This window comes from Panthera tigris, chromosome B1 (assembly GCF_018350195.1).
Source record: "Panthera tigris isolate Pti1 chromosome B1, P.tigris_Pti1_mat1.1, whole genome shotgun sequence".
Classification (NCBI taxonomy): domain Eukaryota; kingdom Metazoa; phylum Chordata; class Mammalia; order Carnivora; family Felidae; genus Panthera; species Panthera tigris.
In genome coordinates, this window is record NC_056663.1 from 147,561,747 (window position 1) to 147,633,835 (window position 72,089).

The 72,089-nt window shown below is 38.1% G+C and overlaps 1 protein-coding gene across 1 annotated transcript; it reads right to left on the reverse strand.

Moving 5' to 3' along the window:
* Positions 1-2,343: 2,343 nt before the first annotated feature.
* On the reverse strand, positions 2,344-17,046 carry AMTN (amelotin). Its single transcript, XM_007086918.3, has 8 exons — positions 16,993-17,046; positions 13,809-13,892; positions 12,621-12,686; positions 11,608-11,697; positions 7,195-7,230; positions 6,050-6,076; positions 3,084-3,348; positions 2,344-2,381 (listed from the first exon to the last, which is right to left on the reverse strand). Exons 1-8 carry the CDS (start codon positions 17,044-17,046, stop codon positions 2,371-2,373), a joined length of 633 nt encoding a protein of 210 aa, XP_007086980.2. The 3' UTR covers positions 2,344-2,370.
* Positions 17,047-72,089: the final 55,043 nt, after the last annotated feature.

The following is a 72,089-nucleotide window of genomic DNA, read 5'->3' on the forward strand; positions in this document are numbered from 1 at the left end:
TGTGAGATCATGACTTGAACCAAAGTCAGATGCTTTGGGCACCCCAAAACCAGTATTTTTCATGTAAAAATATGTTATTTGTACCAACATGTAATTTATTTATTATTGATGTCTTTAAGTGAATGGATAACTAAACATTTTTAATTTCATATATTCTTAATCTCTACTGTCAGGAGCACACTGTATACACTGTATGTTAGCCAACTTGACAATAAATTATATTTAAAAAAATAAAAAAGAAAAAAAAGAAAAGATGTAGAGAAATATTGGTAGAAGTACATCCACATGGCCATTTTAGAGAATAATTTGCCAATATCTATCAAAATTTTAAACATTAAAAAGCATATCCTTTTATCCAGTAATTCACTTTCAGGAATCCATCCTCTAGAAATTCTGGCTCTGGGATGCCTGGGTGGCTCAGTTGGTTAAGCATCTGATTCTTAATTTCGGCTCAGGTCACAAACTCAGTTTGTGAGTTTGAGCCCCACGTTGGGCTCTGTGGGGACAGGGTGGAGCCTGCTTGGGATTCTTTCTCTCTCCCTCTCTCTCTGCCTCTCCCCTGCTTGTGCACTCTCTGTCTCTGTCTCTCTCTCTCAAAATAAATAAACTTAAAAAAAAAAGTTTTCAAGGATCAATTACATGATAATTCCATTAGGTCCTCATTTAATTTTGTTGAAAGCTAAGAACAAGAAACTACTGAGTTGCAAAAGGTTATTTTCATTCTCAACATCAGCACCAATATTTGAAATTCTTTGTTATGTATCTTGGAGGTGTTCTATGACAGAGCAATTTCCCACAATGAGATTGGTGGTAGGTGAGACAGTCCTTTTTTGGGTAATGTTGGGAAAGAGACTATGTAAGCAGAGAAGGAGAGAAGGAAGAGGAGACATGTTCTCGATCAAGGTCAGTCTTTGCAAAACACACATGTGGGGGTTAAGAATGAAGATGTCACCCTCAAAACCATCTGTTTGTAGCCCTTGGAAAGTCTTCATGTTCCTGCAGGAGTAGCATGCTCCAGGAAGACACCCGGTCTAGATTGTCTAACTGGTAATCATACAACTAAACTGATAATTAAAGCACAGAGAGGAAGGATAGGGGCAAAGGGTGGATCTCAAAGGACAGATAATTTCAATTGGTTACAAGGCTACTAAAAGTTTATAGTGGTGTGGAGTTCGCAGAGCACTTTTATGCACTATCTACTTGTGTAAACCTTGTGGGACATTTATAGCAGGGTTTTTTGCTCCCATTTTACAGATGAGAAAAATGAGGCTAAGAGAGAATGTGTTCTTTTTTTTTTTTTTTTTGATAATGGGTCATCCAGGAAACCATTTGATAGTTCTTTTAATTAGTATCACATGGCACTAATGGAAAAATAGTTTTGGAAAATTCAGTCTTGATTTACTCAATTTGGCCATGAAAACTTTGACAGTTTGTAAGTATATTATTCGTACTCTGCAAATCTGAAACATTGTGGCTAATAAATGGTCAGCCATTAGTAAATCTTTAACCACCTGAAAAGCTTATCATGGCATATATATTTGGATTTGTTCCATACTGATGGGGCTGAGTCAAACATAGTGAGAGATGCTATGAAACCTATCCATGTTTTCCCTTTGTGGGGCTCTATTGTGGTTTCTGTGAATCCTTTCCATTCCTTCCCACTCTGAATGAACTGTGGTGGTCTGAGTTATAAACTCATTCAGACTAAATTCTACCTTTTAGATGTGTGGAGCAAGAGAATCACTTTTAGTGATTACTTCATGTCATTTCTCACTTTTAGATATACCAAAATAAAGCACTAAATGCCAAAATCCCCAACTCTGTATTTAAGCAACTTGAGGACAGGCAGTGTGATTTACAATTCTTTGTTTCCACTTCATATTTTGGGAGTGCTTGTAGAAAATTAAAGCTGTGGCTCTTATGGGAGAGAGTGGGTAATAAGTTGGTTGTGAGGAAATCAGAAATTATCTTTACATTGCTCAATATCCACTTCGTGACTGCAGTGCCTCCTACTCCAAAGAAAGCCCTCCATCTGGAACATCATCTAAGTCCTGATGTAATGCAGTTTCTGAAAGGGTCCCACTTTCTTCTCTCCCCAAAGAAGAAAAAAATTCAGTTTCAAAATACATTTAATACGTATACTTTCCAAGTCCAAGGTGGCATAACGTTACATTTCAAAGACAAATTTATCCATTTGTTTTCAGAAGTCATTATTCTCCAGGAAGAATATATTTTCTGAAACTTCAAGAAAGTTAGGTAAACTAAGAGTTTCTTCTGATACTCTCTAGTGTGTCTCCATCTATTCCATGATATGATCAGTGAAAAAGATTTGCATTTGAGGAGGCTTAGTTGAAAAAAAATTGAAACAGCTTACTGATTTCCTGGAAGAAAACAAAACACTTTTTAAATGTAGGTAAAAGCATATTGGATTGAAACATTTTTACTTGAGGTCAAAATTTCTTTTCTAGGAGTATCCATCTCAAATCATTCTTTTGCTCTTTCCAAGGACATTTGGTTCCAGAGATCTGTACATGTTAAATGATTATTTCTGCTTGTTGGTACTTAAAGAGCTTAGTTTTGCAACATTTCTTAAGTCCCATCTCAAGATAATGGCACATATGTTCACCTACTGTGCTAAATCCTATCTATTACTATGACTATTACTATAGACAGGAAGTATTACTGCTTCCAACACTAGGTTAAGAAGGTTCTGTGTCTCATCCATGATGGGTGAGTGGACAAAAGTATCATGATTGATTAACTGTGACTGCTGCGGGCCTGCGTGTGTTTGGGAGTCAGAGGGAGGTGAGAAAGGGAAAGGACAGTCTGTTTCCAAATACTCCCAGATCAGACCTAAGATAGAAAGTATGTTATGCCAGCAACTAAATGTCTCCTTTCTGGGTTGATACAATAGAATTGGTGGCCCAATAAAAATACTCCCTCACAGTACTGGAACCAACTGTGAGTGTTAGGTATAGGGGATCCCTGGTTTTATTAGGATCTGTATTTGTCGAGGCAAGACAACTCTGCTCCCACCCTGCAGATGACTTTCACAAGGCATTTTCCTGGCTCAGAGTATTTACCATTTGGCAGCCCTGTGGTGGTTTCCTGGGTAGTGTGCATGCCCCTTCGGATGCCTGCAGGGGCCGTCACTTCAAAGTCATCATCTGTGTCACTAGGAGTTGGAGAGAAGCCTTCTGAGGTTCCCTGGATGGCAGGATTCATTCCTGCTTGCCCTGCAGGAAGGATTCCATTCTGGGCATCTGGATTAGCTTGACTGTTGGGCAGGATGGATCCTGGGAACAGGGGCTGGAAAATGAGGCCTGTGAAGATTTGTGGGGCCATTGGCTGGAATGAGGAAGGGAAAATGCAAACAAAGTCAAAAGACACATTTTAATGCTGGTCAACCAGTCTTTTCTCCTTTGAGGGTAGCAAGTTGAGGTAGGAAACGCAGGACCAGAAGGGTAGAGTCAGACAAGATAATCAAGATTGGGCATTCCTTAGAGGAAATGCCTCCTTCTTTTGAGCAAGGCTGATGCTGGTTTTGTGACTACAATTCCATGTTGTATCAGAAAGGACACGTTAGAATCAAGCCAGTCATGGGAAAAGGAATAATGAAAAATTTGTTCATCTCAGGTGTACGTGGAGATAGAACTAAGGCAGAAAATCCATACTATTATGCTGGGCTTTCTCTCTGCTATTAACCTAAATTATAGTCTCTCTTTTGCCCAAAAGTTTTTAAAGTAATTTAAGATACTAAACATTAATGGAAAAATTAATCCAAGTAGTCAATCAATCCTCATCTCACGGTTGGCATCTCTTCAGGTTTCTTTTGATTTATTTTTCAAAGGCATTGGAATATTCAGTTAGAAATATTTCTCTTGTCATTTCAACCACTTCTTTATTCCTTGAGGCTACTCAACAGAATTCCTATGGATAGGTCTGTCAATGATTTGCACACTGGAAATAAATGTTGCTGCCTGCATTTATTTTTTTTCCCCTGGAAAAAATTACTGTAAGAATTTCCTCCTAAGAAAAAATAATTTAGTATAAACTGGATTTGGAGAGAATTCAGGCGGGACTTGTTCTCTGAAACCCCTTAGCTCTGATAATGTTGACATTGAGTAAGAAGGGTTGAGGGCTCATAATTAAGATACAGGTCATTTTCTTTGAGCATAGTTCTTAATTGTAAGTTTGTATAAGAATGGCCTGAGGGGGTGCCTGGGTGGCTCAGTCAGTTAAGCATTTGACTTCGGCTCAGGTCATGATCTCACAATTCATGAGTTTGAGCCCTGCGTCAGGCTATGGGCTGACAGCTCAGAGCCTGGAGCCTGCTTTGGATTCTCTGTCTCCCTCTATCTCTGCCCCTCCCCCACTCACACTATGTCTCTCTCCTTCTCAAAAATAAACAAACATTAAAAAAAAAAAAAAAGAATGGCCTGAGAAGTTTATTTAAAAGGTAATTCCTAGGCTTTATTGTTAGAGAGATTCTGATTGAGCTATTTTAGGGAAGAATCCAGAAATCTGCATTTTTTTTTTTTTTATCAACACCCTGAGTTGTTTGATTTGCGAGCCAACACTGAAGTTTTTGAAAACACTGTCTTAGATTTACCAGGTACTGAAACCAGAATTAGACTTATGGCAGATGAGAGACAGGAATAGAACACAGATGTTTTCAAGCTGGGGGTCATGGCCTCCATAGATTTGAAATAAAGAAGGCAGTAATGCCCATCATTAAAAAATAAGATAAAAAGAATAGACTATAAATTACCAAGTGCATTCTCTACAGTAAGGGTAAATACTATTTCATGAAGTGTGTCTGTGTGTGTGCATGTGTGTATGTGTGTTGTGTTAGCTGCATGAAAAATATAGCTGTTACCATGAGTTTTACTGAAAAAAAGTTTGAAAACCACTGGTATAATGGATCGAAAAATGGCTTTTGATCTGAATATACTGTTTCTTGACCTTGGGACCTAAGGTGCTTGGGTTCTTTGAGCCTCAGTCTTGTTACCTATAAAGTTGGGTTACAACTCTGTTCTTTGTGTTCTTGTGGACTGGCTGGCTCAGTCCGTAGAGCATGCAACTCTTGATCTTGGGGTTGTGAGTTCAAGTCCCACTTTGGGCATAGTTTACTTAAAAATCTGTACTTTGTCACTTGGTGTGAATTAAAGGCAATGTATGTAAAAGATCTACCAAGGTACCTGTTACACAGAATTGGCTTAATGACTGGTAGATGTGGATGTTCCATTGTTGCAGAAAAGCCCCATTACTTGATTTTATTTGTGAACAATCTAGCAAATCTCTACCTTTTTCATAATAGAAAGATTTCAAAGAAACCTGTCTTCCAAGATACTGCCTCAACTCTTAACTTCAGTGTCATGTTTAGATACCGCATTAATTCAAGTCATTTTTTTTCTGACATGACTTAAGGGGAAATGTATAGAAGTGTCTAATAATGGCAAGGTGAGTTTCATTTAGGTTCAGCCCTCTGGTTATTTCTGTGGATAGGGAAGAGTTCATCCATCACTATAAGATGCTAGAAAAAAACCATATTTTCATAAAATTAAAAATTTAAGCCAAGAAAATGAATCTTTCTTTCAATAAATATCAATATGTACATTATTATACATTGTATGACTTTTGATAATTTAGAATCCTAGATTTTAATCTATGCATTTTAAAAATATGCATTGGATTTCTGGATAGAATTGAATTTGATATCAATATAGAGAAAACAAAAGCTAAGTCAAATGAATGGAAAAGTATCTGGAGAAGGATAGTGAAATCTTCAGCTAGACAAAGGATAACTTAATGCAAGGACCTATAAAAATGTTCGGTTTATAGAAGCATGCACGAGGGTTAGCAGGTGTGGTCAAAAGAGATTGTGTGGGGACAGAAAGAAGGATTGTGATAGCAGGGAAAAGAATTTGAAATGCTAGTAATTTTATATATATATATATTTTTTTTTTATATACATTTTATATAATTATATATGTGTGTGTGTGTGTGTGTATATATATATATATATGTATATATGTATATATTTTACCAATTCTTCTGAGCTTAGGATGGTACCCTAAAAGGACAATAATAACACAAGTTATTAGACATATTTTAATATATTTGAAGCAAGATATGTATAACATAACTTAAAAACTTAAGATACTTATAAAATTTGTAAAGAGATATTTAAAAAATTTCAACAATATTTTAACTGCCTCTGTGACTTGTGTCATATAATTCAAGCTGGCACATGATATTGGACTGCTAACACTTATTATCTGAATGATGTGAAGTCTTCTGCATTTAAAAAATTATAAATGTTTCTATTATTAAGTAATACATGAACATTGGAGGAAACTTGGAAAATGTAGAAAGCAACAGAGAAAAAAAGTATAATGCCATTGTACAGAGTTGGATGGATTTTCTTCCAGATGTTTTTCACACATGTCTTTTTTCCATAATAGAAGTTATGTCATTTATATAATTTGGGTCTTACTTTTTCTTTTAATACTACATCAATAATCATTTAACCTTACTAGTGACAAAATCAAATAAATAAATATCCTTTTTGGATGGTCACAAAGTATTTGCTCTATGTTGTACCATTTACTCAAACATTTCCTTTTTGTTTAAATTTAAATTGCATCCAATGTTTTTCTCCACTACAAATATTATTATTTTGATGGATATGTTTGTAAATAAACTTTTGCCGTATTTCAGATTATTTCATTTGAATGTGTTCCTAGATGTGGAATTAAGAATTGATATGAACCAGGGGCTTGGTTAAGCATCTATCATCTCATGTCATGATCTCATGGTTCACAGGTTCAAGCCCTGCATTGGGTTCTGTGCTGACAGCTCAGAGCCTGGAGCCTGCTTTGGGTTGTGTCTCCCTCTCTCTCCCTGCCCCTCCCCTGCTCCTGCTCTGCCTATCTCTCTCTCTCTCAAAAAAAAAATATTGTTGTTAAAAGGTTGTTTTGAATACTGAGATAGTATATAACAAATAACCAGATGCCTAGAACAGTGCCTGGTGTGTAGTAAATGCTCAATAAGTGTTAGCTCATTACTATCAGTGTTCATACAGTGCAAAGTAAACAGGAAACTTGGCAACTATCTGGTGAATTGAGGCAGGATGACATATTTCACACTAAACTGATTTAAAGTAAAAATCACATTGCAAAACAATCTTACCTGGGCTCCAAGGTGTGCTACAATAACTGGCAACATCTGAAAAAGAGTGAAAAATTCAATAAAAAAAATGTTCAAAGTGGATGATATAAATATAGGGACTTTCTTAAGAGTATACAATATGCCTTGAACAAATATTTGTTACCAATGTATCAGCTACAATCATAGAGGCCCATCGAGTTGGATGGGAACTGGAACTCATCTGATGTGTAAAAAGCAGATTCAACCCAGAGGGATTTGGAAACTAGTCCAAGGCAGCACATTAAGGAGGTAGAAGTTACTAAATTGGACGAGAAAAACTAATTTTGGTCTCAAGCTATCTCCAAACTGAAAGTTATTACAAGTAATCATGAGGATAAAATGCATGTATTTCTTTTATATGGCACCTCAGAAGAGACACTAAAAAACAGATTTCTAAAATACAAAGATTTATTGAAGCAAATATATTTAGTCTCATAATGGTTACCTGGATATTTTGCTGTTAAAATAGAGCACTGGTAGAAAATGATGGATGATGTTGTTCTATAATCTTGATACCGGCAGTTCTTAGAACTGAGTGAGAAATACTTTACTGGTCACTGATAATCACACGAATGTTATTGATATGGAGAACAAAGGCAAAAGAAATGTAGATAAAATTAAATTTCCACGTAACCTGCAGCCCACTGACAAATACTTGAGGCTGGCAGAGTATGACATTCCTATAGGAACTCCCAATCTTAATGTTAATGCTTTGCTAGAGGAAAAAGCGACCTTAGCTTGACAATAGCTAGGCCTCCAGGATCCTATAAGTCTTCTTTAACATATGAAAACCTCTTGCGAACTTTTCTTTTTCTCTGCCCCTCCCAACTTAAAAGTATATAAACCAACAGCTTCTTACAATCCCCAGGACAGCCCTTTCTGCCCTCAGTCCTGTGTCCCGGTGTGGTGCTTTAAATATAACCACTTTTTTGCACCAAAAATGTCTCAAGAATTCTTTTTTGGCCATTCACTCTCAGACACCCACTTCAAATCACATCATTATGAAGTTTTAGTTGAAAAGATTTTGGTGAGGGGGTTGGCATTCTCTAGTACTCTAAGAGTTAACCTAGAGTTTGTCCAAGAGAACTAGGCTTTTAAAGTTTATTTTAATCTCTATAGAAATTCACATAGTGTCATGAAAGTTATCAAAATGGGGATTTTAATACTAACCACACCAAAGATGCAAAAGTCTTATGAAATGGACTCTTAACTTTGTTATTTCCCAAGACAGTTTGCACAGTAATACCCATAATGCCAAAAGGTACATGCATTTAAGTATATACATTTAAGAAAAAGTTGTACTGTCAATCAGATTCTTGATTACTGACAAAACAACCGAGTAATCTTCAGAATGGCAATGGGAAAGTGGGTTGAGGGGAAGGGGTGCTCAGGATTTGGAAAAAAAGCATAATTACAATTTCTTCTTTAAAGGCCAATTTGAAGGAACGAAAAGATACAAACAGGAAACCACAGATGTGTAAATAAAAAGTTTAATAAAAAATAACTTAGTTATTAACCAGTGTAACAATAAGGAGAAAACATTTTTATAAGTTTTTTGGTAGAGAAATTGTTTGAAATAAAAATAGCTAACACTTCTGAGTGTTTACTGTGTGGTAGGCACTGTTCTAAGTGTTTTATGTTTATTTGCTCATTTAATTCTTATAATAGCCCTAGGGGTAGGTTCAACTTTAATTCCTATTTTAAATCATGAGGAAAGTGAGCCACAGAGTGGTGAAGTAACTTGACCATACATGTAGTGACTAGGGAGCTGGGATTTGACCAAAGTTTTATGGTTCAGGAGTTCACTCTTTTTTTTTTTTTTTTTTAACGTTTACTTATTTATTTTGAAAGAAAGAGTGTGCATGCAAGCAGGGGAGGGAAAGAGAGAATCGCAAGTAAGTTCTGTGCTGCCAGCATGAAGCCTGATATCAGGTTAGAACCCATGAACCCTGAGATTATGACCTGAGCCGAAATCAAGAGTCAGATGTTTAACTGACTAAGCCACCCAGGCACCCCTGGCATTCTTAACCATGTTGGCTTTGGGTTGATAAATGAGAGCTGTGGACATGTGCCCAGGTTTCTGGCAGAGGATATAAGCTACTCTGCATAGGGAGAGGCAGGCTCCAAGGAGCTGGAGCAGCACAGGAAGTCAGGTATGGGGACCCTTGGTGGTGGCATATCCTGGAGACACTGAAGAATCCCTACTGAGAATGGGGATTGATTTATATTATTGCATGTTGGGAGCATGCAGTGTCAAACCCAGTCTACTGAATCTTTAGTAACTTCTGTGGTGCCTACTAATGCTTTTGACTCCAGTGGATGTTTGTTGGTGAATTTGAAGATGTACTAAATTTGACTTCAAGGTTGAAGCAGGGTGACAATTGAAACTGAAGCTGGGGAGTTAGCATATTGATTATATCAGGGGCATGTGTTAAGGAGATTCTCATTTTATTTGCCTGTCTCTAGTCTTTTTAGTCTTTCTCTAATATGTATGTAAGAAATAAGCACTGACTGATAGACAAGATACATCTCAATATTAAAAAAGAAATGTAAAAATTAGTTATGTCACAGAATTTCACAAATATGAATAAATGAAGCAGTATAGAGTTTCCTGTGTTATTTTGGGTAAATGAAAGTACAGAGAAAGTACTTAGTTGCATATGACATAAAACTTAAGTTGAGCAGCTTAAAATTATTTTGTCAGTTAAACTCAGCTTTGATTATAATTACTCATTAATTTAAGCTCGCTCTTATTAAGACCTGGAGGTGTGTGATAGGAAGATTTTAGAATATATTGGTCCATTGTTGTATTCATGTTTCATAATTTGGGAATGTGTATTAAAAGTCTTACATATTTGTATGTCTTTCGATCCCAAAATTCTGTTCCTAAGAACTGGTCATAAGAAAATAATCATTGACATGATCAAAGACTTAGTTAAAGGATATTCACTGTAATATTGTTTATAGAAGCACACATTTGGGTGAAAAAAACTCCACAATTTTTACAATATGATGGAATGCTATGCAATCATTAAAAACCATTTTATTAGTGAATATTTCAAAATACAAAGACTATTAAAAATATATTAAGTGAAGGGGGCCTAGGTGGCTAATTGGTTAAGTGTCTGACTTGATTTTGGCTCCATGATCTCATGGGTTTGTGGGATCGAGCCCCCTGTTGGGCTCTGCACTGGGCATGGAGCCTGCTTAAGATTCTCTCTGTCCCTCTCCGCCACCCCCTCTCAGAATGGATGAATAAACTTAAAAAAAAGAATTCTATCATATATGCATATATATACGTATATATATATGTATATATGCATATATATACGTATATATATATGTATATATGCATATATATACGTATATATATATGTATATATGCGTATATATGTATATATATGTATATATATGTGTGTATATATATATATATGCATTTTCTTTGAAAAATGTACAATACTCATATTTTCTTAAAAAAATCTACTTACATGTGTAGAAAAAGGACTGGAAGGTCATACCATAGAATGCTGACAGTGTTTAGTTCTGGCTGATAGGATTATGAGTGAATGTTCTTTTTCTTTTTGCTTTCTATATTTTCATAATTCTATATAACTTACATCAACTATATATGTAATACGTAAAAATCTTCTACAAAAATGAGACCATTATGTGGGAATGATAAGGGCTGAGTTCATGTGTTTATCTATGAACAACTTAGTCTAGCTGTAGAGGGATCATTGTGTTTTTCTCCAGAGTCACCAAGCTTATTTAGAGAAGTTTTAAGAAGGTAAAACTTGGACTTTGTCTGTAGGTAAAATGCAACACTTTTGACAGGAGTGATGCCCCATGTATGTCATTTATATCTTAGTGGGGGAGGGTTTTTCAGGGTTTTTCCTGAAAGCAAGTAATGATGGGAGGGGAAAAGGAACTAGAGAGTCATTGAGCACTTGAGAGGAGGCATGAAAAAAAGGGCATAAACAGGAGACTGGATTTGCTGGGAATAAACTTTATCCATCTCTTGATTTCTCTTTGGGATGATTGTGGTCACCCAGGAAGTCCTCTATGGAAAACAGCAAGCAAGAAAAGAATCCTGCTACCTCTCAGTTTCTCCCCTTATATTCTTGACTTTTCAGTCTTCTACAGCTCTTCACATTTCCCTGTTACCCGCTACAAATGTATTCTAGAGAGGGTATGGGGTTGCGTGCTTGGCTTTCCTTGTGTGTTTTCATCAAGAACCAAATTGCCAAAGATGTTCTATGTTCAATTGGACATTCCTCTGTAAATTTCTGGGTGAAATTTTCGAGAACCTTAAAAAAAATTCTTTCCTCCCCTTTAGGGTTCCACCTGATAGAAAATGCTCCCCCTTGTTGAACTGAACTCCTGTTTTGAACTTACTTGGGCTTGCAGTGGCTGTTGTGTATTCAATCCCCCCAGGGTCAGTGGGAGGGTCTGGGTACCAGGCGCCAGCCCTGCAGGAGGATTTAGCTGTAGGGCAATGAAAAAGATTGTTATTGTGTTGTTTCAGGTTGGCCATTCAAGAAACCAAAATGTATTTACCAAAGTTAAAATATGTTTAAAGGACAGGTTTGCTATGCAAATATATGTGTTTAGTATGCAGACCTGAAAACTAGTATGCAATATACTATTGCCTTAGGAATTAGGTATAGAGATGAAGTTCAAAGACTTACTTAGTGTACTAGTACAGCCATAAGGTCCAGGACTAACTTTTCCCATATTAAGTTTTCCTTTGGCATTTAACCCATTTTCTTGAGGATTACTTACGTGATTTTATCCTCACTTTCCCTTTTGGCCATAACAATGGTTCCTGGGATTTTTTGATAGCTTTCTTATAAAGACATTAATTCCTTTATAGGTATCCCCATAAAAATTGTGAAGGTCACAGTGAAATATGTAGTCTGAATGTGGTTTAATACTATGTTTCTGATCTTAACAATCAAAAAAGGAATTTATTATGTTTCCTCTCCCAGAGTAAACCATACAGGTAATCCATGAGAAGAGTGAGGATCTTTCTACCCCTTCTAGTTTTCTCTTGTCTCTAGTTTTCTCTTGTCTAGTGGTCATAGCGTTTGTGTGGGTGTGTGAACACTGTAGGGTGCAGTGAGGAAAATATGTTGGAGGAATGTGTAGAGGAGCTTGAAGGAGAGCTAAAAAGAACAAAAGCAGCAAAGACACGAAAATTTGATTAATTCTTTTAGAAACCCTCTTGCTAAGTAAAACTTTGAATGATGTACTGAAGAGTATCCAATGCTCCTACTTTTTTTTGTTCTCTTTCAACTTATCTACGATGAATGTGTGTGTGCGTGTATTTGTGGGAACACACACATGGACATTAAACATTATGTATTGCATTTAACAACGGATATTAAAGTGATATAAAAGAGTCTTACCAGCTGCAGATCTGCGCCCAGTGTGATCATCTGTGTCAGTGGTATTAGACTTAAAGAGGGGAAGACCTGCAGGGCATGGAAACTGATGTGAGACCAGAGCTTGTCTGTTGCCACCATGCTGTCCGTGCTGGATATTCTCAAGTACCTATACTCCCATTACAGGTGGATTTAGGTAGATTTAGGATGAAGGTAAATGGAGGTGAAGCTTGACTCCTTCCATGGCCCTCAGAGGTGCCCTAGCAATGTGTTGAGTTTAAAAGTGTGTCAGTGCACCTGGGTGGCACAGATGGTTAAGCACCCAACTCTTGATTCTCTGGATAAAGCCCTATCTCAGGCTTTGTGCTGTCAGTGTAGAGCCTGCTTGGCATTCTCTCTCTCTCTGCCTCTTTTTGCTCTCGTACTCTCTTTCTCAAAATAAATAAATACTAAAAAATATGTAACTTACTCTCATTTCTTATCTCATACTAAATTAAACACTTTAGTACTTAATTTCACATAGCTAATTTTGTCTTCTTTTGCTTAAACAGCATCCCCAAATTGTATAAGCTTCAGGTTCCTTAGGGAGTGAGATGGGCTCCTGACTTGAGTGTTCTCTAATGTCCACAGACTAAAAAGAGAACTTTGCACTTTGTTGTTATAGTACTATTTCACAACATTTAGAGGTAGGTAAGGAGGGATCCTTTAGAGCAGAACCAGGGTTGGATTGAGAAGGTGGAAGCCAAGAGACGATGCAGTTTTCAAAAATATTTAAATATGTTTTAAAGAAACAGATTTTACAGTGATATAAGCTTATCAGTAGCAATGGAACTTAAGAAAACTATAAGGAAATATGCAGTTATTTTTATAGATTACCTCTTAATCCCTGCTAGCTCTGGCAGATATCACATACAACTATGTCACAGTATTTCAAGGACATTGATGACCACGCTTTGTCAATAGGTGTAGCTATTGCTTTTACAGAGTTTACTATTGGTTGCTAAACAATAAGACAAAAGAAAAAGAATGAAGATATTTTGCTTTTCTTGCTCAAAAATTTCAAAAAGTTTAGTCCTTTTTGTTTTTTCTTCCCAAAAGGAAGCCTTTCTCTCTTGTTCGGGCATAAGACTATGTAAATCTTGATTTTAAATTCCCCAGTCTTAACATGTTTCCTTTGTTGGCTGCAAATGTTCTGCATTGTAGGACTCTTACCTGATTTAGCTGATGTTGGTTTAGAAGAGTTGCCTGATCTAGAGCCAGTTTTGTTGGAAGTCCCAAAGCAGGGTTGAGCTGTGTCTGCAATTAACAAATATTAGATGAGGCAGGAATGTGTCTGAGATTTTGTATCCATTTATTTCCAGGATGTTACAAGTTGTCCCAAATGCACAGATGTCTCTGGAGAAGTTTTAGTTCCCTGGAAAGTTTGGTGTGTGACAGGGGATGGAATTGTAGAGTCGAAAAATGTGAGACCTGAGAGGTGTGGTGGGGAAGGGTCTACTGTGGGGTCGGGCACATAAGTTCTTATGGTAGTTCCTAGGCTTCCTTTTCTGTAACTGCCTTCCTCCTTTTTTCAGGACATGAAAAACATAGTCTGCACCTTAACTCTGTAACATTTGCTTTTTCCCAATGTCTGAAGGTAAGCTGCCATAACTTCTACTCCGTTTTCATGAAGCTTCCTGCTTCTGTCTTGTGCCTGACAAATCATTTCATGTAATGGAGATTCAATCTCCTTCTTGGCCTCCTAGTGTATTAAGAATAACCATTTTGCAGCACCTGGATGGCTCAGTAGGTTGGGCTTCCGGCTCTTGGTTTTGGCTCAGGTCATGATCTCACGGTTCAGGGGTTTGAGCTCCTCATCAGGCTTCATGCTGATAGTGGCGAACCTGCTTGGAATTCTCTCTGTCTCCCTCTCTCTGCCACTGTTCTGTTCTCTCTTTCTCTCAAAAATAAATAAACCATAAAAAATAGCCAACGTGTAGGGGTGAAATGTCCTTGACACCCACATCATCTGGTTGTATGGTTTTGTTCTATAGACGAGGAAACTGAGGTCCACAGAAGCAAAGTTACCTGCCCAAGGTGATACGGTGAACGGCAGAGCCATCCACCAGGATCCCTGCAAGTTCTCTTAGTCCTTGAAGAAATAAATCCTTTTTCATTAGCTTCTCTGCATTCAGGTAGAAGCTCCCTGGCCAGGTTGACTCCAGTTTGCCTGTGCTCCCCGCTGCATCCCAGAGGGCAGCGTGGTATGGCCCTCCAGCGCTGCATCAGCCATTGGGTAACTTGGATATATCCTGAAGCTTCTACTGACTGGTTTCACTCTGGACTTACCCCTTCAGTTGTAAGAAGTAAGATTGTCCTTAGAGGTCCCCTTAAGCTGTAAGATTATGTAAGTGTGTTTTTCATCCCCTACAATCTATTGTCAGCATGGCAGCCAGAGTGGTTCTTTGCAAACGATAGTCTGGTTCTTTCACTTCTCTGCTCAAACTCTGCATTGACTTCTATTTTCACTCAGAGTAAAAATCAGAGACCCTACAATGATCTGAAAGTCCTCATGCCCTGGGCCTCCAGTGTCTCTCTGAACTTTCCATCCCACCCCATTTCCTTTTGCTCACTCTGCTGCTGTCTTTGGGACAGATGTTTGCTGTCTTTGGGACAGATAAGGCTCATTCTTGTCCTAAAACCTCACCTCTACCTGTTCCTTCTCTCTGCAATGTTCTTACCCTAGACATTGGCTCACTCCCTCACCTACTTCAAGTCAGTGCTTGAGTGCACTGTTTTATTGGTCAGGGTCACTTACCCTGGCCTTTCTCCTAAATATGCAACTTGTCCCATCACCAATGTGTACCCTATTCCCAAGCTTTGGATCTACTAAAAACAATCCCTAGGCTGTTTGAAATGTCCACATTTAAAAATTGATTCATTTTTATGGCTTTATGATAATTTAATAAATTCATCTACAAATAATAAAAAATACTTTGTCTATGTGTCATGATTTTTCATTTGGTAAATATCACTACTATACCTTATAGACATGTCAGTGTCACACCCCACATCCCCTGTACCACTCACACTGCTCCTGCTCTCATGTCATTGGCTGTTAGCAATCTGCATTAACCTGCATGCCACTCCTGAGTCAACCTTGCATGATAGCTGTGCTCCTGGAAAGTTTTATTTATCTTGAGTTTTTACAAGTAGTATGGTAATTTAAATACTCCATAGACACCCTATCTAGAAAAACTTTTTGGTAAATTTGTTTAAAGTGAAAAATCCATGTTTTGTAAAAGAATTACTAATTTACCTTGATTCAAATTATTTTTTTTGTGGACAGCTTCTTTAAAGAGGGATGTAGGTATATATGGAGTGAAATAAGGAGATTGGTTCTATCCTCTATCCATAAATTCACCCTGTTCATCTTCTTCATAGAAGTAATCATAGTTATAATTTATAATTTAACATTTCTTTAAAAAATATTTAATATCTACAATCCTTGTGAACACCATGAAGGGTCATGTCTTCCCCTCTGCCCTCCATTATTGTGTCTTCAACAGCTAGCACAGGATTGGGTACATAGAGAGTTTTCACTAAGTATTTGTTGATAGCATAGATGATTATAGACATGTCCAGTGAGTTCACCTATAAATGGGTTTTTTCGATTCTTCTATTTCACAGAAAATTCCTTCTAATTTTTTCTCAGTGTACATGCTCAAGCAGCTCAAATGGTCAAAGGGAAGTCCATCGAGAGATCCAAACCACCTACATGTACGTCTATAAAATATTGGAGGACAATTGAAGTATGTGTTAGAACACTGGTGCTCCTTCCTTTCAAAAAGTTGTTAAATGTGAACGTATTTTTCGGTGAAATGTTCTAAGTAAAAAATGTTAGCCACTTTGTAATATTCCCTTGCTGTTGTGCAATTTGATAACCTTTTTAGAGTTTATATACTTGCATAATTTGGTAGCCTTTTCAGAGTTTATATAGTCTACATGCTTCATGCTTCCAATCAAGAAAGTCAGAAAGTACAGTCTACCTCTTTAGTCATGAGAAAATAATCGATCGCCAAGAAAGTCTTAAATTATTTTTGGAAAGTAAAATAATTATCTACTTTGAGTAGGTATAATTTAAGCATTCCTCCCCTCTCCCCCTGGTTTCTACCCTATTGTTCTGCCAAGATAATTAAAGTTCTATGTTAGAGTGGATGCATTTTTAAAATCTAAGAATTTGAAATATGCACTAAACCGTATTAGTTTATCATTTTTCACTTTGGAAAATAAAAACAGAAAACGAAGGGAATGGGTTACAGGACAGAGCAGTTTTGATGGAATGCAGGAAGAAAGGTCTACAAGCAGAGGGTGCTGCTGAGGCTGGTTGGTAATAAAATAAACATATTGCACTTACTGGTAATGACTGAGTTGATCCTAGAAGATAAAGCAGTAGAATCATAGTCTTCATGTTTCAAAATGCTGCATATAATAACAAAATGATGTCACTCTTTCACTCTATTTTTTCCCCCTTTTCAGAGAAGATTTAAAAAAAAAAGTTCTATTTGAAATATCATCAGTTGATGTTACCTTTCTCTCCACTCAGGAAAATGTACAGGTGAAACAATATCCAAAGTCCAGTTGATTTCTCCAGTTTCTGTGTTGAATAATTTTACCCTTGGATGAGTTGTAAGTTGTAGAAGGAATTTAAACTCATTCCAGGAGGCTGGCAACTGAGACACCAATCAGGACTTAGCTGTCCGTGAAATCATTTGGTTTCTCTCATTTCCCAACACTTCATTAAGTGAGTTATTAGCTGCAGACATCATATTACCCAATGTCTACCATTTGAATAGAGGGTATTTCAGGAAGACATACCTTGTGCAATTAAAAAAAAGTGCAGACAATAAAAAAAATTACAATCCTCTTTCACTTTCATCTCCCTCCCAAATGACTTTCCAGATGTATGTTTTGTCATGTTTGTAATGTTATATGAACATATAAATCAAACATCAGAATGTACAGCTTTGTATACAGTTAGAAAGTGAGGCCTATTATACATTGCTTTGTAACTTTATTATTTAAATAATGGATGACTTCAGGTGTCAGTACGTTTAGATTTATTTCATTTATTTAATGGTTATGTTATATTATGTAACATTTCTTTTTGATGGACATTTAATCTACTTCCATTGCATTTTGTAATTATAAAAGTGGTACAATGAATATCTTTATAAAACTTGTCTTGGGGCGCCTGGGTGGCTCGGTCGGTTAAGCGTCCGACTTCGGCTCAGGTCATGATCTCACAGTCCGTGAGTTCAAGCCCCACATCGGGCTCTGTGCTGATAGCTCAGAGCCTGGAGCCTGTTTCAGATTCTGTGTCTCCCTCTCTCTCTGCCCCTCCCCTGTTCATGCTCTGCCTCTCTCTGTCTCAAAAATAAATAAACGTTAAAAAAAAAATTAAAAAAAAAAACTTGTTTCACACATGTGGGAGTATTTCTGTAGGTTTTAATCTCAGAAGTGCTGAATTAAAAGATATCTATGTTTTAAATGTTAATAGATATGGCCAAATTGTCATCCAGAAATGTTCAATTGCCTGATTTATTTTAAATGAGGAGAAAGACACTGAAACTTAAGCAAAAACACAGGTGTCCACTGAGGTTTGTTTAACAAAAAAAGAAATAAATAAGTGCTCATCATAGGTTTTCAGGGTCTCAGGCTACACTGGGAGTTTTTTGAGATGTGCCACCTCTTTAACAATATTTTTATGGAAATTGGTTGGGTCTATTCAACAACTGCCTTTTCTTTAAAGTTTTTTTAAGCTTATTCATTTTTGAGAGACAGAGAGACTGAGTGTGAACGGGGGAGGGACAGAGAGTGGGAGACACAGATTCCAAAGCAGGGTCCAGTCTCTGAGCTGTCAGCACAGAGCCTGATGTGGGGCTCAAACTCTCGAGCAGTGAGATCATGTCCTGAGTCAAAGTTGGATGCTTAACTGACTGAGCCACTCAGGCGCCAGGTGCAAATCAGTGATGAATCTGTGTTTGCCAAGATTTCACATGGGAGGCCATCTTAGATTTGGTTTGTTTTAGGGTCCAAGTGTCTGTTAATGGAAAATTGTCTGAGGCATTCCAAAGAGATTTTCTGTAGCTATTCAATTCATTACACAACTAATTTTTATTATTGTCAGATAGGGATAGGAATACTGTCTGGGAGGGAAGCACAAAAGTTAGCAGTTGTATGTATGGTAAGTGCAATAATAAGAACAATCACATGTATGAAGGACAGAAATGTTAATTTTGTTGGGGACAGAAAAGAAGAACAAGCTTAATAAGGAGGTGACTCTCAGCTGGGTTTTGAAGGATAAAAAAAAAAATTCATTAAGAACGCAAGCAGAACAGCTAAGGCAGACCAAGTGTCCAGATATGGAGGAATGATGTTATTGTTTCCTAGCACTGGAACAAAATGGAGTGAGGGTAGCAGTGGAAGACAAGGTTGGATAGACGCCTAATTGTAATCTTCCTAGCATTTTGTTTGCTTCTATTACTCATTTTGGCCCTTGGTTAGACATTATCTTATTGGGCTCCTTCATTATTTCCCAATTATATGTTTCTCTTGAATTGGATGGAGAGTCTTAGGATCTTATCTTACATTTGTTTAGTGTCTTCTATGTTAATGACATTGCAAAGCACCAGATGGTCACCACATGTCAATGAATAAATGGTAGATGTATATGCTATAGGGCTTTGAAGCAAAGTTGAGGTGAAAGAAAACTTCAGGGAAGAGATGGGGTTTTAAATGGATTTGAAGAATAAATATAATTGGTGAGACAGAGAATAGTCTGGAAAGGGGGTGAGATTGAGAGGAGCAATGGAATATAAGTGCTGACAGATGTGAAAGGGAGGCAACTTTATGTTCTCACAGGCTTTCATAGATACAGTCAACTCATTCCGTTGTCCAGTCAACTCATTCTCCCAACTCATAATTCAGCCTGTATTTTCTCTGTGTTTTGCTAGCATCATTTCAGAAATAAAAGTGAATGCAAGGGACAAAAATCCCTGCCCTCATGTAGCTTACATTTTGGTGGGGGGAAACATTAAATATTCAAGCACCCTTATTCTATGGGAGGGAGCCCACAACATTAGGGAAGCTACTTTCCCTGGGCACTATTTTCTTTTCTTTTTTCATTTTTTAAAATGTTTATTTATTTTTGAGAGAGAGAGAGAGAGAGAGAGAGAGAGAGAGAGAGAGAGAGAGAGAGAGAGAGAGAATGTGAGCAGGGGAGGGGCAGAGAGAAGGAGACACAGAATCTGAATGAAGCAGGCTCCAGGCTTCCAGCTGTCAGCATAGAGCCTGACATGGGGCTCAAACCCACCAACTGTGAGATCATGACCTTAGTTGAAGCCAGACACTTAACTGACTGAGCCACCCAGGCACCCCTTCCTGGGCACTATTTTCAATGAATGTGTAGGAAGTGAGACTTCCTTATTATTATTATTATTATTATTATTCTTTTTGGTGAAGGCAGAGTTGAATTCTATGGCCCTGTTGTTTTCTGGGCTTAAGTGAGGAGGCTAGTGCTTTATCCCTGGCCTAGAGTATAGTGCTAGCAAACAGCTTGTTGGAACTGAATCACTGTGACTGTCTGGACATTGGGTGATTCAGGGGACTGACAGTGCATCCAATGTCTCCTGCAGACATGCCTCCAACCCCAAGTGGGAATGAGACACGCCTTAGCTCGAAAACTGAGCAGTCAGTGAGATTTGACCAAAATAAACAAGGGAAACTCAGAAGGCTGAGTAATTTTCTTAGACAAGAAATTTTAAGTCTGAAAGCAGGTAACTTACAATAATATAATTATGGATTTAAGTGGCAAGAAATATGTACTATAAAAGGAAATAAATTCCTAAATCATTATAAAACTGAGAGACATCAGCAAAAACAGTGAGGTAATTTATTTTTCTGAAATGACTTAGGTTATCAGAATCATTAAACTAAAGATGACACCTTTTAGACGTGTAGGTCTAGACATTTCTTGATCTTTCTAATTGGTTTTACTTTTGTGTCTTTGAGTTATGCACCTCTTTGAGAATCTGATAGAATCTATACACCATCTTCTAAGAAAAAGGGCACATTTGCTCATGAATACTATGTGTATCAGAAAGCTTTAGAGGTTTTGTGGGTCTCCTGATAGCCCAGGTTAAGAGGGTCTTGTGTAGAGGAATCTTTGTGGACACCTCTAATAATTATGTGATCCTTGAGCTTTCTGGGCTTTCTCAAGTCAAGTAATCCAGTGGATGTGGGGAGATCTGGAATTACCCATACCCAAGGTTCTCTTTGTGAATCCTGGTCTAAGAAGACCCTGTTTGTCAATGAAAGGATAAGGCAAATTGGAAACCTTCTCTCTCTCCTCTCACCACTTGATAATTCAACCACAGTGTTGAAAGAATTTGAGACACATGATGGCTATTGACTATATCAATAGCTTGGCTGAATAAATCAAAAAAATGAATAACTGGAAACTGCAGTTACTATTCCATGATGCAAGGTAATTCCAATGACACCTATTAAACATAAACCTAAATTAAAAAAAAAACAACAACAAAAAAACCCTAAATTGAGCTGGACCAGGCATTGTACTTGATGTTAGGACACAAGAGTAAGTAAGACAGAATCTCTGCTTGAATTCTTGTGGGAAATACTGCAAGTATTTGCTCATGGTCTAACATGCAGGTAAAATGGAAGTGTGTAGTAGAGGTCAGAAGACAGCCTTAGAACATTTTCGTCTTATTTCTCTACCTTTGTTCTTGGTATTCCCTCTGCCTGGGGTCTCACTTTTCATCTCTGCTCTCAATGTTCTCTTCATCCTTAAAGATCCTTCTTTATGCTACAATCTCCATTAAGTTTTTCTTTTTTCCCCCTAATTTGGAGTCAGCCTTTTCCTTTCCTAACAACTTTTGGGAATTTGTAGCTTTCTTATTTATTTTATTCTACGTTGGCTGATGCTATTGCTGTTTATGCTTATGTTTTGATTTCAAGGAAGATCCTGTGTCTTGCTTACTGTAGCATGCACCAAAGTATCTTACATGTGGTAGAATAATTAATATGACTTGAATTGAATTAACACTTGCTTGACTTTGTAAATTTACAAAACTCTTCGAAACTCTTGACCAGTTTGTACTATCCCAGTGGAACGTAGGACATATACTTGGAAATTTGCAGCAGAACCACTTTTTTTATGGAGTATTTTGTTGAATGTCAGAACAGCACTAGATTAAATATACCTAAAATTCTACTAAATAGAATATAATGATATAAGTTTTTACAAATCTTTTGAAGTTCTGTTTGGATTAGGCATCAGAAAATATGTCCAGACTTCTTGGCAGAGTGGATTGTCCCTTGTCAGAGGTAATATAGTATATAATGTCATTAGAAATGTTGGATATGTTATATAAATGTCTATATACTATAAGGTTGAACTCAATAGATTGTGTTAACATTGTACTCTGTTTATGTAGAAAAATTTCTTTCTTTTTTTTTAATGTTTATTTTTGAGAGAGAGACACACACAGAGTGCACGTGGGGGAGGGGCAGAGAGGGAGAGAGGGAGACACTGAATCCAAAACAGGCTCCAGGCTCTGAGCTGTCAGCACAGAGCCCAATGTGGGGCTCGAACTTGTGATCTGCAAGATCATGACCTGAGCCAAAGTTGGACGTTTAACCAACTGAGCCACCCAGGCACCCTGAAAAATTTAACTCAACATTAAAAGTACACACTTGCGAATTAAAAAAAAAGTTAGGATGATTGTAGATGATTTTCTAAAATGGAAAAGAATGTTCTGCAAATGGCAACAAATGAGAATGCTGAGGGGAGGGATAAGAGATGCAGTACTAGTGTAATGGATGAATTAATAATTTCAGCGTTTGGATTATGGCAAAATGGCTTAGATAAGGTTCTGGGATGGTGTTGAGAATTTATATAGTTTCAGAGTCTGTACAATACTGCCAGTGGGGTAGTTACTTTCAGTTTTGTGGAAGTAATCAGGAAAATACATAGTTTCAAAGTCAGATGGAAAGTTAGTATATGATTCTATGGTGCCAAATGGAGACTCCAAAGTTAGATTCAGAGTCCGTATAAGATGGGGTGCCATCATAGGGAGATGCTTTTGTTTCCAAGTAATTGTTGTAGGTTTCAACTTCTGGGCTATTGTAGGTTGGGGTGGTTTGCTTTATGGTTATAGCAGATGTTAGTGTGGAAATTATAGTTTGAGCTGAGTTGCACATGTGGTGGTGATAGTGGAAGTTGCTCCAGAAGTAGTGATAGCAGGGGCAATGAAAGTTATAATAGTGGTTTTTGTTTGAGGGTGAGAGCTTGAAAATGAAAATATTAGATCTGGATGTGGGGTTGGATAGAGGATCACAGAAGGGAAAATTTCGTTTTGATAAGGTTGAGTTTGTCCAAGTCTCTTGTTGATTTGTGGATTTGGACAGAGTTTGGTGAGATCAGATATTTCTTAAGATGGCCTTCGATAAGATTAAGATTTATGAGGGGTTTTTTTGGTGCAAATAATAAATTTTCGAAAACATTTTGATAGATGAGATTTTGATTGACCACAAGGCTTTGTAAGAGTTTTTGCAGAACAAGCAACTGACTAAATAGCTGGTATAAGAAAAACTTTGGACAACACAATTCTCTGCTTAATAGCTGTTTTTGGATGACAATATGGAAAGGCTACACCTGATGAAGCAACTGCTTTTGGATGCATTTTAGATGGGTTGGCTCTTTGCTTATTAATTATTTTTCAGTGGATTTGTGTACATCCAGGTCTTAACTCAACAGCTGTTTTTGGATCAGCTATGAATAAGGAAATGGTCTTCTGATAAGTTAGTTTTAGATGAATTTTGTTAGAATCTGTTTTTTTCAATTAAAAAAAATGTTTAATGTTTATTTATTTTTGAGAGAGAGGAGTGGGCAGGGGCAGAGAGAGAGAGAGGGAGACACACAGAATCTGAAGCAGGTTCCAGGCTCTGAGCTGTCAGCACAGAACCTGATGCAGGGCTCAAATTTACAAGCTGTGAGATCATGACCTGAGCTGAAGTTGGACACTTAACTGACTGAGCCACACAGGTGCCCCTAAGAGGCAGCTGTTTCTGGATGAGTTTTTGATGGTATAACTCTTTGTATATTAACTTGTTTCAAATAAGTTTGTTTGAAGTGGCTCCTTGCTGAATAACTTCCTTGGACAAGAGAATTCTTTGTAGGTCAGCCTTTCTTTTATGAATTTTTGTTGAGTCGGGTCTGGGGTAAGGAGCTGCCTTTGGATGAGCTTTGGACAGGAAACTCTTTTCTGGGAAGTTGATTTCAGATAAGTTTGTGTAGAACTAGGTCTTGAATGAATAGCCATTTGGGGATGACTTTTGGCTGGGGTGGTTCTCTGTATCCAAATTTGTGTAGAGCCAAGTCTTGGCTGACCAACTATTTCTGAATGAGTTTAGGATGGAGCTATTTTCTTCTCATCAGCTATTTGGGAAAAATGAATTTGATCAGACTTGCATTGAGATGAAGTTGGACTGACTGCAGGTGAATCAGATTATGCTCTTTGGTTCTACCTTTCCTTTGCTATTGTCATGGGATTGATCAGAGAGAAGGGTAAGCCTAAAAAACTATCACTAAATTTTAGGGAAAAAAAAAGTATTCAAATGATGGCAATGTTTTTTTTATTTGACTTTTATTTTACTGGGAGGCCTAAGCTAGCTCTCATGTGTGTATATAATTTAGTTCTATGACTTTTTCTCTTTAAAAATATTTTTTTGGTTTTTTCTTTATTTTTCCCCCTTTTATTTATTTGTTTGTTTGTTTATTTATTTATTTATTTATTTATTTTAATTTATATCCAAGTTAGTTAGCATATACTGCAACAATGATTTCAGGAGTAGATTCCTTAATGCCCTTTACCAATTTAGCCCATCTCTCCTCCTACCACCCCTCCAGTAACCCTCAGTTTGTTCTCCATATTTATGAGTCTCTTCTGTTTTGTTCCTTGCCCTGTTTTTATATTATTTTTGCTTCCCTTCCCTTATGTTCATCTGTTTTGTCTCTTAAAGACCTCATATGAGTGAAGTCATATGATTTTTGTCTTTCTCTGACTAATTTTGCTTAGCATAATACCCTCTAGTTCCATCTACATAGTTGCAAATGGCAAGATTTCATTCTTTTTGATTGCCATGTAATACTCCATTGTATATATATATACCATCTCTTCTTTATCCATTCATCCATTGATGGACATTTGGGCTCTTTCCATACTTTGGCTATTGTTGATAGTGCTACTATAAACATGGGGGTGCATGTGTCCCTTTGAAACAGCACACCTGTATCCCTTGGATAAATGCCTACTAGTGCACTTGCTGGGTTGTAGGGTAGTTCTATTTTTAGTTTTTTGAGGAACTTCCATACTCCTTTCCAGAGTGGCTGAACCAGCTTGCATTCCCGCCAGCAGTGCAAAAGAGATCCTCTCTCTCCGCAACGTTGCCAACATCTGTTGCTGCCTGAGTTGTTTGTGTTAGCCATTCTGACAGGTGTGAGGTGGTATCTCATTGTGGTTTTGATTTGTATTTCCCTGATGATGAGTGATGTTGAGCATTTTTTGATATATCTGTTGGCCATCTGGATGTCTTCTTTGGAGAAGTGTCTATTCATGTCTTTTGCCCGTTTCTTCACTGGATTATTTGTTTTTGGGTGTTAAGTTTAATAAGTTCTTTACAGATTTTGGATACTAACCTTTATCTGATATGTCATTTGCAAATATCTTCTCTCATTCCATTGGTTGCCTTTTAGTTTGCTGATTGTTTCCTTCACTGTGCAGAAGCTTTTTATTTTGATGAGGTCCAAATAGTTCATTTTTGCTTTTGTTTCCCTTGCCTCTGGAGACGTGTTGAGTAAGAAGTTGCTGCAGCCAAGGTCAAAGAGGTTTTTGCCTGCTTTCCCCTCAGGATTTTGATGGCTTCCTGTCTTACATTTAGGTCTTTAATCCACTTTGAGTTTATTTTTGTGTATGGTGTAAGAAAGTGGTCCAGGTTCATTCTTCTGCATGTCGCTGTCCAGTTTTCCCAGCACTACTTGCTAAAGAGTCTGTCTTTATGGCCACACGTTTGTGGGTCCATTTCTGGGTTCTCTATTCTGTTCCATTGATCTGAGTGTCTGCGTTTGCGCTCATACCATACTGTCTTGATGATTACAGCTCTGTAGTATAGCTTGAAGTCCAGGATTGTGATGCCTCCTGCTTTGGTTTTCTTTTTCAAGATTGCTTTGGCTATTTGGGATCTTTTCTGGTTCCATACAAATTTTAGGATTATGTGTTCTGGCTCTGTGAAGAATGCTGGTGTTATTTTGATAGGGATTGCATTGAATATGTAGATTGTTTTGGGTAGTATTGACATTTTAACAATATTTGTTCTTCCTATCCAGGAGCGTGGAATCTTTTTCCATTTCTTTGTGTCTTGTTCAATTTCCTTCATCAGCTTTCTATAGTTTTCAGTGTATAGATTTTTCACCTCTTTGGTTAGATTTATTCCTAGGTATTTTATGGTTTTTTGTGCAACTGTAAATGGGATTGCTTCCTTGATTTCTCTTTCTGTTGCTTCATTGTTGGTGTATAGGAATGCAACCGATTTCTGTGCATTGATTTTATATCCTGCGACTTTGCTGAATTCATGGATCAGTTCTAGCAGTTTTTTTGTTGAATCTTTTGGGTTTTCCATAGAGTATCATGTCATCTGCAAAGAGTGAGAGTTTGGCCTCCTCCTGGCCAATTTGGATGCCTTTTATTTCTTTGTGTTGTCTGATTGCAGAGGATAAGACTTCCAATATTATGTTGAATAACAGTGGTGAGAGTGGACATCCCTGTCTTGTTCCTGACCTTAGGGGGAAAGCTTTCAGTTTTTCCCCATTGAGGACGATATTAGCATTGGGTCGTTCATATATGGCTTTTAAGATCTCGAGGTATGATCCTTCTATCACTACTTTCTTGAGGGTTTTTATCAAGAAAGGATGCTGTATTTCGTCAAATGCTTTCTCTGCATCTATTGAGAGGATCATATGGCTCTTGTCCTTTCTTTTAGTGATGTGATGAATCGTGTTAATTGTTTTTCAGATATTGAACCAGTCCTGCATCCCAGGTATAAATCCCACTCTTGTGGCAAATAATTGTTTTTAATGTATTGTTGGATCTGGTTGGCTAATATCTTGTTGAGGATTTTTGCATCCATGTTCATCAGGGAAATTGGTCTATAGTTCTCCTTTTTGGTGGGGTCTCTGTCTGGTTTTGGAATCAAGGTAATACTGGCTTCACAGAAAGAGTTTGGAAGTTTTCCTTCCATTTCTATTTTTTGGAACAGCTTCAAGAGAATTGGTGTTAACTCTTCCTTAAATGTTTGGTAGAATTCCCCTGGAAAGCCAACTGGCCCTGGAGTCTTGTTTTTTGGGAGATTTTTGATTACTAATTTGATTTCTTACTGGTTATGTGTCTGTTCAAATTTTCTATTTCCTCCTCTTTCAGTTTTGGTAGTTTATATGTTTCTAGGAATTTGTCCATTTCTACCAGAATGCCCATTTTATTGGCATATAATTGCTCGTAATATTCTTTTATTATTGTTTGTATTTCTGCTGTTTTGGTTGTGATCTCTCCTCTTTAATTCTTGATTTTATTATTTGGGACCTTTCCTTTTTCTTTTTGATCAAACTAGTTAGGGATTTATCAATTTTGTTAATTCTTTCAAGGAACCAGCTTCTGTTTTCATTGATCTGTTCCACTGTTTGTTTGTTTGTTTGTTTTGGTTTTGATAGCATTGATTTCTGCTGTAATCTTTATTGTTTCCTGTCTTTTGCTGTTTTTGGGTTTTATTTACTGTTCTTTTTCCAGCAAATTACGTTAGGTTGTGTAGCTGAGACCTTTCTTCTTTCTTTATGAAGGCCTGGATTGCTATATACTTCCTTCTTTCGACCGCCTTTGCTGCATCCCAGAGTTTTGGGGCTGTGGTGTTATCATTTTCATTGGCTTCCATCTTCTTTTTAATTTCCTCTTTAACTTCTTGGTCAGCTCATTCATTCTTTAGTAGGATGTTCTTTAGTCTCTAAGTATTATCTTTCCAAATTTTTTCTGTGGTTGATTTCAAGTTTCATAGCATTGTGGTCTGAAAATATGCACAGTAATATCTCAATCTTTTTATACTTGTGGAGGGCTGATTTGTATCCCAGTATGTCATCTATTCTGGAGAATATTCCATGTGCACTGGAGAAGAATGTGTATTTTGCTTTAGGATGAAATGTCTCAATATATCTGTTAAGTCCTTCTGGTCCAGTGTGTCATTCAAAGCCGTTGTTTTCTTGTTGATTTTCTGTTTAGATGATCTGTCCTTTGCTGTAAGTGGGGTTTTGAAGTCCCCTACTATTATGGTATTACTATCAATGAGTTTCTTTATGTTTGTGATTAATCGATTTATATATTTGGGTGCTCCACATTTGGCACATAAATGTTTACAATGTTATGTCTTCTTGGGGGCTAGACCCCTTAATTATGATAGAATGCCCTTCTTCATCTCTTGTTAGTCTTATTTTAAAGTCTAGATTGTCTGATATAAGTATGGCTACTCTGGCTTTCTTTTGGCAACTATTAGCATGATAGATGGTTTTACATCCCCTTACTTTCAATCTGAAGGTGTCTTTAGGTCTAAAGTGTGTCTCTTGTAAACAGCATATAGATGGATCTTGTTTTCTTATTCATTTTATTACCCTATGTCTTTTGATTGAGCATTTAGTCCATTGGTGTTTAGAGTGAGTGCTGAAAGATATGAATTTATTGCTATTTTGTTGCCTGTAGAGTTGGAGTTTCTGGTGGTGTTCTCTGGTCCTTTCTAGTCTTTGTCGCTTTTGGTCCTTTTTCTCCCCCATTTTTTCGCCCCTCAGAGAGTCCCCCTAAAATTTTTTTTGCAGGTTGATTTAGTAGTTATGATCTCCTTAATTTTTGTTTGTCTGGGAAACTTTAAAAAAATAACTTTTTTAAATGTTTATTTATTTTTGAGACCAAGAGAAACAGAGCATGAACGGGGGAGGGTCAGAGAGAGAGGGAGACACATTATCTGAAACAGGCTCCAGGCTCTGAGCTATCAGCACAGAGCCTGTGCAGGGCTCGAACTCACTGACCACAAGATCATGACCTGAGCCACAGTCAGACACTTAACTGACTGAGCCACCCAGGCGCCCCTCTGGGAAACTTTTGATTTCTCCTTCTATTTTGAATGACAGCTTTGCTGTATAAAGAATTATTGGCTGCATATTTTTCTGATTCAGCACCTTGAATATATCCTTTCTGGATATAAGCCACTCCTTTCTGGCTTGCCAAGTTTCTGTGGATAGATCTGCTGCAAATCTGAGATGTCTTCCCTTGTAGGTTAAGGACTTTTTTCCCTTGCTGCTTTCATGATTCTTTCTTTGCCTGTATATTTTTTGAATCTGACTATGATATGCCTTGTCGATGGTCTGTTTTTGTTGAATCTAATGGGAGTCCTCTGTGCTTCCTGGATTTTGATGTCCTGTGTCTTTCCCCAGGTTAAGAAAGTTTTCTGCTATGATTTGCTCACAGAACCCTTCTACCCCTTTTTCTCTCTCTTCATCTTCTGGGACCCCTATGGTTCTGATGTCGTTCCTTTTTAATGAGTCACTGATTCCTCTAATTCTTAAATTAGGCTCTTTTGCCTTAGTCTCCCTATTTTTTTTCCTGCTTCATTATTCTCCATAAATTTGTCCTCTATATCACTGTTTCACTGCTCTGCCTCATCCATCCTTGATGCCGTGGCAGTGATTTGAGATTGCAGCTCAGTTATAGCATTTTTTATTTCATCCTGACTAGTGTTTACTTCTTTTATCTCTGCAGAAAGCGATTCTAATCTATTTTCAACCGCAGCTAGTATTCTTATTATGGTGATTCTAAATTCTGGTTAAGACATCTTGCTTATATATGTGTTGATTAAGTCCCTGGCTGTCATTTCTTCCTGCTCTCTCTTTTGAGATGAATTCCTTCGTTTTGTCATTTTGAAGGAAGAAAAGGAAATAATAAGGTAAAAAAATTAAAATTTAAAAATTTAAAAAAAGAAAAAAAAACCAAATAAATGATGCTACATCCAAGTTGTATTTTGGTCTGGTTATTGAAAAGAGTTTTTGGACTGGAGAAAAAAGAGAAAGATAAGGAAAGAAATGAAAAAAAAGAAAAAGGAAAAAAGAAAAAAAAAGTTTGAAATTTGAAAAAAATAATACAATGAAAAAGAACAAAATGAATGATGGAAGTAAAATAGAATTTGAAAAATATACAAAAAAGTAAAACATACAGTAGAAAAAATTAAAGAAAAATATTTTTAATAAAAATTGAAAATAAAAATAATTTTTTTTCTCTTTCTGTATTCAAGAAAAAGAAAATAAAACTGAATAGATGGACCAGCAAACAGACTGAAATATGATTCAAATTATATTGTTTTCCCATAGAAGTCAAACTATGAAGCACTGTATAGTCTGTAAAGTAAACAGGCTGAGAGACTTGGGTTTTTGAAGAGTGAGGTTGGCCCAGTTGGGCTGGTCTTAGTGTAATGGCTCTGTTCTCCACTAGATGGCACTGCTTAGTTTACTGGGGTGGATTGTTGTATGTGCATGCGCAGGAGGGGTGAAAATGGCGTCACCCAACTACTCAGTCTCTAGTATTGGAACTCTGTTCTTCCTGATCAGCAATTGTACACCCGTCCTTTGTCTCTGGCTTGCATCCACTCCCGACTTTTACATTGTCCGTGTCCAAGCTGTGAGGTTGCCAGGCGGCATCTCCCTCCTGAGTTTTATCTCAGGTGCTGCTGTATTTCCCAACCCCTCACTTTTGAGGAACTACGGCTTTGACCCATTCAGATCTTTTGGGGAAGAGTCTCACCGAGAAATGGCCAGGTGCCGGCTGCACCCAGGAATGTTTGCGGGACAGTGCTGTTGCTGATGCCCAGAGACTGCGGCTGGGTGCCAGCCTACCCCAGAAAAAGTTCACGTGATTGTGTAGCAGCAGCATTTCAGGGATATGGAAAATCACAACATACATCTGGCACTAGGCTTCACCCTTAACATCCTTGTTCCAACACCAGGGAGAATGGTTGTCCTCCAGGGTCTCCTGGGATCTTTGCCTGTTGGGGGGTCGCACAGCCTCTACCAAATGTCCTCCCAGCAGGGGAACTGCCTCTCCCCATGTTGCCTTCGGACCCCTTGGACCTCACTCTCTGCTCCTGGGTATTCGCCCTTCGCACCAGAGCACTGCCAGGTATCGGGATGCAGAGTTTCAGACTCTGCACTCCCCCTCTTTATAGAGTCTTAATGGAATTTAAACCCTTTCCTTTCTCCTTTCTCCCTTCTCCCTTTTTTGTTTAGTCCCTGTGGGGGGCCGGGCCCTGGTGCCAGGCTGAGACCGGGTCGAGCAATGTTCCCCGTTGACTCAAGCCAACCCGGTGGTCCCCCCCCCCATTCATGTGGGAGGCCGGGCCCCGGCGCCAGGCTGAGACCGGGTCGAGCAATGTTCCCTGTTGACTCAAGCCAACCCGGTGGTTCCCCCTCCCATTCCCCCACTCTCAAGGGCATACGAAAGCCTTGTCAAGGCTGAGAAAGTTAATTCCTGAAGCCTGTGGTCTGCAGGTGTTGGCAGTAATGCTACCTCCCTTTTCCTACCCTGAGTCAGATAGAAACAAACATGGGAATTGTGTTTTGCTAGCAATCTTATCAACAAGGTCTTGTGACCCGTCTAGAAAATGCACAAGAAACACAGAACTAAATGTTTTGGTGGGCAGCAATTATGTGAAACCTGTTTATTCTTAGAATGACCTAACCCATAAGAGTCTGGTTATAAAAGATTGTGTACAGCAACAATAAAGTCGTCACTTGGGCCATCAGCCCAGGGGACCCTCCTGTTCCCAAACTTTCTCTTCTCTCTTTTTTTCTTGCATTCCCCTACCCTCAGGACCCTGACCTCAGTGTTTGTCACGCCGGCCGCGACAGTCCCCATGGCTGTTTCCAATTTTCCACTTTCTCTCCAGCTGCTTTTGGTGGGGGTGCTTTTCCTGCACTCTTCCCTTGTCTCTGTTCTCTCTCCACAAGCAAAAACAGTTCTCAGCCCTCCACAGCTTCTCTCTCCCCCAGTTCACCTCTCCATGCCACATACCTGCTCAGTTCTGTGGTTCCAGGTTGTGCATATTGTTGTTAATCCTCAAATCAGTTTTCTAGGTGTGCAAGATGGTTTAGTGTTGATCTGGCTGTCTTTCATGGATGGGAGACACAAAAAAGATTTCCATGCTATTCTGCCATATTGGCCCCTGGTTTTTTCTTTAAAGATATAAAAGTTGAAATGAAAACCCCCCAAAATATATTTTTTAATGTTTACTCATTTTTGAGAGAGAGACAGAGTCAGAGAGCAAGCAGGGGAGGAGCAGCAAGAGCACACATGGAGGGACTGGTCTTTGACTAGGTCATTATAACAGAAATAAAGGAGAAGAAGATGGGAACAGACATAGGTTGATTTGTAGATATGATGGCAGTAAATTAAGGGAATCAAGTTGATGGGGTTTTTTGCACTGTGAAATAGTAGGCTAGTTCATTTACTAAGAGTTTAGGGAGAAGGAAAGAGACTGAGATTTTAGGCCAGAGGATACATAACATAATCTTCTGGATTGTGAGTGAGCATGATGACAAGAGACTAGTGGTCTGGGACAGGCATTTCCAAGAATTCCTATTGTTCTGCTGTATGATCATTTCCAGTAACTCTCAGCGTCTTGGTTACAGTGGAGACATTCAGAGGGTTGTTTCCAGGGGGGTGCCTGTATTACTGTGGGCACTTAACCTTGGTGCTGAGGACAGTCATAGCTTCAGGGCACATATGGAACTAGCTAGGGATCCTCACTTGGTATTCTCTCAGTTGGGATCTTCTCCTTTTCCCCACTCTTTCCGAATGACAACCTTACCTTCCTTAACTGAAACAACATGAAGAAAATAAAAGCCATTTTCAGAGAACTCTCTTATCTTCTCAACACAGTTGCACCTGGACTCATTTTCTTCTTGTTATGATGGAAGAAGTATTCATATTCCTACTAATAGACAACTTGTCTACTTTTGTTCTGGATTCCATTCTGTTTTTACTTTCTTAAAGACTTCCTTTTCCAGTTATCTTGCCATCTCTTTTTCTTGGATGATTTCTATCAGCATACCAACATGGTCCACATTAGGAAACAACAAACTTCTCTTGACTCTATGTCTTCATCCAGTACCTGCCTTATTTCTCGACTGTCTTTCATGGGAGTTGTTTGCATTATCTCTGTTTCTTCACCTCCCATTTACGCATATCACAATGGCTTCTGCCCCACACTCCACTGAAACTGCTCTCTCTTCAGGCCTCTAGTGACCTCTATGATGCCAGTGCTAAGGTACAATATTTGGTCTTCATCTTATTCAGCCTTTGGGTAGTGTTTGTATCCTTAACCACTGCCTCTTTCTCGAAGCATTTTCCTCTACTCTCTTGGCTTTCATGATACCACTCTCCTGGTGTTGCTGTTACCTCCCTGATGGTTCCTTCTGGTTTTCTTTATTATCTTTAGAAAAGTCTGAGCCTCTTAAGGTTTAGTGATAAATGTTCTTCCCTTGCCTTCTCTTTCACTATCTTCCCTTCTCTTTCTTTTCATCTCTTCTTCCACCTTTCTCTTCATGTGATCTCACTCAATTCCATGTCTTTGAATACAGTTAAAATGCTGACAACTATCAATTTTATATTTGTGCCTAGATTTTAACTATGAGTTCAAATCCCTGTACCTAGTGGCCTACTTGAGATCTGTATCTGGATATCTAATAGTTATCTTGAATACAATGTGTTTCAAACTGACTACTTGAGTGTGCTCTTTATTCCTTTATTACTTTTTTCCCCTGAAACTGTCATTATCTTGGTAAATGGCACCATAACCTACCCAGTTTTCCAAGTCAAACACCTAGGATTCATACTTTATTTAACCCACTTTTTCATTTACTGTCAGTACTACTTCTAAAATACATCCCAAACCTCTCGATTTTTCTCCAATTCTGTTCTCCCCACCAAATCTCATCTAGTTCTAGGTTTTTCAACCTTGGCATTGGCATCATGGATTAGATAATTCTTTTTTTTCAGGGAGATAATCCTGTACATTATAGGATGTTTAGCAGCATTCTTGGCCTCTACCCACTAGATGTCAGTAGCATCTTTCCAGTTGTGAAACAAAAAATGTCTCTAGATGTTACTAAGTGCTTCTTTGTGTGGGGCATGATTTTACCCAGTTATGAACTACCAATCTAGTCTAAGATACCATTATTACTAACATGAATTGCTGTAGTAGACTGAAAACTAATCTTTTGACTCTTACTCCTGCCTCCTGGTCTCAGATACAATTATCTATGCACAGACTACTACTGGCTGCTTCCAGTCTTATCCCCCTACAGTTGTCTCTCCATGCAGCTACTATAGAATATGTTTGATTTTTTTTATTGTTTACTATAGATTTAACTTTATTTTTCATTTTTAAAAATTTACATCCAAATTAGTTAGTATATAGTGAAGCAATGATTTCAGTAGATCCTTTAATGCCCCTTACCCATTTAGCCCATCCCCCCTCCCACAACCTCTCCAGCAACTCTCAGTTGGTTCTCCATATTTATGAGTCTCTTTTGTTTTGTCCCCCTCCCTGTTTTCATATGATTTTTGTCTCCCTTCCCTTATGTTCATCTGTTTTGTCTCTTAAAGTCCTCATATGAGTGAACTCATATGATTTTTGTCTTTCTCTGACTAATTTCACTTAGCATAATGCCCTCCAGTTCCATCCACGTAGTTGCAAATGGCAAGATTTCATTCTTTTTGATTGCTGAGTAATACTCCATTGCATATATATACCACCTCTTCTTTATCCATTCATCCATCGATGGACATTTGGGCTCTTTCCATACTTTGGCTATTGTTGATGGTGCTGCTATAAACATGGGGGTGCATGTGTCCCTTCAAAACAGCACACCTGTATTCCTTGGATAAATGCCTACTAGTACACTTGCTGGGTCGTAGGGTAGTTCTATTTTTAGTTTTTGAGGAACTTCCATACTCCTTTCCAGAGTGGTGCACCAGCTTGCATTCCCACCAACAATACAAAAGAGATCCTCTTTCTCCACATCCTCGCCAACATTGTTGTTGCCTGAGTTGTTAATGTTAGCCATTCTGACAGGTGTGAGGTGGTATCTCATTGTGGTTTTGATTTGTATTTCCCTGATGATGAGTGATGTTGAGCATTTTTTGATGTATCTGTTGGCCATCTGGATGTCTTCTTTGGAGAAGTGTCTATTCATGTCTTTTGCCCATTTCTTCACTGGATTATTTGTTTTCTGGGTGTTGAGTTTGATAAGTTTGATAGATTTTGGATACTAACCCTTTATCTGATATGTCATTTGCAAATATCTTCTCCCATTCTGTCGGTAGCCTTTTAGTTTTGTGGATTATTTCCTTCACTGTGCAGAAGCTTTTTATTTTGATGAAGTCCCAGTAGTTCATTTTTGCATTTGTTTCCCTTGCCTCCAGAGATGTGTTGAGAAAGAAATTGCCGCTGGCAAGATCAGAGGTTTTTGCCTGCTTTCCCCTCAGGATTTTGATGGCTTCCTGTCTTACACTGAGGTCTTCAATCCACTTTGAGTTTGTTTTTGTGTATGGTGTAAGAAAGTGGTCCAGGTTCATTCTTCTGCATGTCGCTGTCCAGTTTTCCCAGCACCACTTGCTGAAGAGACTGTCTTTATTCCGTTGGATATACTTTCCTGCTTTGTCAAATTTTAGTTGCCCATACGTTTGTGGGTCCAGTTCTGGGTTCCCTATTCTATTCCATTGATCTGAGTGTCTGTTCTTCTGCCAGTACCATACTGTCTTGATGATTACAGCTCTGTAGTATAGCTTGAAGTCCAGGATTGTGATGCCTCCTGCTTTGGTTTTCTTTTTCAAGATTGCTTTGGCTATTTGGGATCTTTTCTGGTTCCATACAAATTTTAGGATTATGTGTTCTGGCTCTGTGAAGAATGCTGGTGTTATTTTGATAGGGATTGCATTGAATATGTAGATTGTTTTGGGTAGTATTGACATTTTAACAATATTTGTTCTTCCTATCCAGGAGCGTGGAATCTTTTTCCATTTCTTTGTGTCTTGTTCAATTTCCTTCATCAGCTTTCTATAGTTTTCAGTGTATAGATTTTTCACCTCTTTGGTTAGATTTATTCCTAGGTATTTTATGGTTTTTTGTGCAACTGTAAATGGGATTGCTTCCTTGATTTCTCTTTCTGTTGCTTCATTGTTGGTGTATAGGAATGCAACCGATTTCTGTGCATTGATTTTATATCCTGCGACTTTGCTGAATTCATGGATCAGTTCTAGCAGTTTTTTTGTTGAATCTTTTGGGTTTTCCATAGAGTATCATGTCATCTGCAAAGAGTGAGAGTTTGGCCTCCTCCTGGCCAATTTGGATGCCTTTTATTTCTTTGTGTTGTCTGATTGCAGAGGCTAAGACTTCTAATACTATGTTGAATAACAGTGGTGAGAGTGGACATCCCTGTCTTGTTCTTGACCTTAGGGGGAAAGCTTTCAGTTTTTCCCCATTGAAGACGATATTAGCGTTGGGTCGTTCATATATGGCTTTTAAGATCTCGAGGTATGATCCTTCTATCACTACTTTCTTGAGAGTTTTTATCAAGAAAGGATGCTGTATTTCGTCAAATGCTTTCTCTGCATCTATTGAGAGGATCATATGGCTCTTGTCCTTTCTTTAATTGATGTGATGAATCGTGTTAATTGTTTTTCAGATATTGAACCAGCCCTGCATCCCAGGTATAAATCCCACTTGGTTGTGGTGAATAATTGTTTTTAATGTATTGTTGGATCCGGTTGGCTAATATCTTGTTGAGGATTTTTGCATCCATGTTCATCAGGGAAATTGGTCTATAGTTCTCCTTTTTGGTGGAGTCTCTGTCTGGTTTTGGAACCAAGGTAATGCTGGCTTCATAGAATGAGTTTGGAAGTTTTCCTACCATTTCTATTTTTTGGAACAGTTTCAAGAGAATTGGTGTTAACTCTTCCTTAAATGTTTGGTAGAATTCCCCTGGAAAGCCATCTGGTCCTGGGATCTTGTTTTTTGGCAGAGTTTTGATTACTAATTTGATTTCCTTACTGGTTATGTGTCTGTACAAATTTTCTATTTCTTCCTGTTTCAGTTTTGGTAGTGTATATGTTTCTAGGAATTTGTCCATTTCTTCCAGATTGCCCATTTTATTGGCATATAATTGCTCATAATATTCTCTTACTATTGTTTTTATTTCTGTTGTGTTGGTTGTGATTTCTCCTCTTTCATTCTTATTTTACTTATTTGGGTCCTTTCCTTTTCCTTTTTGATTCAACTGGCTAGTGGTTTATCAATTTTGTTAATTCTTTCAAGGAACCAGCTTCTGGTTTCATTGATCTGTTCTGTTTGTTTGTTTTCCATTTCAATAGCATTAATTTCTGCTCTAATCTTTATTGTTTCCTGTCTTCTGCTGATTTTGGGTTTTATTTGCTGTTCTTTTTCCAGCTCCTTAAGGCATAAGTTTAGGTTGTGTATCTGAGATCTTCCTTTTTTAGGAAGGCCTGGATTGCTATATACTTTCCTCTTGTGACTGCCTTTGCTGCGTCCCAGTGGTTTTGGGTTGTGGTGGTGCTATCACTTTCATTGACTTCCATATACTTTTTAATTTCTTCTTTAACTGCTTGGTTAGCCCATTCATTCTTTTTTTTTTTTTTTTTGTCTTTGTCTTCATTATCCTCAGTTTCCTCATCTTTATTTATTTATTTTTTCAATATATGAAGTTTATTGTCAAATTGGTTTCCATACAACACCCAGTGCTCATCCCAAAACGTGCCCTACTCAATACCCATCACCCACCCTTCCCTCCATCCCACCCCCATCAACCCTCAGTTTGTTCTCAGTTTTTAACAGTCTCTTATGCTTTGGCTCTCTTCCACTCTAACCTGTTTTTTTTTTCCTTCCCCTCCCCCATGGGTTTCTGTTAAGTTTCTCAGGATCCACATAAGAGTGAAACCATATGGTATCTGTCTTTCTCTGTATGGCTTATTTCACTTAGCATCACACTCTCCAGTTCCATCCACGTTGCTACATAGGGCCATATTTCATTCTTTCTCATTGCCACGTAGTCTTCCATTGTGTACATAAACCACAATTTCTTTATCCATTCATCAGTTGATGGACATTTAGGCTCTTTCCATAATTTGGCTATTGTTGAGAGTGCTGGTATAAACATTGAGGCAAAAGTGCCCCTGTGCATCAGTACTCCTGTATCCCTTGGCTAAATTCCTAGCAGTGCTATTGCTGGGTCATAGGGTAGGTCTATTTTTAATTTTCTGAGGAACCTCCACACTGCTTTCCAGAGCGGCTGCACCAATTTGCATTCCCACCAACAGTGCAAGAGGGTTCCCGTTTCTCCACATCCTCTCCAGCATCTATAGTCTCCTGATTTGTTCATTTTGGCCACTCTGGCGTGAGGTGATATCTCAGTGTGGTTTTGATTTGTATTTCCCTGATGAGGAGTGACGTTGAGCATCCTTTCATGTGCCTGTTGGCCATCCGGATGTCTTCTTTAGGGAAGTGTCTATTCATATTTTCTGCCCATTTCTTCACTGGGTTATTTGTTTTTCGGGTGTGGAGTTTGGTGAGCTCTTTATAGATTTTGGATACTAGCCCTTTGTCCAATATGTCATTTGCAAATATCTTTTCCCATTCCATTGGTTGCCTTTTAGTTTTGTTGGTTGTTTCCTTTGCTGTGCAGAAGCTTTTTATCTTCATAAGGTCCCAGTAATTCATTTTTGCTTTTAATTCCCTTGCCTTTGGGGATGTATCGAGTAAGAGACTGCTACGGCTGAGGTCAGAGAGGTCTTTTCCTACTTTCTCCTCTAGGGTTTTGATGGTTTCCTGTCTCACATTCAGGTCCTTTATCCATTTTGAGTTTATTTTTGTGAATGGTGTGAGAAAGTGGTCTAGTTTCAGCCTTCTGCATGTTGCTGTCCAGTTCTCCCAGCACCATTTGTTAAAGAGACTGTCTTTTTTCCATTGGATGTTCTTTCCTGCTTTGTCAAAGATTAGTTGGTCATACGTTTGTGGGTCTAGTTCTGGGGTTTCTATTCTATTCCATTGGTCTATGTGTCTGTTTTTGTGCCAATACCATTCTGTCTTGATGATGACAGCTTTGTAGAGAGGCTAAAGTCTGGGATTGTGATGCCTCCTGCTTTGGTCTTCTTCTTCAAAATTACTTTGGCTATTCGGGGCCTTTTGTGGTTCCATATGAATTTTAGGATTGCTTGTTCTAGTTTCGAGAAGAATGCTGGTGCAATTTTGATTGGGATTGCATTGAATGTGTAGATAGCTTTGGGTAGTATTGACATTTTGACAATATTTATTCTTCCAATCCATGAGCAGGGAATGTTTTTCCATTTCTTTATATCTTCTTCAATTTCCTTCATAAGATTTCTATAGTTTTCAGCATACAGATCTTTTACATCTTTGGTTAGGTTTATTCCTAGGTATTTTATGCTTCTTGGTGCAATTGTGAATGGGATCAGTTCTTTATTTGTCTTTCTGTTGCTTCATTATTAGTGTATAAGAATGCAACCGATTTCTGTACATTGATTTTGTATCCTTCAACTTTGCTAAATTCATGTATCAGTTCTAGCAGACTTTTGGTGGAGTCTATTGGATTTTCCATACATAATATCATGTCATCTGCAAAAAGCGAAAGCTTAACTTCATCTTTGCCAATTTTGATGCCTTTGATTTCCTTTTGTTGTCTGATTGCTGATGCTAGGACTTCCAACACTATGTTAAACAACAGCGGTGAGAATGGACATCCTTGTCGTGTTCCTGATCTCAGGGAAAAAGCTCTCAGTTTTTCCATTGAGGATGATGTTAGCTGTGGGCTTTTCATAAATGGCTTTTATGATGTTTAAGTATGTTCCTTCTGTCGCGACTTTCTCGAGGGTTTTTATTAAGAAAGGGTGCTGAATTTTGTCAAAGTCCTTTTCTGCATCGATTGACAGGATCATATGGTTCTTTTCTTTTATTAATGTGATGTATCACATTGATTGATTTGCGAATGTTGAACCAGCCCTGCATCCCAGGAATGAATCCCACTTGATCATGGTGGATAATTCATTTTACGTGTGGGCGTTTAGGAATTTGTCCATTTCTTCCAGGTTGTCCAGTTTGTTGGCATATAATTTTTCATAGTATTCCTGATAACTGCTTGTATCTCTGAGGGATTGGTTGTAATAATTCCATTTTCATTCATGATTTTATCTATTTGGGTCATCTCCCTTTTGTTTTTGAGAAGCCTGGCTAGAGGTTTGTCAATTTGGTTTATTTTTTCAAAAACCAACTCTTGGTTTCGTTGATCTGCTCTACAGTTTTTTTAGATTCTATATTGTTTATTTCTGCTCTGATCTTTATTATTTCTCTTCTTCTGCTGGACTTAGGCTGTCTTTGCTGTTCTGCTTCTATTTCCTTTAGGTGTGCTGTTAGATTTTGTATTTGGGATTTTTCTTGTTTCTTGAGATAGGCCTGGATTGCAATGTATTTTCCTCTCAGGACTGCCTTCGCTGCGTCCCAAAGCGTTTGGATTGTTGTATTTTCATTTTCATTTTTTTCCATATATTTTTAAATTTCTTCTCTAATTGCCTAGTTGACCCATTCATTCTTTAGTAGGGTGTTCTTTAACCTCCATGCTTTTGGAGGTTTTCCAGACTTTTTCCTGTGGTTGATTTCAAGCTTCATAGCATTGTGGTCTGAAAGTATGCATGGTATGATTTCAATTCTTGTATACCTATGGAGGGCTGTTTCGTCACCCAGTATGTGATCTATTTTGGAGAATGTTCCATATGCACTCGAGAAGAAAGTATATTCTGTTGCTTTGGGATGCAGAGTTCTAAATATATCTGTCAAGTCTATCTGATCTAACGTGTCATTCATGGCCCTTGTTTCTTTATTGACTGTGTGTCTAGATGATCTATCCATTTCTGTAAGTGGAGTGTTAAAGTCCCCTGCAATTACCACATTCTTATCAATAAGGTTGCTTATGTTTGTGAGTAATTGTTTTATATATTTGGGGGCTCTGGTATTCGGCGCATAGACATTTATAATTGTTAGCGCTTCCTGATGGATAGACCCTGTGATTATTATATAATGCCCTTCTTCATCTCTTGTTACAGCCTTTAATTTAACGTCTAGTTTGTCTGATATAAGTATGGCTACTCCAGCTTTCTTTTGACTTCCAGTAGCATGATAAATAGTTCTCCACCCCTCACTCTCAATCTGAAGGTGTCCTCAGGTCTAAAATGAGTGTCTTGTAGACAGCAAATAGATGGGTCTTTTTTTTTTTTTTTATCCATTCTGATACCCTTTGTCTTTTGGTTGGCGCATTTAGTCCATTTACATTCAGTGTTATTACAGAAAGATATGGGTTTAGTGTCATTGTGATGTCCGTAGGTTTCATGCTTGTAGTGATGTCTCTGGTACTTTGTCTCACAGGATCCCCCTTAGGATTTCTTGGAGGGCTTGTTTAGTGGTGATGAATTCCTTCAGTTTTTGTTTGTTTGGGAAGACCTTTATCTCTCCTATTCTAAATGACAGACTGGCTGGATAAAGGATTCTTGGCTGCACATTTTTTTCTGTTCATCACATTGAAGATCTCCTGCCATTCCTTTCTGGCCTGCAAAGTTTCAGTAGAGAGATCGGTCATGAGTCTTATAGGTCTCCCTTTACATGTTAGAGCACGTTTATCTCTAGCTGCTTTCAGAATTTTCTCTTTATCCTTGTATTTTGCCAGTTTCACTATGATATGTCGTGCAGAAGATCGATTCAAGTTACATCTGAAGGGAGTTCTCTGTGCCTCTTGGATTTCAATGCCTTTTTCCTTCCCCAGATCTGGGAAGTTCTCAGCTATTATTTCTTCAAGTACCCCTTCAGCACCTTTCCCTCTCTCTTCCTCCTCTGGAATACCAATTATGCGTATATTATTTCTCCTTAGTGCATCACTTAGTTCTCTAATTTTCCCCTCATACTCCTGGATTTTTTTATCTCTCTTTTTCTGAGCTTCTTCCTTTTCCATAATTTTATCTTCTAGTTCACCAATTCTCTCCTCTGCCTCTTCAATGCGAGCCGTAGTTGTCTCCATTTTATTTTGCAACTCATTGATAGCATTTTTTAGCTCCTCCTGGCTGTTCCTTAGTCCCTTGATCTCTGTAGCAAGAGATTCTCTGCTCTCCTTTATTCTGTTTTCAAGCCCAGCGATTAATTTTATGACTATTATTCTAAATTCACTTTCTGTTATATTGTTTAAATCATTTTTGGTCAGTTCATTAGCTGTTGTTATTTCCTGGACGTTTTTCTGAGGGGAATTCTTCCGTTTGGTCATTTTGGGTAGTCCCTGGAGTGGTGTGGGACTGTGGGGCACTTCCCCTGTGCTGTCTTGAATAACTTGAGTTGGTGGGCGGGGCCACAGTCAGACCTGATGTCTGCCCCCAGCCTACTGCTGGGGCCACAGTCAGACTGGTGTGTGTCTTCTCTTTCCCTCTCCTAGGGGCAGGATTCACTGCGGGGTGGCATGGCCCATCCGGGCTACTTGCATACTGCCAGGCTTGTGGTGTTGGGGTCTGGCGTATTAGCTGGGGTTGTTCGGCAAGGTACACAGGGGCGGGAGGAGCAGGCTTAGCTCGCTTCTCCTTTGGAGATCTGCTTCAGGAGGGGCCCTGTGGCACCAGGAGGGAGTCCGACCCGCTGGAGGGATGGATCCGCAGAAGCACAGCTTTGGGTGTTTGCGTGGTGCAAGCAAGTTCCCTGGCAGAAACTGGTTCCTTTTGGGATTTTGGTTGGGGGATGGGCGAGGGAGATGGCGCTGGCCAGTGCCTTTGTTCCCCGCCAAGCTGAGCTCTGTCATCCGGGGCTCAACAACTCTCCCTCCCGTTGTCCTCCAGCCCTCCCGTTCTCCGAGCAGAGCTGTTAGCTTATAACCTTCCAGATGTCAAGTCCTGCTTGCTGTCGGAAAACACTCCGTCCGGCCCCTCCGCTTTTGCAAGCCAGACTCGGGGGTTCTACTTGCCCAGCGGGCCGCCCCTCCGCCCCGGCTCCCTCCCGCCAGTCTGTGGAGCGTGCACCGCCTCTCCGCCCTTCCTACCCTCTTCCATGGGCCTCTTGTCTGCGCTTGGCTCCAGAGACTCCGTTCTGCTAGTCTTCTGGCGGTTTTCTGGGTTATTTAGGCAGGTGTAGGTGGAATCTAAGTGATCAGCAGGATGCACGGTGAGCCCAGCATCCTCCTACGCCTTCATCTTCCCAGGATCCCCAGCCCATTCTTTCTTTAGTAGGATGTTCTTCAGTCTCCAAGTATTTGCTACCTTTCCAAATTTTTTCTTGTGGTTGATTTCGAGTTTCATAGCATTGTGGTCTGAAAATATGCACGGTATGATCTCGATCTTTTTGTACTTACTTAGGGCTGATTTATGTCCCAGTGTAGGGTCTATTCTGAGAATGTTCCATGTGCACTGGAGAAGAATGTATATTCTGCTGCTTTAGGATGAAATGTTCTGAATATATCTGTTAAGTCCATCTGGTCCAGTGTGTCATTCAAAACCACTGTTTCCTTGTTGGTTTTTTGATTAGATGATGTGTCCATTGCTGTGAGTGGGGTGTTGAAGTCTCCTACTGTTATGGTATTACTATCAATGAGTTTCTTTATGTTTGTGATTAATTGATTTATATATTTGGGCGCTCTCACATTTGGCGCATAAAGGTTTACAATTCTTAGGTCTTCTTGGTCTATAGGCCCCTTGATTATGATATAATGCCCTTCTGCATCTCTTGATACAGTCTTTATTTTAAAGTCTAGATTGTCTGATATAAGTATGGCTTCTCCGGCTTTCTTTTGTTGACCATTAGCATGATAGATGGTTCTCCATCCCCTTATTTTCAATCTGAAGGTGTCTTTAGGTGTAAAGTGGGTCTATTGTAAACAGCATATAGATGGATCTTGTTTTCTTATCCATTCTGTTACCCTGTGTCTTTTGATTGGAACATTGAGTCCATTAACATTTAGAGTGAGTACTGAAAGATATGAATTTATTGCCATTATGATGCTTGTAGAGTTGTAGTTTCTGGTGGTGTTCTCTGGTTCTTTCTAATTTTTTGTTGCTCTTGGTATTTAATTATATATATATATATATATATATATATATATATATATATATATTTCATCTTTTGTCCCCTCAGAAAGTCCCCCTTAATATTTCTTACAGGGTTGGTTTAGTTTTCACAACTCCTTTAATTTTTGTTTGTCTGGGAAACTTTTTATGTCTCCTATTTTGAATGACATCCTTGCTGGATAAAGAATTCTTGGCTGCATAGTTTCCTGATTTAGCACACTGAATATATCCTGCCATTCCTTTCTGGACTGCCAGGTTTCTGTGGATAGGTTTGCTGCAAACCTGATCTGTCTTCCCTTGTAGGTTAGGGACATTTTTTCACTTGCTGCTTTCATGAATCTGTCCTTGTCTGAGTATTTTGTGAATTTGACTGTGATATGCCTTGTTCAAGGTCGGTTTTTGTTGAATCTAATGCGAGTCCTCTGTGCTTCCTTGATTTTGATGTCTGTGTCTTTCCCCAGGTTAGGAAAGTTTTCCACTATGATTTGCTCACATAACCCTTCTACCCCCATTTCTCTCTCTTCTCCTCTGGGACCCCTATGATTCTGATGTTCCTTTTTAATGAGTGACTGATTTCTCTAATTCTTAAATCGTGCTCTTTTGCCTTGATTTCCCTCTTTTGCTCTGCTTCATTATTCTCTATAAGCTTTGTCCTCTATATGGGTGATTCTCTGTTCTGCCTCATCCATCCTTGCTGCCGTGGCAACCATCTGCTATTGCAGCTCAGTTATAGTATTTTCAATTTCATTCTGGATATTTTTTACTTCTTTTATCTCTGTATAAAGGGATTCTAATCTATTTTTGACTCCAGGTAGTATTCTTATTATTGAGATTCTAAATTGTGGTTCAGACTTCTTGCTTGTGTCTGTGTTGGTTAAATCCCTGGCTGTCATTTCTTCGTGCTCTTTCTTTTGGGGTGAATTCCTTCGTTTTGTCATTTTGAAGGGAGAAAAGGAATTAATGAGGTAGAAAAATTGAAATTAAAAAAATTAAAGTTATAAAAAATTAAAATTAATAATTAAAAACACACCCACACAAAAATCGAATAGATGATGCTAGATCCTAGGTGTGTTTTGGTCTGGGTGTAGAAAGTGGGTTGACAGATTAGAGAAACAAAATAAAAAAAAAGGGGGGGAGAGGAAAAAAAAGTAAATCATTTGAGAATTTGAAAAAATGAATACACTAAAGTAGACTAAAATACACAAAATAGAGAATATAGTAGAAAAAATTATAGAAAAATATTTTTAATACAAATTAAAAAAGAAATATGAATTTTTTCGTTTTCTGTATTTAAGAAAAAATAAAAGAAACAAAAAAGAGAAAAAAGATAAAAAAAGAAAAAAGGAAAAGAGAAAAAAAAGAAATCATTTGAAAATTTGAAAAAGTGAATACACTGTAGTAGACTGAAATAAAATGATGGGGATAACATAGAATTTGAAAACATTTACATAAAAGCAAAATATATAGTAATAAAAATTAAATAAGTGTTTTAAAAGAAACTGAAGTTAAAAATGAAGTTTTTCTCTTTCTGCACTTAGGAAAAAGAAATGAAAAAGAGAAAAAAGAAAATGAAAGAAAAAATAGGAAATTGAAAATTTGAAAAGGTGAGTACACTGAAGCAGACTAAAATAAAATGATGTAATTAAATAGAATTTGAGAAAATTTACACAAAAGTAAAAAATATAGTAATAAAAATTAAAGACAGATATTTTTAATAAAAATTGAAAATAAAAATGAGTTTTTTCTCTTTCTGTATTCAAGAAAAAGAATAGAATTGTAAAAGAGAAAAAGGAAAAAGAGAAAAAAAATTGAATAGATGAACCTGCTAACAGATTGAAGTAGGAGTGAAATTGCTTTGTTTTCCCCTAGAGGTCAGTCCTTGTAGCTCTTTATAGTGCATAGATTAAGCCGGTGATGAGGTTCGTTCTTGAAGAGCAAAGCTGGCCCAGTTGGGCAGGGCTCGGTGTAACAGCTCCGCTCTCCCCTAGATGGCGCTGGTAGCCTACTGGGGTGGAGTGTTGCGGTGTTCGTAGGTGCGCATGCACATGCGCGGGAGCGGTGAAAAATGGCACCTCGCAGGCACACAGTCTGTTCTGCATCAGCAGTCGTGCACCGGTCCTCTGTCTTCAGCTGTAGTCCACTCCCCGCTTTTCCACTCTCCGTGACCAGGCCCCAGGCAGTACCTCTCTCCCGAGTTTTGTCTCAGATGTAGCTGGTTTTCCCCGGCCCCTTACTTCCGAAGGACTGCGGCTTTGACCCTCTCTGCCCCTCTGCGGGAGGGTCTCACCCAGCGATGGCTGAATGAGCAATGGCCGAATCTCGGCTGCACCCAGGAATGTCCGCTGGATCCTGCTTTTGCGGGTGCCCCGAGAGTGCAGCCAGGTGCCAGCCCACCCCCCCAAAAAATCGCGGGACAGTGTAGCCTCAGTGTTTCAGGGACCATGGAAAATCGCAACACACATCTGACACCAGGCTTCACCCTCAACATCCTTGCCCCAGAACCAGCAAATGTGGCTGCCTCCCGGGGTCTGCTGGGACCAGGTGGCTTCAACAGTCTCTACCAAATGTCCTTCCAGCAGTGGAACCGCTTTTCCCCGTGTGGCCCGAGAACCTCCCGGACCCCACTCTGTTCCTGGGGATTCGCCCTTCCCACCAGAGCACCACCAGGTATCGAGCTGCGGGGTTGCAGCCTTTGTGCTCCCTTTGTTTATAGTCTTAATGGAATTTAAACCCTCTCCTTTCTCCTTTCTCCCTTTTTAGTTTAGTCCCTGCGGCTGCTTCCAATTTTCCACTTTCTTTCCAGCTGCTTTTGGGGAGGGATGCTTTTCCCGTATGCTCCTCCCACTCCCCAGTCTCTGTCCTCTCTCCACCTGCAAAAAGTGTTCCCTAACTTTCGGGGCTTCTTGTTCCCCAAGTTCAGTTCTTTGCATCACGTACCTGCTGAATTCTGTGGTTCACGTTGTGCAGATTGTTGTGTTAATCCTCCGATCAGTTTTCTAGGTGTGTAGGATGGTTTAGTGCTGGTCTGGCTGTATTTCACGGATGCGAGACACACAAAAAGCTTCCATGCTGTTCCGCCATCTTGGCTCCTCCCTAGAACATGTTGATCTCCACGCAGCTACTATAGAACATGCTGATAATGTCTTGCCCTATTTAAAACCCTCAGTGGCTTTTCATTGAATTTTGAGTGAAGTATAAACTTGTTACTATGGTCTATAATCTTTTTAAATGTTTAAATATTTTAAATTAGAAAAAGTCTTTAAATAATTTAGTTTTTTGTTAACTTCATCAGGTACTCATCTTCCTGTAGTTCATCATGTCCTTGCCACTTTAGACTTCTTTTTGTGGCTGGTTCCTTTAGCTCTTGGATTACACATCTTCTTCTCAGAACTTTTCTTGAACACTCCAGTGTCTAAGGAACTTCTCTCCATCCCCTTCCATCACACCACTTTCCTTATTTCCTTCACAGTATTAATCACCACTTCTAATGACTTTATTTATGTACCATTTACTTGCATATTCTCCTGGCTAAAATGCAAGTTTCAGGAAAGTGAGGACACTGTTTTTTTCCACTGCTATGTTGGTATCCAGCACATAATAGGCACCTGATAAATACGTATTGCATGAATGAATGAGGTAATTTGGTATAGTGGAAAAAGCAGTCGCATATTAACATCAGACACATTTGTGTTTGAATCCTGACTTTGGTACTTCCTGGCTGATATCCTCAGGCAAATTAAGGAATATTGCTAATCCTTAAATTCTTTGTGTATAAAATAAGCACTTTATCTTTACCTTACAGAGTTGAAGGTTTTTATGGCTCTGAACATCAAGTATTATGCTTGGCATATAGTAAATTCTTAATATTTATTTTCTGTTTAGGGTCTGAGACCCAAAGCTAAGCTGATAGCAGTTTGGAACCTGCGGGAAGGACATGTTCACTGGATCCCTTTGCTCCTGGCCTTAAAGTAATAACAGGTCACTTCTTTGAAAGTGAAAAGTTTCTCTCCCTCCATCCCCTACCACTGCTGGCTCTCCAATTCTTGACTGCCGGTGTCTGTGTTCTAAGCATGTGGGGTTATGGACTGTCAGTATCACCAGTTAATTATACAGGGGACTTCTGTATTTCCTGGGGCTCAAAAACCTATACAGATTAGATGGTACTGAGAGTAGTTTAGATAACCTATCTCCAGGTCCCCACCTTCTCTCTTTTGAAGATTAGTAGCAGAAAATTTGATGTTTCTGAGATACTAATATGTAGAGTTATTTTTCCCTCTTTGTTCATATCCCACTATACAGATTAGCTCTCAATTCTATCTGTGCAACATCAAAAGAGTGTTAAAAGAAGAAGTTCTTTCTCTAAAAGGAATGCTACTTCCTCCAAGGCTCACACTGTAGCCAGATTTGAAAGCAACATATCTTTCCCCTTCTACATTTGCAATTCTGTGAAGAAATAAAATTAACCAATCAGTAATGAGTACTGTTCCTAATACATGCCTGACACTAACATAAATTGGAGAAAACGTGAAGAAAAACAGTAAAACATCCACGTGTTCTCCAGGACTGTCTTGTAAGCTATCTGACAAAGTTGTGGCATCTGTGAGAATGTTTCTTATTGTCTCTTGTTCAACATAATCTTTGGTAGAGGCACTATTTACCCCCAGTTGGTTCTTGGGTTTGATCTGTTTGTCTTGGAAGATTCTTTGTGACCTGCTTTCACTCTGGGTAAGAGAACTGTTTCTCATCTAGTTGATCTTCAGAAACTATGTCTGGATGAGGTCTTTTTGTTTTGTTTAAGCTTTGGCTGATGGTGTCCACACTCTTTTAGCATATCCACACTCTTCTATATTCTTGGTAGGTGCTACTGTGCATCAGTAACAATTAGCAAGTTAAAGGATAAGATTACATCCTGTGTCACACCTACTTAAAATATGATACAGCATGTTGTTTGCTGTCGTTTCTAAACTGCAGGTTTCTAGATTTCTTAGATTGTATCTTTTATTTTTTTATTTTTTATTTTTGAGAGAGGGAATGTGAACGAGGGAGGGACAGAGAGAGGGGGACAGAGGATCTAAAGTAGGCTTTGTGCTGACAACAGTGAGCCTGCTGTGAAGCTTGAATTCACGAACCGTGAGATCATGACCTGAGCCTAAGTCAGACACTCAGCTGACTGAGCCACCCAGGCACCCCTAGATTGTACCTTTTAAAGAGACGCAGTGATCCCTTAAATAAAATAGCAGATAAAGTAACAAAGCGAATGAAACAGTAGGCAAACAAAACCAAACACCAAGACCAGAATCTGCACTTCAGGAGGACGGCCAGCAGAGGGCGCCTATGTCAAGGCCATGCTTTGCAAGAGGCTGGTGCGCAGTTTTTCTAAAGCCTTGAATACCAGTTCCCTTCTTCTCAATTGTCAGAAATAAAATTCTGTATAGAAAGTGAAATGAAAACAATAGGAAATAATTTTGCAAATTGTAAATAAAAACCTATTTGTAAATAAAAAAGGATGCTGAAGAGAAATAACTTTAATGGAAAATTTGGTCATCTTTTTTTTTTTTTTTATGATTTTGCTTTTTTTTTTCAAAATTTTATTTAAATTCCAGTTAGTTAACATACAGTGCAATATTGCTTTCAGGGGTAGATGTCAGTGATTCATCACTTACGTACAGCACCCAGTGCTCATCACAACAAGTACCCTCCTTAATACCCTTCACCTGTCTAGACCATCCCCCACCTCCCTCCCTCCATCAGCACTCAGTTTGTTCTCTATCTTATGGTTTGTTTCCCTCTCTTTTTCTCTTCCTCCCCTTTCCCTACGTTCATCTGTTTTGTTTCTTAAATTCCCTATATGAGTGAAATCATGGTATTTTTCTTTCTCTGACTGACTTATTTCTCTCTGCATAATATACTTTAGCTCCATCCATGTCATTGCAAGTGGCAAGAGTTCATTATTTTTGATGGCTGAGTAATACTCAATATTATATGTATACCACATCTTCTTTATCCATTCATTAGTGGATGGACATTTGGGCTCTTTATATAGTTTGGCTATTGTTGATAATGCTGGTATAAACTGGGGTAAGAAGGGGGAACCCTCTTGCACTGTTGGTGGGAATGCAAACTGATGCAGGCACTCTAGAAAACAGTAGGAAGGGTCCTCAAAAAGTTAAAAATGGAACTACGATTCAGCAATTGCACTACTAGGTATTTACCCAAAGGATACAAAAATACAGGTTGGTCATCCCAATATTCTGTAACGGTTTTTGACCCCAAATCAGATTTTCTGGAACTCCTTGATTAGAAGTTTAGGATTTTAAACCTATTTCTCTATTATTTTTAATCCTAGTAGTGAATCGACTTGACTCTAAAAGCCCAAACCAGATAATTTACTGAAAAATCAAGGATTGTTTACTCATGCATATTTTAGGAGAACTAATTTGTTTCGAGACTTTCGATTGCAAATTACTCTTTGTTTTTTCTAAGATCTCAAAAGCCACAAAAGCAACCTCCTTAATTTTATTTTTCATTGTCTCAAAACAGAGCCAAAGTTTGTCATGGATGGAGAGCATAACTTTAGATGTCCATTACAGTGCTAGTCTCATGGAAAGTGTGCAATTAATGGACTGTAATATTTTTCCTATTTCAGTCATTAGTTACTCTTTCCACAGGATGCTCAATAAAAAAGGGATCCTTGGTTGAAATGAGTTCTGGAGTGGCTACATACTGCAAGGCTTCTTGGAGATTCACAGTGCTGCAGAGTGTCCAAGTGTTCCAGAAGTCCTAGAATAAATGAATATGTTTCCTTTAACATACTTCAAACTTATTCAATTGTAAAGTTTATTTTCACACAACTACTCTTCTATGGAATATATTTTGAGAAGCACAAAGCACATTATTACTTGAAATTTACTTTTTTGTAGATCTGAATGATACATTTTTAGCTTAAACTGGCTTTTGAGGAGGTTTTAGGAATGACTGAAACATGAGTTTCACATTTTTAATGAATCACATTTTTAAGCACCAACAAACTCTTTTGCATGCATTGCGTAAAATATATAGGTTGATTTAAACATACTGGACTCTTCCTGAATGTTACTTTTCCTGTATTACATTTTTCTGACAGTAATACCAACAAATGTCATGGGGTATGTATTGTCAGAAAGACTCAACCCAGGAATTGTGTAAATCAAGCAGTGTTTTCTTACAGAAGGAGGTCAGCAAATCAGGATTGTCAGCAGAGAGAGCAGTGACTTCCTTTAAGAGAGGTATTAACCTCTTGGTTGTCAGAAAAGATTACACTGGATAGAGCTAAACAGGTGGGGAAGATTTTATTCAAAACTTTTGCAAGAGGAGGAGAGATTTAACTCAACTCCACTGAAACAAGGGTTTTTAAGCCCTGAGATGAACCAGTGGGAAAGTATTGGAGGACACTGAAGTAGGGGAGGGTTGGTCAATGTGATTAGCCCACCTGTATTTGTTAATTGGCATTAGGTAGTTAGACTTGGTCGCTGGCTCCTACTTTCCCACAGAGACTAGGAGATAGGGACACTTTCTTTCTGGATGATTACTTTTCAAAGAGATGCTTTTTAGGTGCTGTAAAACTGGCAAAAGACTGTGAGATCCTTTATCTAGTTTTCAAAGTGGCAGGAGAAGAATTGGCAATTTTAAATGTTCTAAAGAAAATGCTCCAAGTAAAGGGAGGTCAAGGGCCTATAGTCAGGAAAAAAACTTCTCTAAAGTTCAGGGGAGGGGAGGGGAGGGGAGTATTAAGGCCATCCCAGTCATCACTCAGAGCTTCATAGCAGTCCATCTTCTGGGAACTATGCATATCTTTCTAGGTCTAGATGTATACACACACACAAAATGTTGAACTAGTCTTTCATATAGTTAGCATGGGTAAATGTTGGGAACTGTCTTACCTGGACCAAGTACATAGCTCAGAATAGTCCAAATTATACATTCCTCAATATCACAAAGTATAATATAAAGACCCTCAGTACATTTTAAAGTTATTTGCCCTTGAACTAAAACAGGGGGTAATTTTCCAGATGTATCCAGAAGTCATGGATAACAAATTCACTGAGCAGCTGAGGAGCGTATCCAATGAAAAAGTGATATAATGAAGATAATAATACTTACAGGTTTTCTGATATTTTGATCATTATCATCACCATAATCATCATTTTCCTTAACGCCATCAAAAATATTTATTAATGATTTATAGTACATAGAAGCTCATGTCATACACAGCATAGACAAAAAGTAAGAGAATCTAAAGCCTCTAAGGGTGTAGTTCAAAGGTAGAATTATTTATTTTTCCTCTTCTCTGAAGATGGCTCAGCTAGTTGATTGCTTAATTTCTTCTAAAGAAGTGATCTTTAGATAGGGAAAGATAGTGAAAGGTAGGGAAAAGCAGTTTGTTGAACTTCTATGAACTTATTATAATGTAGAACATTTCTTGGGAGGGATAAAATTGAAAGTAGAAGTTTGAATAGTTTTCCTGGAAAAAGTGAAGCTAAACTTGAGACTTGACTTTTGTGAATCTATGTATGGTTTCTTTTGATCATAGATGGATAAGCAAAAAAAGAATCTCCTTAAAATGCTTTATTTTTAAATATCTTATTATTATTAATTTTTCTTAAAAAATTTTTAATGTTTATTTTTGAGAGAGAGAGAGTGAGAGAGAGGGAGAGGGAGAGGCAGAGAGAGAAGGAGACACAGAATCTGAAGCAGGCTCCAGGCTCTGAGTTGTCAGCACAGAGCCCAATGCGGGGCTTGAACTCACGAACTGTGAGATCATGACCTGAGCTGAAGTCGGATGCTCAACTGACTGAGCCACCCAGGCACCCCTTATTATTAATTTTTCTAATCATAGAAACAGCACATGCTCATAGTGAAAACTTTTAAAACAATCTAGATATTAGAGAAGTATATAATGTAGAAAGTTGAAGTCCTCCATAAACACCTTTGCTTCTTTTTAATTTTTAAAAAGGATAATTTTTAAAAATTTGATATATATTTGTACATATTTTTATTTATTTATTTTTAAAAATAACCCAGCATAATTTCTGTGACGTTCTTTTTTGAAAAAATATTATTTATTTATTTATTTATTTGAGAAAGAGAGGTAGAGAGAGAGAAGGTGAGAGAGAATCCCAAGAAGGCTCTGTTATGTCAGCACAGAACCCTATGTGGGGCTTAAACTCATGCACTGGGATATCATGACCTGAGCAGAAATCAAGGGTCAGATGCTTAACTGACTGAGCCACCCAGGCACCCTGTACATATTTTAAAATCCTTTGACAACATTTATTAACAATATCAATATTTTAACAGAATATAATTTATGGTACATATATTATTTTTAAACTTCTTTTTCCCCCACTTATATCTTGGACAACTTCTTTGAATATATAGTTAGGGCCTGACTCTTTCTGAATTATTTTCAGATTATTTTAAGTGTATGGCTTTGCCTTGATTTCCTATTAAAGTCTATTGACAATAGCATTATCACTTTGCTTTTATATAGCTGAAGGGAGCTAAAATTAAATGAACATCTACTGTGCCCCAGTATTGTTCTAGGCTATTTAGGTACTATTATCCCCTTTTTCTACTAGAAAATTTCTGGTTGAAAGAAATCAAGTAATTTGTCCAAAGTACCTAAATAACTAGTGAGTAATTCCAACCTATATGACCAGAAGGACCTTGATTTTTCTGCTACGTATTTCAAAGTGGGTTGCATGGGTTGACTAAATGTAAAGGTAAGTAGTAGAAGAAAGTAAAAATACAGAACAAGCTACCTATTTTAAGTACAGTTTATTGAAATAAATAATTCTAAATGGTAAGTCAGGACCTACTCAAAGCTTTTAAAATTTTATCCACTAGAGACTCTATTGTTTTGCAAAATTCCATCATGTTGCTCCCATAATTTGTCTGGACTCTCAGTGGGGGAAGACACAGTTGATAAGGTCTACTATACATAATGGCTAATGGATTTTATTACTAACACTTTTTTCACCCAGTTGGAGCTTTGGGGATTGAAATTTTTCCTTGCTAAAAATAGGCAATCTTTGACTTAATAACTCTTTAAAAATTTTAGATTTTTCCTATTTATTTATTTATTTTTAAATGTTTATTTATTTTTAAGAGAGAGGTGGGGAGGGGTACAGAGATGGAGGGAGACACAAAATCCAAAGCAGGTTCCAGGCTCTGAGCTGTCAGGACACAGCCTAACACAGGGCTGGAACCCACGAACTGGGAGATCTTGACCTGAGCCAAAGTCAGACGCTTAACTGACTGAGCCACCCAGGCATCCCCTAGACCTTTCCTATTTAAATATATGTTATGAATAGCTTAATTAAGAAGTTTGAGATGATGTACTGGTAATTCCTGTGTAGGTAAGATTTATGGTTATTGATTTGATATGATAACACAGTAATCTGATGTCTCCTTGGAGTATCTTAACTGTGGGATAGAGAAGGATTCCCAAATTATAATACTAATGGAAAACTAAAAAGATGTATACAAATACTGATTTTCCTTAACATGTAAAGCAAGATCAACACTTATCTTCAACAAAGCAGGGCTAGTGGACTGACAATAAACCATGTTGGCATTTCAATCACCTTTGGTGAGCATGTTAATAAAAAGGTTAGATAAACACCCATGCTTTATAGTAAATGGCTCATTTATGATTTTCAGTCTTTTTAGTCTGTTAACCTTTCAACTGGCATTAGTCTACTTTTGTGTCAGGAAGGAGATCTGAGTTTTATTAACCCATAGAGGTTCTTTGGGATAAGGTGGTGAAGGTCAAAGACAAATTGTTCCTGATTTAAACCTTTAAATGTGTCATTTTCTTCTTGCTTTTACAACAATGACTTAATTCTAAAGTCAAATATCACATATGCTATTAAACGAGTTTTGGCTTTAATGTTTATTTATTTTTGAGACAGAGAGAGGCAGAGCATGAACAGGGGAGGGGCAGAGAGAGAGGGAGACACAGAATCTGAAACAGGCTCCAGGCTCTGAGCCATCAGCACAGAGCCCGATGCGGGGCTCGAACTCACGGACCGCGAGATCGTGACCTGAGCCGAAGTTGGCCGCTCAACCGACTGAGCCACCCAGGCGCCCCAAACGAGTTTTGGTTTTCATCCTTGGGAGCTTCCTGGGTGAAATCTGAAACTGGCTCTCATATATGGAGGACAAGGAGAGACCAAAGAAAGAGACAGGGCACTCCAGACTGGTAGTGGCAGGTTTAATAAGGGAACTTACATACGAAGCTTATCTTGGGAGGCTGCAAGACAAGGAGATTGCCATGCCAACCTGTCTGAATCCTAAAAGCTTCTATAGAGGCCTTAACTGGGATCAGTCACATATACTGTCAAGGGCTTTCATGTGGAAAGTCAAGCAGAGGGCACATTTCAAGGACGGTGGAGGGGCTGAAGAGTCTCTAATTGGCCTGGATTCATCTTGTGGATCAACAAGTAGTCACGTCCTCTTGGTGACCTCTTCCAACAACTAAATTCAGCAATAGATTTGAATAATCTTAAATATGTATTTTCATGTGCTTTCATTGTGGTGGAATTCAGTGATTCTGTGAAGTGTATGGAATCACATAAGGAGTCCAACATTAACATGAGGCTTTGGCTTTTTGCCTTGCTTATTTGAGGTAGGCCTGTTATTTTGGCATTGTGTCCAGACCACAAAGGGTACAGGTATTTTGGTTGAGACAGAGATGGAAATTATGGAACAGCTGGAGAAGAAGACAGCCTAGGCTTTTGGGAGCAAGATGTAATATTTGTGAGAAAAACCAAAGAAGATGGAGATTCAAAGGGTAAAGGAAGAGAAGAAGTAACTGTGCACATCATCTTTTCCTAACTTCCTGATTGTTTCAATGTTTTCTCATGCAGAGTTTATGCATCATTCTATCCTGGGAAGACTGAGAAGGAGGAATTGTCAGGTCAGGTATATATTCACTTGAAAGCTGACTTTTCATTGCCTTAAATAATTTTTGGAGGGGTTGACCACAAAGCTCATTCTGTTCCTGCCTGGATACATATATCCACATATTCTGTCTATCCACAAAAGTGTTGAGATTCTGCTCTGCTCCACTGAGGATATAGTAGAGAGCAAACAACATGTTCCTTGTCCTCTTGGAGGTTATATAAAGGTGAAGGAGACAGAGAAAGCAAGTAAACATACAAAAATCTGTAATTAAATTTTTATTAGATTAGGAAAACATATAATTGTGATAAGTGCTAGTGAGAAAATAACAGGTACTAAGAGAGTAACAATCCCTGTTTTGTTCTGTAAATAATGCTCAAGGAGCTAATCTGTCCTCATGGTTTTATGTACTTTACACAGACTGAATCTCTATTTTCTTTCCTAAAATCCTAACTCTTTTCTAACTTCAGCTCTTCAACTTCCTGTCAACATCTTTTGGATTTCCATCAATACTAAAAGTATTTTTGTAAACTCTCCCACAAGCAAGCATTTGTATCCATCAGAGAACTACCATATATTTACTGTGTTTACTGAAAGATGTAGTTTGTTTTGTCTTTCTCCATCTTCAACTTTGACTTCAGACTTGCTAATTTTCCCTGACATTTTTCTTATTCTAGACTTTGTTTTGTGCTTTGGGTCTCCTTCTGCTCTTCTAATTTTGCTTTACTTTCAATCTTGTTTGGTTAATACTTTCACTCTCTCCCAATGCTACAGCTATTAAATACATTCAGATGGCAGAATTATTAGCCTCAATATCCATTTTCTCCACATTATTTTCCTGTTTTAAAATATACTTGTTTTTTTTTACTGATATCTATGGGACAGCCACATTTGTGGACATGTTGCCTTCAGTGAAATTAAGCAATAACCCTGGTGCAACCACCAGGTTCAAGTTATAGATAGAAGAGAAGATCTTGGTAGATCTTATTTTTCAGGTCCTATAAGCTTACTGTCTCATTACAGTGTGGTTATAATATATATGTGTCTAAAATTTTATAAATTAGAAGGGCATATGAAGTGATGTTGAAGTTCACCTTATATTTGTGAAAAATTGGAGTTTTACGTAAAAATGTGTATACATAAAAGAAGGAGTTCAGTGTATGTAAATAAAAATATATTACTATATCGATGGGCCATGGGATATAAGTTGAGTAAGAAGAGAAAGAAGAGACAAAGGAATGGAAGGGAGGTGATGGACCTTGACCAAAGGGACAGCTGGGGAGGTGAATTGATTAAAGGCCAGGTATACCAAAGAATTATTGAGGTTGGAAGTACTGGAGTTGGAAAAATAGAAGATGGTGATTACAAAATAGAAAGCTTGACATTGGGATTTTGGCAGAGGTCCAGTAATTGGTGGCCAGGGTTTGATCATGGGAAAGAGTGGAGAAGTGGGGTGGAGGAAAGGATCATTGGACATGAGGTGAAAGAACTGATATGAGTTCTTTTTTTTTTTTAAGGTTTATTAATTTATTTTGAGAGAGAGAAGAGAGAAAGAGAGAACAAGTGAGCACATAAGCAGAGGAGAGGGGCAGAGAGAGAGAGAATCCCAAACAGGCTCCACCCTGTCAACGCAGAGCCTGACATGGGGCTCTGTCCATGAACTGTGGGATTGTGATCTGAGCTAAAATCAAGAGTCAGATGCCTAACTGACTGAGCCACCCAAGTGCCTCAAGAACTGAGGCCATGTCTTAAGTGAATCTCCTTTGTGATTGTTGGAGTCACCAAGCAAATGATAAATGATAAAGAAAAGAATGGTAGAGAAAAAGTGAACTGGGAAGTAAAATCTTCAGTGACTAGAAGAGAGACTGGGAGAAGAACAGGTAACTGCAAAAAACTCTGATCACACACACTTTAAGGGAGTTATGGGTTTTGAGGGAAAAAGAATCTAGTAGTGGTTAGGAGGTGCCCATATACCATATCTTCAGGTCCTGTGCTTCCTGGCGGTATGAGAAAAAAGCAGTTGATGCTGGAAAGTCTACTTGGAGGAACCCAGTCTCAGTTAGGGAAATCGGATGACAGGAACTTTCTGAATGGTATTTTGCTCATGACTGACCTGTCCTTGAGTCCAGAGAGCAAAATGGAAAGGCAGGAGTTGAGGGGAGCATGGGAGATCTGGTTCTAACAGGGCATATATAGATCTATATGGGGATAAAAGTCCAGATGGCAATAAATAATTTGGAAGTCCTTGACATCTTTCATTGATTGATATGAAAAAGAGAAATCCTTAAATCTCTAGAGAGGAAAGAAAATCACTTTTTTTTTTTGCCACTTTAAATGAATACTATCCAAGTAGAGAACATTTTAAACACAGATAACCCAGAGGAGAGAGAACTGTTTTCAGAATAAAAATAATTTTGAGTCTCTCTAATTTAGGTGGAATTTACATGTAGTTTTTCTAAGAAATTAGGTAAAGACACAAAAATGAAATTTTCAGTGCCTTGGGGTGCTTTGGGTGTGTGTACTGACATTTTAGCCACCTGTTTTCAGAAATAAAATCAGTAAAAATTTAGAAAAATTTCTTTTTCAGTACTACATTTCATCCAGTTTACATAACATGTGACATAATTACATGACACAAATATTTTCCAAAATATTTCACTTTATTGTCCTTTCTTAAAAGCAGAATCAACAATATAGAGGGCAGAGTTGGTTATAGTATATGTCTCAGAAGTGAAACTTAAATTCATATGATCTAAATTCTCTAACTGATATTTCACTTTAATATTCATTTGCCATTGAGTCTCTGAAAGGCACACTAAAGAAAATGATAATAATCAAGAGTTAATAAGGACTGAAGAGTCTACCTAATTGAACTCCCTGACTCTTAATATGGAGCAAGGCAGCCTGGTTTCCAAGATTTAACAATTGTGAATGAATGGATTCTAAGGAACTCAAGATTAATAACGGCCTGTCCCACTGCAGAGATGCTGCCTGCCAAGTACTAAGCTAATGTGGAATGAAAAAAGCAGAGCGTTCTTATTCATGGGTAGGAGGGCAGTAAGGAATAACTACATGATTTTTTGAAAATAACGACCATTTTGTGGTTACTTTGTTTCAGGTACCTATGTCAGGAAAAGCATTTCTTTTAAACTTCTCAACTATTTTATAAGATGAGGCATCATTATCATTTTAATAGATGAGGAATTTGAAGACTGGAAAGGTTGCTCAAGTTCATCCCACCAATAAGTAGCAGGAGTGAGACTTAACACTAGTCTGAATCCCACACCCAAACCTTTAAGCAGTTCACAATGTTTTCTTTATTCTTTTCTACCAGAACAAATTAAATTACAAATTTCAAAGAAATCCCTGAAAGTTCACTAGTTTCTTCTCCTTCTCCAACCCCAGTACTAACCTTTGAGCTTTAAGGGTGACTCTAAAAATGTTTGCATTTGTACATTAAATTATCTACTTCTCTCATTGAGCACTTAGTGGTGTTAGGCAGAGATGGAAGAAGAGCGTAATATTTTAGAATGATTAACTACAGAGTTCTCTTCTAATGAAATAATAAAATACTTCATAATTTCACTTGCTTCATTTTTAATGTCTTTCTAAATACTATGGAAAATTATTTTAGAGAAAAAAAGGCATAATCATGGAGTTGAAAGGCAATATGGTTTAGAAAATTGTGGTATTTAGTTGAGGGTAGAGGCAGGTTTTGGAGTGGTGTAGGTGAATGCTGTAATTTCAGAATTACAGGCATCAAATTATTCATAATAATAAGGTATAGTTTCAAACACATAGTTACTATCGTAGTCAGTGCCACTGTATGGAATTTCTGTTGTTTCATATCCTGACTCAGTGGTCATGCTGAGTGCTGTGATCCCTTCTGTATCAGCTGCAGATGAGGTGTTGGTGGGAGCAGTGGCATTCTGCACAGCAGTGGCAGACGATGTGGTGGTAAGGAGAGTTGTAACTGCGAATGTCATGGTTGTGTTGGGAATCATAGTTGGAACTCCAGAAGGTGCATGTACAGTGGTAATCTCTTGTGTAGTAAAAGGGGTTCCTTGCATGGTGGCAGTGAGAGAAGTGGTTGTAACAAGGGGAGTTGAAGTCTGTGTAGCTGGGGCATTAGATATGGTTGCAGAAGTTGGTAGAATGGTGGCTGGAACTTGGATTTTAGGACTGGAAACCGTGATGTCAGAAGGACTTGTACTTTTGGAGATGAGATCAGATGATATTTTGTTTGTAGTTGTAGCTGAGGTTGCACTGGAGCTGATAATGTGGGGAGTTGTGGTGGCAATGGCAGTGAATGGGGTTGTGTTTAAGACCTGGGCCTTGGTGCTTACCACCTTGCTAGTTGGTTGCACCTGTGGTTGCAGGCTGGGAATGAAGGGAGGTGGATGTGGGTTGCCCGGAGAAAGAGGTATATATGGATGATAGTAGTGTGATCCAGGTTTGTTTTGAATGTGTGGTCTAATACAAGGCTTAATTTTTCCACCTGCTTTAATTAGTGGATTTGGTATCTTTTGATCAAGGGGATATGGGTGTCGTCTTTGACTAGATGATTGTGGACGTCTTCCTTGACCAGATGGTTGTAGAAATTTTCTTGGATCAAATGGCTGTATACATTTTCTTCCACCAGGTGGTTGTAGATTAGTTTTGGTGTGGCCTGGTTTATTTTGGACAAGTGCTTTTGGATTAGGCTTCCTTTGTCTAGTTCTTCTTTTAACAAATTTATTTGGATGTGTCTTGTTTAGCCTAGTTTTTTGCAGAGTTTGTGGGTTAGGATTATGTTTGTTTAGTCGAGGTTTTTGATGAAAGATTGAAGTTGAAAGAGATTTGAATGGTCTGATCACTCTTCTAACAGGTGGATTTGGAGGAGATTGGGATTTTTGAGGCTGTCGTTTAGAGTGTGATAATGGACCAGGATACAATGAGTTGGGTCTATTGTGAATATTTGACTTGAAATGGGGCCTTTTTTGAATAGGGTTATTTTGATAAGCTTGTGGCTGCTTAGGCCTACTTTGAGCTTTTGAACCATACTCAGTTGGACCTAGTTTTGGTTGGCCAGCTTTATTTGGATGAGTCTGTAGTTTTGCCAGTTTTTTTGGGATAGATGGCTTTAAAAGAAATTGTTTTTTAGGAAGAAGTAATTTTGAATTGGTTGATCTACTTAGTGACTGGCCAGCTAAGTTTTGGTGATGTTGGAGCAAGATGTATCTCGAATTTGGAGAAGACTTAACTTGAGCAGATTGTGATCGAGATAGCACTTGACCAGATGAATGCAACTGTCGTCTTTGACTGAACCCATTATTCCTTTCTTGACTCCGACTGGCCTGAAGATAGATATAGGCAAGATCAATCATACTTAATATCTCTATTGCAAAGTATTAAATTACAAAGAATTAAGAACATTTGTTCCTAATAGTTATGGTTCTGGCTCATACAAAAAAAAAAAAGCCTGCATTTATTATTTGTTTATTTTAAATAGTTTGATATATTTTTTCCAATATTTTTGTTTTATTTTATTTTTGAGAGAGAGACTGAGACAGAGTGCAAGTGGGGAAGGGGCAGAGAGAGGGGGAGACACAGAATCTGAAGCAGGCTCCAGGCTCTGAGCTGTCAGCACAGAGCCAGACGTCGGGCTTGAACCCAAAAAACATGAGATTGTGATGTGAGCCGAAGTCAGACACTTTACTGACTGAGCCACCCAGGTGTCCCACAAAAAAGGCCTGCATTTAAACAAATGAATATCTCCTTTATTTCTTTATCTCTTTGTGAAGTATACAAGATCTTGTTACTGGCACAAATGAAGATGAAGCCTTTGTCCGTTTATGCATTTTATGTGTATGCTTGTACTCAAGGTTGTTTTTCCATACAATCTTAACAGATTTCCTCAATTTGAATTAGTTTCTCCCACTTCTTAGAATTTTGTTTTTATTTCTATAATAACACTACTCAGGACTTCATGTTAAAAAATGAAGTATTTATCTAAATTATAAACTTCTAAAGATTCTAAATAAATTTAAACTCCCTGGAAGAAATAATTATCTTTTTACTTATCCTCATGTCATTTTAAATCTTACTATAATTTTTGGTACATATCAGACCCTGAATAAGTTAGTCTTCAATAAACTATTCTTTCTTTACTTAAAAGGAAGTTTAATTTAGGATAAACTGGCTATATTACTTAAAAACGGTTCCATATTCTAGAAATTCTTATTTACATGTCTCAATAAAAAAGTTGTTGCTGATAGTTTTGAACCTTCATAAGGAACTCATACATGTTACTGTAGTCATCCACAATTCTCCATTCAAAGCTTTGAACTTCCTTTTTAGTAAAGAATAGTTTATTGTATGAAATTTCATACAATCTCAGTCCAAGTCATTTGTTAAATAAAATTGAATGTGAAAAAATTTTAGATTGGGTTAAGGATGGAAAGCAAGAATAGGAAAAGCTTTTGTATTAAAGACCAGTATTTATATCCCTTTGCAAACTCATTAAAAACACCACTTCATTTGGTTTGGTTTGACACCAAACCAAATGGAACTAAATTAAATTAAGTTTAGAAAAGAAAGCCATGAACATTTTTGACAGTATTTTTAACAGCTTTTTAAATTTCCTGTAGTTAAGAAAAATTAATGTAAAATTTTAATGCAGGTAAGAAAGCAATAAAACTTTACTCATATCATGGGTATTTAAGAAAGAAATACAGTTACTTGCAGGATAAATGAACAGAAAGGAGGAAGGAAAGGGAAATTTGGATGAGTTCATCTCATTCTACATAATTTTTTGAATAACCTTTCAATCATTTGTCAATCAATGCTTGTGATATATTAATGAACAAAACAAATAAATTCCTGGCCTATTAGAGTTTATATTTTAGTGAGTAGAGACATAGAATAAACAAAATAAGAGAGAAAATTATATACTATTCTATGAAATGATAAATGCTGTGCTGAAAAATAAAGACGGCAAGGGGGTATTAGTGCTGGGATGGGGGCAATTTTCAATTAAAATTGGGTAGCTGGGAAGGGATGCACCGGCAGTCTTTTGAGCAGAGACTTAAAGGAGGTGAGAGGAAGCTATATAAATTCTTGGCATAAAGTATTCCAGGCAAAGGGAACAGCAAGTACAAAATTTCCAAGGCAGGAACATATCTGAGCCACAACAATAGATCAGTGTGACTGAAATGAACAGTCAGGGGGAGAAAAGTAAGAGATGAGAGGTCATGGGCAATGGGGGAGCAATCATGTAGGTCTTTGTAGGATACTGTAAACACCTTGGTTTATATTCAGAGTGTGGTGGGAGAGTTTGATCAGAACAGTGACATAATGTAAGTTGGCTGTGTTGAGCAGAGACTGTGGAGCAAGGATGAAAGCAAGGACACCAGTCAAAAGATGGGTGAAGTAGACCAGTGCCAGTTGATAGTGGTACAGATCAGGATGACAGTAATAGAGGTGGTGAGGTGTTGATTCTGGATAGATCCCATACGATTTCCTGACAAAGATGAGGGGTACAAAAGAAAAAGAGGAATCAAAGATAATTCCGTGATTTTTGACCTGTGTAACTAGAAGATGCAGTTCCATAAATAGAGATGGGAAAGAGTGTAAGAAGAGCTAGGTGAAGATGTGGAATAGTGAGGAGCCCAATTTTGGCTATAAGTTAAAGAAACTTAGTATAGGTGGACATCCAAGTATAAGGGCTGACTAGGAGGTTAGATATATAACTTCTTTTTTTTTTAAGTTTAATATTTATTTTGAGAGAGAGAAAGAGAGTGAGCGAGCACGAGTGGGAGAGGGGCAGAGGGAGAGGGAGTGAGAGACCACAAAGCAGGCTCCATGCTCTCAGTACAGAGCCTGATGTGGGGCTTGAACTCACAAACCGTGATATCATGACCTGAGCTGAGATCAAGAGTTGGACACTTAACTGACTGAGCCACCTGGGCATCCAAAGACATTCCAACATTTAAAAGGTCAAGTAGATAAGGAGGAACAAAGGAGAATGGGAAGCAAAGGAAAAAGGGAAGGAATGGACATTGGTTTTGTGGAAGCCAAGTGAGGAAAGGGGTTCAAGTAGGAGAAAGCGATCAACTTTACCAAATGCAACCATTGGGATGTTAGAGCTAAAGACTGGTTGGAGTGAGTTTAAGAGAAAATTGGAGGAGAAAGAAGAACACTTGAGTGTAGACCCTTTTTCACATATGGAGCAGTAGCTGGGAGACGCATGAGGGGAGTTGATAGAGGTTTTCTTTGTTTTGTTTTATTTTCTTTGTTAAAATAGAAGAACAAACCTTTATGTTGTTGAGAATAATCTAGTGGACAGTGAGAAAAGTGATGAGAGAGGAGAGAAGGGGGTGGTTGGGGTGATGTCCTTGAGTAGGCAAGAAGGCACGAGGTCTAGGACACAAATGGAAAAATTGGTCTCAGCAAGGAGTTTGGACTGTTCAGAATATATAGGTATAGTTGAGAGTAGGTGAGTATAGCTAATTGTGATAGGACCTTGTGAAGGTTCATTTTTATTTTCCTGATGATATAGGAAGGAAGTCATCATCTGAGAATAAGATGGAGAAAGAGGTGTTGGAAGTGTGAGAGGAGTGGGGAAGGTGCTAGTTATCTAGGAGAGTGAAGAAATGTATGGGTGAGAGGAGAAGCAAGGAGGTGTTAATACTGGTAGGCCAGGAACTTTAATTTGGCTAAGGAGAAGAGCAAGGACATGAGGGAAGTTAGAGACAACAAAATAGGCTTAAAGGATTTAGAGTGCAAGACGGAGATGCCTGGAAAGGCTGAAGTGTTGGTTGGGTGGATGATAAGATCTTTTGAGACAGCAGGATCAGCACCTGAGAGGATAGGGTTTTGGAAGCATTTTCTATGTGGACATTGGAGTTGCCAAGGACAAAGAAAGGAGCAACGTTAGAGAGTGATAATGAGCCAGGTGCTGAAACCTTTGAGGAATGAGGACCAGCGATCTGGGACAATTGGTTACTGAAGCAGGACAGGCTGGTGGGTGGTGTAATAGATGATGGCAAATTCAAAGCTAGTGTTTTTCAAGAATGTGGAAGGAAAGAACGGGCTGGAAGCGGTGATCAAAAGCCATCAAAACTCCAGGTCTAGTGGAGTGAAGGAAGAAACCAGCCCCCATCTGAGAGAGGCACCGGGGAAGCCAGAGCCTGATTAACGTTAGAGTGAGAAAGGATTGGGAACATTTATTTTTTTTTATAATTTTTTTTTAATGTTTATTTATTTTTGAGACAGAGAGAGACAGAGCATGAACGGGGGAGGGTCAGAGAGAGGGAGACACAGAATTTGAAACAGGCTCCAGGCTCCGAGCTGTCAGCACAGAGCCCGATGCGGGGCTCGAACTCACGGACCGTGAGATCATGACCTGAACCGAAGTCAGCCGCTTAACTGACTGAGCCACCCAGGCACCCCTGGATTGGGAACATTTAGAGAAGCTGTTTGGGATGTGGGGTCTATCAAATCCATAGCTTCTACTGTCTAGCCCATGTGCTGCAGGCTTTAAAACCTAAACCCCCTCACCAGCTTTCTCCTTGAGTTCTGAACTGCTGCCGAAGTGATGTTATGAGAACAGTGGGAAAGAAAAAAAAAAAAGAAAGAAAAACACTTAGATGCTTTTTCCTTAAATAATTATACCAGAGCATGTGTATGTAAATGAAATTCTGCTTTAAAGGAGTACCTTGATGGGGTGCCTAGCTGGCTGAGTCAATTGAGCACTCAACTCTTAATCTCAGGGTCAAGGGTTCAAGGCCCATGATGGGTGTGGAGCCTACTTAAAAAAAAATGTGGTCACTTGATACTTTACATTCCTGTTTCAATAGTGCTATTGTTCCAAAGTAATGTTTGGGGCTTTTTGTGTGTGTGCGTGGGGGGGGGGGGGAGGGGGGTATTTGGGCTATTTGCCTTCCTGGCTGATTTATTAAGCCCATGTGAAAATATGTTTCTTTCTTTCTTTCTTTTTTTTTTCTTTAAAGTAGCCAGTGTGGAGCCCAACACGTGGGGCTAGAGCTCAGGATTCTGAGATCAAGACCTGAGCTAGGATCAAGAGTTGGACACTTAACTGAGCCACGCAGGCGCCCCTGTATCATTTTCTTAATCATTATATTGAGTATGCATCAGTTTACTACAGTGTTTGGAGTCAAAGATAAACTACGATGAAAAATTTAAACGACGATTGCAAGTCATTGTCGACTACCAGAATAGATAAGGATGGGGAATCTTTGTAATCAATGGGACTTACCAAGAAGCATATGCTCAGAACCCAAAGAATTTGGAATACGATTTTCATGGTTAATTGTTATGCTCTGAAAAAAGCCAAAATGATTTTTCTGTTAGTCACACCCATGCAAGATTGGAGTAAAAATTTCATTCATTTAACGGGCATGGTTTGGGAAAATCTCAATATTTATGACAGAAATAAATCTTTTGATGATGAAGATCAAGGGTATTTATAATATAAATCAATGCGAAGATCAGTTTTTTTTCTTTTTCAAGACTCGTGAAATAAAATCTCAAATAATTCAAATACTGATATTTTTGGAAAAAGCATTTCCCACCCCCCGCGCAATTACTGTGCAACATCTGTAATTCAGGGAATTCAGGAACAAGAAATGTAACGAAATCCCATCCCTGTGTACAATCTGCTTTTTCAAAACCTGTCTATAAACGAAAACACCTTTTATCTTTTATGATACCTGTATGTTTGCAAAGAAGTATCCTCCAGCCAAAGTCAGAGGATATTTGTGCAATATATCCTATGCATCTCTAACCAACCAAAAAAAAATTCTTTACAGGAAGTGTTTAAAGTCCTGGAAGACTATTAGCAAAGTATTGATTTTCCTATGTGCATGTGGTGTAACTTTAAATTATACATAATATTTCTGCTAAGCACCAGACATTTCTAGGAAGATTATGGCTATATATTACATTAACAAGGACATTTATCATCATTTTCCTTTTTTCTTTTCATCATTTTCTTATTTGGGTTCTAAACGAAAGTTCATACCTAGAGACTGATGCTGGAGTAAGAATTTTGGAAATAGATTATATGCAAATTTATCTTCTTACATTCTCCCAAATTAGTTTATGTTTTTACCCATGTAAAAGATAATTTAGTGTTGCTAATTTTAGACAGAAAAGAGCAGACATTGAAATACTCACTTTTTAAAAACATTTATTTATTTTATCTCTACACCAATGTGGGACTTGAACTTGTGACCCCAAGATCAAGAGTTGCAGGCTCTTCTGACTGAGCCATCCAGGTACCTCTGCTCACTCACTTTTAAAAGTTAAACACAATGTATTTAAAATTCTTGGGGTGCCTAGGTGGTCCAGTCATTAAGCATCAGACTTTGGTTCAGGTCATGATCTCACAGTTCTTGAGTTTGAGTCCCACATCTGGTAAGTTTGAGCCCTTCATCAGGTGAGCACAATCCCCCCATTGGGTGAGCATGAGCCCCACATGGGGTATGCATGAGCCCTGCTTTGGGTGAGCTTGAGCCCCACTTTGGGTGAAAACACAAGCCCCGGTCCTCTCTCTCTCTCTCTCCCTCTCTCTTTCTCTCTCTCTACCCCTTGCTCACTTGAGCCCTCTCTCTCTCAAAAAAAATCTTACATATTTAAGAAAACAATTAAAACAAAAGTTATTTATAATGAGATAGTATCTAAGGAATACAGAGAGATGGAAATTGTGAGACGAGGCTAGAAGAAGTGTAGGGGAAGGCAGAACAGCAGTAAAAGGGGAAAGGAGAGAAAGAAAATGGAAGGAGAGGGTCCTGTCTTCTCATGGTATGTGTCTCCCCTCAGCAATCTCATCTAAGCTCTGGCTTCAACTGCCAGCTATATGCTATTGTCTCCCAAATCTCCACCCACACAACAGATCTCTCTCAGAGCTCAAAAACTGTATATCCTACATCCACTTGATTTTCCCTTCGCATTTCCAACAGGAACTTCAAACTGATATCTGCAAAACTAAACCAGGAACATGTCTATTTCACCCCACCCCCATACAATTCTAAGGCCCCTTTGAATAACACTACCATTCACATGCTCGCTGAAAAAGAAAAATATGGAAGTGATTTTTGACTCTTCACTTGTCAAAACTCTTCATTCCACTTCCCCCCTCACATTCCAACAGGATTCAGCACATGGTAACAGTGACCAAATCCTCTCTATTCAGTTCATTAGATTTGCTGATCCTATCCTTTTGGATTATTTCATGTCCCCATCTGTAGTGCAGCATTTCCTAATTTCTGAATGCATTATGTAATTGCTTCCAAACTGAAGCCCTACTCTACCTTACACCCTTCTTTCAACACCTTTCCCTTTGTAACCAGAGTGTCCATTCAAAAATGCAAATGTCTTCATGGTGCTCCCCTGCTTAAAATCCTTTGTTTACTTTCCACAGCTTCAGGATGACATCCAAACTCTTTAGGTGTACAAGGTCCTTTCATTCTGTCTAATATTTTTTTAAACCAGCTACACCAGCATAGAGGTCTGGCAGTTTTCTAAACATACCATGCTCTTGCTGCCTCTGTTCCTCTTACCTGGAATCTGCATTGGCTTCTCTGTCTCCCATTGCTCCTGTGAGTAGATAACTTATACTCATTCTTCTAAAACTTTGTCTATGGCCCCTAAGGCTTCCCATGTCTTCACATTACGCCCAAAGCTGTCCCCTGACCTCTACTGTATTATCTATTCTTCTCCCCAGACCACCCCTACTTACGTCCTACATCCATTTCTTCCTAAGATTGGAACTTAGTGCCTGCAAAGTACCTCACACATAGCTAGCATTAATAAAAGTTTCCTCACTGAGTACAGTTTGGGAGTGAGAAGAAGGATTGGTAGATTATGAAGAAAATGTCTTAAATCTCTTCTACTGTTTATTTGAATAATGTGCACTACTCTTTGAGATAAGGTTCAACTATAGACTAAACCTTAGTGTTTTTTTTTTTTAATTTTTACACTGTAAGATACCCATTATTTCATTTTAAAGCTGAATTTTTAAAAACGAAGTGTTTTTTTGTTTGTTTTAAATTGAATCGTGAAGGTTTTGCCCCCAGAAAGAAATGACTGGGGTCTTATACATGACTTTCTAACTTCAGATATGTCAGTTCAGTTAGGTAGTTTGAATAGCATTTATTATTTGAGAGAGATAGTGGCTGCCTGAAGATTATATTTACATGGGTGTATAATTATTGCAAGTGTTTGGTTAAGTAATTTCATTTTTGATCGTGTAGGCATAATAAATCATGGGAATAAAAAAAAGACACAGTAAAAAACACTGAAGGTAAGAAAATGTGTTCCTGTTCACTTTATGTTTGGCACAGATAGAAGGCGGCACAGGACATGTCGGAGGTTTTTCACAATGACATTTGTTTTCACAAGTACTAACATAGTTTGTTTTCTATGACCTGTTCTGGTGGACATTACAGAAAATTAAGCTATCTTAGGAAGAAAAGTTTATTTAAAGGAGAATTGGATGGAAACTTACTGCAAGTCTATTACATGTTAGGAGAATGTGGTGCACTAAGAATCCAAGAGTAAGCAAAGCAGAGTTCCTCAATTTAATGGAACAAGTTAGGGAGCCAAGCAATAATGAAATAAAGACACAATTAAATACCCAATTAGAAACAGTGATGAGTGCAATGAGTACAGGTGCAATGGAGAGGGTATGTAATGGGACAATTCTGATGGAGAGGGGTAAAGAATACAAAGGGAAGACCACTTTGGTGAAGCAACATTTATGCCAACATCTGTAGGCTGAAATAAAGTTAGCTAGATAAAGAGTATGGGAAGAGGGTTCAAGGCAGACAGACAGCTAAATTTCAAGAGGTCCAGTGTGACTGGAGGGTAGTGGTTGACAGGAGGAGTGGTTGAAATAAAGCCGGAGAAATGGCAGCGGTAAGATAATGTAGGGCTTATTAAAACATGGTGAGGTCTTGGATTTTGCAGTTCATCTTAGTTGGAAGAATTGTTCAAAAAGAACTGTTTCCAAATACAACAAAAGCTCTTAGCCACATTCAGTTGCTGAAAAATTTAAATCTTAAAAATGTTATGTCCACGTCTTTCTCTTAGGACACATTTGAGTTTTGGGATTAGCTACAATTAATATCTCCTAGCATTTCTTACATATATCTTTGATTAAGGACTCCATTGTAAACTGAGGAATTTTAGGTAAGTTCCAAATGGAATGGATATTGCAAATATTTACACACTTACCCTGTTAGGAGCTCCTTCTTGTCAGGTTGATTCTTATCAGCTGCTGTATATGAGCATCCTCTTGATAGTATCCAGAAATTAAAAAGAAGATTAAGAAGGAGAATTTGTAGGAAAATATTGGTGATTACACACGGTCCTTCTGCTGGATTTCTCTTGGTGATTAAAAACAGTTTGATGAGCTTATTTCTAGTCTGATGATTTCTTTTTAAACAATGGGTAGTTGTTGAGTAGATATTGGCAAGCATCTTTTTGCATACATTCTTTTCTTAGGCAAACACAGACTCATATTCTGGTGAACAGACTGTACTTTCAAAGTCAGTTTTGAAAAGTCTCTCAACTCTTGAATCCCTGGGGTGTGTCTACAGGAAGACCTTTAATTAATGGAAACTCATTGTCCTTGGTGTCTTTTAATATTATTTTATATAGTATCTAACATGCTTTCAGGAGGAACTAAAATATCAGGAGAATTTAAGATTGTCCATTCTCTGGAGATGACATCAAGGGGTTAGAGTTAATTGATATTTAATATTAGCAGGTATAGTAAATACAAATATGAGCTACTTACCTCTCTAAGATCCACACCATTACTTCATGCTGAATTCCAGGGATAGTATGACGTCTGATGCAATGTGATGTAGGGTCTTGACTCTCTAGTTAAATATTTGAACATCCAGTACTTGTGAAAAATTAAAGTGAAATGAACTGAAATACGTGGATTGTTTACAGCATGTTTACAATATTAAATGACTAAATTTGTTGAGACGATTGTGTGGGAGAGTTAAATTCAGATAGATTTTACATTAATACAAGTTATTTCTGGTAGTATGATTCTTAAGTATAACTTTTAGTATATTTTTAAGTTCTTTTACTGTGTATATGCATATCTCCAGCACTAATGAAATTTAAAGAGAACACATAAAATCAGTTATCCATATAATTATGTAGGATGAGTTATTTTGAGAAAAGAGTAAAATCTTTAAAATAAGCCAGACTATTTTCTATACTGAGGTCTTTGTTCATGGAGACATTGACATGTAAGGGTAAATTGTAAGGAATATCACAATAGTTTCTATTCAATTTTCCATGGTAGTGTGGATTGTGGAAAGGTTAGACAAACAATTTGCACTTTAGAGCAGGTTCATTTGGCATTTTCAGTTTTTCCTATTTAGACAAGCATCTTAGTTATTGATTGATACTAATATGTTTTTGTCTCCAATGACTATTGGACTTGGAGAAGCTATTAACAAAACTTTGCACATTTTGCACTAAATTTAACCTTCACATTGGCATTTCCTTTTTCTTCTTCATACGACTCCAAACTTAGGAATTCTAAAGTTCAAACAGGCCGTCCTTCTTGTTGGAGGTTGTTTTAACATTTGTGCTCAATATTTCCTTGTTTGTTTCATTCTTCTTGCTCAGGTGAGAAAGAAGTTTCTTACATTAAGCAGAAGGACGTCAGAGAAGTCATGACACTAACTGCTCCTTCTTAAAATCTTCAGGGTGGAGTGCTCCCACCTGGGGATATGTGTAAGATGATTAGTTAAATGTGGTAAGAGAATTCTAGAACTTATTCAGTCTTTAAAAATAAAAACTAAAATAAATTTTACTGATATCAAATGTAGGTACTGTTAGGTCCAAATGTCAAACATTCACATGTCATGTTTCTACTGAGGAACATTGCTTTTTGTTGGTATAGCTAAGCTATAGAATTAGAATAATAGGGAATATGTCACAATGTTTTGTTTTATTTGGTAGTATGGATAAGGAAGATATATGTTGAGAAAAGAAAGGGAGTTTCATAACATGTAGTGACTAATTTACTTTCAGTGTATTGCAATGTAATACTGTTTAGGTGTGTTTGAAGAAGAAATTTACCAATTGTATTGTTTTATTTATTATTATAATTTTAAAATGTTTATTTTTGAGAAAGAGGGCAAGTGGGGAAGGAGCAGAGAGAGAGGACGGGGGACAGATGATCTGGAGCAGACTCTGTGCA

Excerpts from the sequence above, each read along its gene's own strand:
- AMTN (XM_007086918.3), bottom strand. The coding sequence starts at position 17,046 with ATGAAGACTATGATTCTACTGCTTTATCTTCTAGGATCAACTCAGTCA. Across the intron at positions 13,893-16,992 it reads GATCAACTCAGTCATTACCA|ACACAGCTCAACCCTGCTTT; the intron begins GTAAGTGCAATA and ends TGTTAATTGCAG. Across the intron at positions 12,687-13,808 it reads ACCAACATCAGCTAAATCAG|GTCTTCCCCTCTTTAAGTCT; the intron begins GTAAGAGTCCTA and ends CATGCCCTGCAG.